This window comes from Silene latifolia, chromosome Y, assembly GCF_048544455.1.
Source record: "Silene latifolia isolate original U9 population chromosome Y, ASM4854445v1, whole genome shotgun sequence".
Taxonomy (NCBI): Eukaryota; Viridiplantae; Streptophyta; class Magnoliopsida; order Caryophyllales; family Caryophyllaceae; genus Silene; species Silene latifolia.
The window spans coordinates 229544495-229616583 of record NC_133538.1 but is presented as its reverse complement, the minus strand read 5'-3'; the positions used below and the strand labels follow the sequence as shown (position 1 = coordinate 229616583).

Genomic DNA, 72089 nt, shown 5'->3' with positions numbered 1-72089 from the left:
AAAATCGCATCCATAGTCGATCTCCAGGGCATAAATCCAAATTGGTTTTCCGAGATGTCTACATATCTCCTAAGCCTTTGCTCGATTACCCGCTCCCATAACTTCATTGTATGACTCATAAGTTTAATTCCCCGATAATTGGAACACTCTTGGACATCACCTTTGTTCTTGTACAAAGGGACAAGAGTGCTTTTCCTCCAAGCCGATGGCATCTTGTTGCTCCTCCAAATCTTGTTGAAGAGCATGGTTACCCATTCAATCCCTTTCTCCCTGAAGCACCTCCAAACTTCTATGGGTATACCATCCGGTCCTTACGCTTTCTTTGATCCCATCTTCCTTAACGCCTTTCTTACTTCACTCTTTTGTATTCTACGCACAAATTCCCGGTTAACCATGCTTGGTGTTACCTCTACATCCCCAAAACCTTGTTCCTGGTGTCCATTGAATAAATTATCAAAGTAAGAACTCCATCTAGCCTTTATCTCGTTATCCTGAACCAGAACCTTGTCGTCCATATCTTTCACACACCTAACTCTCCCAATATCTCTCGTCTTTCGGTCTCTTATACGAGCCAGTTTATAGATATCCTTCTCTCCTTCTCTCGTGTCCAACCTGGCATACACTTCTTGGTTAACTTTTGCCCTCGCATCCCGTACGGCCTTTTTAGCGGCTCGTCTAGCCTCCTTGTACTTTTCAAAGTTCTCATCACTCATGCATTTCCCCAAAACCTTATAGCATTCACGTTTAGTCTTTATCGCTTGTCTCACCACATCGTTCCACCAAGATGTGTCCCTACTTGATGGTCTATTCCCTTTAGATTCCCCTAATACCTCCCTCGCCACCTCCTTTACAACATGCTCCAATTTATCCCACGTTGCATCAATATCTTTCTCCTCACAATCCGACCAAATATCGCTACTTCCAACCTTATCCAAAACGCTTGTTGGTTTCCCCCTTGTAGCTTCCACCACTTGATCCGTGCCTCACCGATTATCTTTCTCTTCCTCAAGTCTCTCTTACCCCGAAAATCAAGAACCACTAGTCTATGTTGCGTTGCGGCACTTTCCCCGGGTATGACCTTGCAATCGGTGTACTCTTTCCTCCACACATTCCTTACCAAAAGGAAGTCAATTTGACTAGCATTACCTCCACTTCTATAAGTCACCAAATGAGAATGTCTTTTCTCGAACCAAGTGTTCATTATACCCAAGTCATATGCCAAAGCAAAATCCAATATGTCACTTCCTGCTTCATTTCTCTCCCCGAACCCAAAACCCCCATGAATGTTCTCAAAGCCAACTCGACTAGTACCCACATGCCCATTGAGGTCACCACCAATGATCAATTTCTCTCCAATAGGGACACGTTCTACAACCTCTTCCAAATCTTCGTAAGGCTCGTCGAAAAGAAGCATCCAAACCTACTTGGGGTGCGTAAGCACTTATAACCGTCACCACCTCATCCCCGACTACAAGCTTAATACTCATAATCCTATCACTCTTTCTCGATACTTCTACCACATCATCAATGTAATCTTTATCAATGACAATACCCACTCCATTACGACTTTTGTCTTTACCCGTGTACCAAAGCTTATAACCCCAAGGCGCTATTACCCTTGCTTTATCTCCGACCCACTTTGTCTCTTGTGGACACATTATATGCACTCTCCTCCTTTTCATAACCTCCCCTACCTCAGCTAATCTCCCTGTCAAAGAGCCAACATTCCAAGTACCAAACCGTAACCTACTACCCTTCCTAAAGTCATGTCCTGATTTCTTTACCCGCTCTTGACCATGCTTCTTAGATCCAAACCTATTTGACACCACACCCATACTTCGAGGTGGCGCGCCGCTTTTGGGCGACGACCTAACAACCCTTGCATATTTTTCACTACACCCGGGTCTAGAAGATGTAGCGCACCCTTGCCTATTTGACACCACCCCCAGATGTAAAGATGGCGCGTCGCTTCCGGGCGACGACCTAGCAACCCTCACATACTTATCACTACACCCGGTCTAAGAAGTGCGGCGCGTCGCTTCGAGGAGACGCCCCAACGATGTTCAAATTCCGATTCATGTCCATAAAATGTGACTAAGTTTTTATGCTGGCTGCCACAAACCTACCGCAACCCTCCTCCTTTATCCGGGCTTGGGACCGGCAGCGAATGCCCGAAAACACTCACAGGCGGAGTTGCACATAGTCATTAACATAAAGAAGAAAAAATAGATTGGAAAGATCATACCATGCGGTCTTCAATATCCTCATGTCTCATATGTGGCGTAGTCGATCAATGTGAACAAGGATAGAACAAACACAATATATACAATAATATATACAAGTCTACACTACAAAGGAAATGAACTTGTTTTTAGATTTTCAAATTTTTTGATATTTTGATTTTTCGAAATTTTTTGATTTTTTTGGGTTTTTGAATAAAAGTTAAGTTAGAATTTCCCATTCCCACACTAATATGGGCATTGCCCTCAATGGCTAAAATGATAGGAAATTATGCAAGTATGATGCATGAATTCTATACTAATTGCAAGCTATACTAATCTACACTACATGATGCATGGGTTTTTTTATGACGGAGAGCGTAATTTATATTACCTCCCGTTGCGTATGCATGTACCTCCCCAAACCGAGATGGAAATTATTTCTAATGTCTTAAAATATGGGGTAGTTCATGCACACAAGATGCAATGCATGAAACTAAATTGTCATTTTGAATTTTTAAAACGGGAACAATAAAAGAACACCTCAATGGGGCCGAGGTGTTAGTCCTCATGTTGCTAGGACTCTTCAACTATTATCAAGATAAAAATAAATAAAACAAAGAAAGAAGTAGACAAAGCTCAAGAGGGTAGGAGCCTCCAAAGCTTGCTAGTCCTCCACCATATCATCATTGTCATCATTTTCCTCCATAGAAGCGGACTCATCACCACTTCCCTTTTCACTTCCTTGCTCACTTCCTTCATCATCTTCATTAGCCTCTTCTTCTTCATCATCTACCTCTTCATCAACACCCTCATCATTATCAACCTCATCATCGACATTCCCATCTTCACCCGGTCTTTCACCCCTAGATGTGCTTGGAAAGAAGACTTCCCTATCCGCCCAACTAGGCAAAGGACATGAAGGATCAAGTAGTCCTTGCCTAGCTAAATAAAAGAGGGGTGGATATTGGGCCAAGTATGCATCTACTCGATCATTGTAAGCTTGTTTATGCATCTCTTGCATAAGTAGAGTCATGTAGTCATTGCCCACTTCAACACCTTCGGGTTTGAACTCTTGATATTTGAATGGATAGGGTGGTGTGACAATGGAGGAGGAAGGTTTTTATATTTCGCCCCTTTGTTGACGGATGATGTACTCGACGCCTTTTGAGAGTGGAAGTAGGTAGTTTGTTCTATGAGCACTCAAGCGGCATATCTTGGAAGGCAAAGTGAAAGATCTAGCATCATTGGTGAGCCACCCATAGTTGGTGTCAAGAGGATTATGCTTGACCCACTTGTACTTGTTAATTATAGCATCCATGTTAATGAGATGACCCCCTTTGATCGCCACATAGGTGTTATCCTTGTTGAAATTTTGATCAAAGTACTTGGCCAAGAGAGTAACTAGACCTCCATTTACGATAAAAGCGGTGCCTTCCTTACCAAAATCAACATTGAGCCATCTTTCCACCAAAAGCCTTAGAGCATTGTAAGGCTTAGTGAATTCCCTTCCAACATTTAAGGCCGACTCAAGTAGAACAAAATCGAGCTTTGTAAAGTGATTAGTATCTTTTCTTGCAATTATAGTATTCCTGATGACCTTGTGCCACACTCTAATGCCCGGATGGAGGACTAATAGAGCGCGACAGGCATGAAAGCTCACAAATTTCTTCCCGAAAATCACCTCCCAAAGATGAGCGGGGTCATACTTTTCGGGCATCTTATGATAGTATGGTGTATTACTAAGACCTAATGCTTTACTCAAAACATCAAAGGTGATGCGCCTATTCACATTGGCAAGGCGAAACTCGATGTATGTTCTAGTCTCTACCTTAGTCACTTTCAATGAACTCAAGAATTCCAAGGTAAGGGAGGGGTATGTCAATTCTCTTGTAGTAAACAATATTCCCAACCCCATGGCTTCAAAGAAGGCTTTTGCTTGTTAAAGGACACCCAATTTGTTCAAGGCATCTTCACATATGAATTTGGTGGGTAAAATGGCCTTCTTAGCATACTTGGCAAATGTATCCTTATGGGAGTTAGAAATGAAAATTTCCTCCGGATGGTTTGATAATTGAGCAATTTCCGGAGTTGTTGTTGTTGTTGCTTCCAAGGAAGGGTCTTGTTGTTGTTGAACTTCCAAGTTTGCATTAGCAACCACCATAGCCATTGAAGCTTTCTTTGCTTGAAGGCATTGTTGCCTTTTTTAGAGTGCCTTTGCCTTAAGTGCCTTTGATGACCCTTTTGTTCTTGCCATTGATGATTATACCAAGAAAAGATTGAAAATCTTCAATTTCCAATTATACCCAAAATCGATTTTAAGATGAAAGGATTTGCCTTTGTATTTCAAAAATCGACTCAAAGGTTGAAGATTTTGGTGCTTGGATTGATTATTGTTGGAAAAGGAGTGATTAATTGTTGTTGTAAGGAAGTTTGGATTTGATTTTGTTGAATTTGGTTGAGGAAATATTGTTTTTGGTGATGGAGTGGTATAGGTAGTGTTTTGAATGTATGAATGAATGAATGTGAGGAGGGGTATTTAAAACACCCGAAATTTTGAATCTGCAGGGGGAAGACGAGCGGATTCCCTTCGGAACGCTCGGATTCTGCTCAATCTGGGTTCAGGAAATCTCGCCTAAAGACGAGCGTCTCTCAGTGAAGACGGGCGGATTTCTGCAATTCAGGACGAGCGGATTCCTTCAGAGACGAGCGGATTTCATTACGTGAACTTTTCTTATTCTGCACTGGCAAAAAGACGAGCGTCTTCTTGCAAAGACGAGCGGATTCTTTCAGACGAGCGTCTTCTCTGCTGGAACGCTCGGATTCTCTAACAGTCCCAAATTTTCAACTTTTTAGCTCATTTGGACGGACGGATTCTCCAACAGACGCCCGGATTCCCTTAAGACGAGCGGATTCCCCTTAAGGACGCTCGAATTCCTCCTAGTCTACCCGGATTCAGTTCCATCCGTGCACTTGCATATCGCGTGTCATTTTCATTTTTCAAATCCCGTGTTCTTCATTGTAGGGGCACTACTAAGGCATGAATAGCCTAGGCAATTTTTATTCCCACACTAAGCTAAAGCACTACACATCAATAAAATCATTAGTCCCTCCCTCACATCTCTCAAAAATGATAGATATCTTGATCAAAGCATAAAAATCCAAAAATGACAAAAAATGCAATGTAAGAATTAAAATGCAAGTTAGGGAGGTAGAAATATTTACAAATGGTGGTTTGGAGAGGACTCCACCAAACTCTCATCCTTAGTGAGATGTCATGGGGGCATGTCCAAGGTGTTGTTGATGTTACTCAACACCTTGAAGAAGTAGTCAAAAGCTTGTTCATTGTCATGATAAAGATCCTCAATAGATCTTTGCTCTTGTTGTCCTTCATGTTGGTCTTTATCGATAGCATTACCAATGTAGGGATTGAAAATCCCTTCAAACTCATCGTCCCAAAGACCACAAACTTCATCTACTTGGTCACTAAAGATCTCTTGAGTTGATAGAGACAACTCTCCCACTTTCTTGTCTTGGCCAATGAGGTCATCTTCTTCATTGCTTGACTTTGGTGAGCTTTTCAAGCTCTCTTTGTTACAATTTCCTTGGTCTTTGAATGGAGCATCATCGACTTTATTCTTCCATTGGAATTTCGACTTCTTCCTATCATCCTTCCGGCTATAATGATAAACCATAAAACATGGTTCATACAAACAGGGAGCTCTCATGGTCTTGTCAAGATTAAAAGTTATGCTTTCATCTCCTAGTTCTAGAGTGAGTTCTCCATACTTCACATCTATCACCGCACCCGCAGTGTGTAAGAAAGGTCTACCTAGAATGATTGGAATGTTGGAGTATTCTTCCATGTCAACAATGACAAAGTCAACCGGGATGAAAAATTTCCCAAATCTTACGGGAACATCTTCCCATATCCCCAATGGTGTCTTCGTCGATCTATCGGCCATTTGGAGTGTGATATTGGTGCATTTAAGCTCTCCCATCCCTAACCTTTTACTCACCGAGTACGGCATAACACTCACACTAGACCCTAGATCACATAAGGCTTTGTTGATCGTGGTGTCGCCAATGGTGCACGATATTGAGAAGCTTCCCGGATCTTTAAGTTTTGGAGGTGAACTCCCTTAAAGTATTGCACTACTTACCTTAGTGAAGGCGATAGTCTCAAGTTTCCGGATCGACTTCTTCTTCGTAAGGATGTCTTTCATGTACTTTGCATAGGCCGGCACGTGATTGATTAATTCCGTAAAAGGAATCGAGACTTCCAAATTCTTCACAATCTCAATAAATTTTCCAAGTTGGCTATCAAATTTGGGCTTGGCTTGACGACTCGGAAAAGGAAGTCTAATCACAATGGGCTCCTTCTCCTTGGCCTTCTCTTCATTTTTCTTTGAAACTTCTTCTTTTGATGGTTCTCCATCCTTGGAGTTTTGCACAACTTCTTCTTTGTCACTAGCTTTCACAACTTTATCCTCAACTTTCTTCTCCGGTGCTTCATACCTTGTACCACTTCTCAAGTGAATGGCACTAACCGTTTCATGTCTCGGGGGATTACTTTGAGGTGGTAATTGCCCCTTTTGCCTTTGTGAGCTTGAAGATGCTAGTTGAGTTAATTGGGTTTCCAACATTTTGGTGTGGGCTAGGATGTTGTTGATGGTGATTTCCTTTGCTTGACTATCCTTTTGCATTTCAGTGAAAAACTCTTGTTGATTCTTTTGCATTTGGAGGGCTGCTTTTTGAACATCAAAACCTTGGTCATTTTGTTAATTGTATGGAGTTTGATTTTGGTAACCTTGGTTTTGGTTGTAAAAGGGTCTTTGATTTTGGTTTCTCATGGGAGGTGGGGTGTATGTTGGTTGAGAGTTTTGAACATTTTGGCTTTTGTATGAGAGATTTGGGTGGAATTTGGTGTTTTCATTGTAATAGTTTGAATAAGGGGTACCATTCTTGTATGCTTGAAAAGCATTCACTTGTTCATTTGTTCCCCCTACATTCACTTTGGTCATGTCCCAAAGTTCCACAATTCTCACATATCCCACTTGGGATTGATGAAGATGCCGTCATGGCATTAACATGATGCTTTGGTGATTTTGAGGCTTCTTCAAGTCTAGCCATAGCTTTTTCGAACTTCAAATTGATGGTATCAATGTGAGCACTAAGTTGAGCACCCAATTGAGTAATAGAGTTTACTTCATGCTTTCCTCCTCTAGTAGCCTTGCGAGGTCTACTATATTGTGAAATATGGACCGCCATTTCCTCAATCTTGTTCCAAGTTTGATTGTCGTCAACTTCGGTGAACATTCCATTTGATCCCATGTTGAGAATGTTTCTTGAGTCTTCATAAAAACCGTTCCAAAATTGCTGTACCAAGAACCACTCGCTAAGTCCATGATGAGGACATGAGCGACAAATTCCTTTGAATCGCTCCCAAGATTCATACAAATATTCTTCATCTCTTTTCTTAAAGCCCGTAATTTGAGCTCTTAGCATGTTAGTCTTTTTCGGTGGATAGAACGTTTTGTAGAAAGCTAGAGCCAATTTCTTCCAAGAATCAATTCTGAGAGTAGCCTTATCAAGGCCTTTCAACCATTGTTTTGCGGTGCCAATTAGAGAAAAAGGAAATAAGACCCATCGAATTTGGTCTTGGGTTACACCGGTTTGAGAAATCGCATCACAATAGTCACAAAAAGTCTCCATGTGAGAGTGAGGGTCTTCACTAGGCATCCCCTCAAATTGGCTTCTTCCGACTAATTGGATAAATGCGGATTTGGCAATAAAGTTTCCGGTTAAATGTTGTGGTGTGGGAGTACCGTTAGGTAGGTTCTCCTCGGTTGGTACAGAATGTGATGAAAATTTAGGCATTGTGGGTTGATTTTGTGTTGGATTTTGTGTTAGGTTCTCCTCACCTTCTCTTTCAAAAGGGTTGATGAACTCAATAGTGTTTGGTTGAATATCTACAACCTCACCAATACCTCTCAAAGTTCTCCTAGCAAGTCTTCTATTGGTTGTCAAAGTCCTTTCAATTTCGTGATCAAAGGGTAACAAGTTACCTTGTGATCTTCTAGACATGCAAAATATCAAACAACTCGAAAATAATTAGAACAAACCTTGAGGAGTTTTACTTCCCCAAGGCAAAGAAAGAAACAACTAATAACAATATAAGAAAATCTAAATCAAGTTAACACCGTCCCCGGCAACGGCGCCATTTTTGGTCGGACTCACTTGGAGGTTTAGTTTTCGGTACTTGTCGTTAGGACCACCTAGACCAAAACATAATTTATAACTCCACAAACAACTCTACAATTAGTAAAGAGGCAAGTAAAGGTCGGATCCCAAGGGACGGGAATTGAGATGAGATTTTCGATTGCAACTAGTGGTGTCTAAGCAATTTGGGGTTTGAAGTAGAAGATCACTAAACTAAATAGCAATAAAAGTAAACAAGCAAGATGATTAAAAAGGAGTGTAAACAATTTATAAAAGGCACTAGGGTGTCATGGGGTCATAGGGGATTCATGGCAATTGATAATACAAACATATTCTCAAATTATAAGCAAGCAATTATTGTTGTGATGGATCGAGTTGGTTTATATCTTACAATCCTAGGAAAGTTTGGGTCCCGGAGCCGAATCGATTAGATTGTACAACACGTACAAGTCGACTTAATCCTCCCTACTCAACTATATGCATGGTCTAATGAGACTCGAGTTGGTTTATGTCTTACAAGTCTCATTGAAAAGATAGGTGATGGGTAAAAAATGCAAGGATTCATAGGCTCGCATTTCATCAAACATAACATGTGCATAAGTTGAGATCACAACAAGCAAGCAAATAAACTATGAAAACATATTAATTTAAGCATGAATCATCCCCCATGTTGGTTTCCCCTAATTACCCATTAACCCTAACTAAGGAACTACTCACTCATTATCATGTTGAATATGCTAGCAAGGTTGTCAATCACACCAACAAAGTAAAACATGATGAATAAATGAAGATAATTAACAATAATTAAAAAGGGATTAAGAGAATTATACCTACTAATGATTCCAATAATAAAGCAAAGAATAATAGAAGTACTTGATGATTGATTGGAAGGTTGTCAATCTCCCAATAATAACCCAAATAATCTTCAATTACCCAAAATGAAAGATGAACTTAAAAGAGATTAAGGAAATGAGATTTGTATTAAAACTTGATTAAATGTTGATTACAAGATTAAAGAGAGATTTGATTGATATTAACTACACTAAAGATTGCTAAGAAGAACATGATCTTCTAATTAGCCTAATGGGGTAGTTATAGTGGGGATTAGTTACATAGATTAGTGTTTACTAAGGGCTTAAATGATGATTAAGTCCATGAGGAATCGCCGGTCTCAAGGGAGACTCTGGTCTCCTTTTTGCCGGTCTTAGAAAAATATGCGCATCTTTCCTTGAAACTTGTAGAAGACGAAATGGCTGACACAGAATCCGAGCGTCCAGGGCACGGGACGGGCGGATTGTGGAGGTTCTGGCCGAGCGGATTGTGGTGGTGCACGGGCGGATTGGGGTGATTCTGGACGGGCGTCCAGCTGGGGAAGACACTCGGGTTGCCCTTGCTGGACGGGCGGCTTGTGGACAATCCGCTCGGATTGTCTTACAACTACTTTCTTTCCTCTTTTATTCCTTTCTCTTCATAAAATCCTTGAGGATTTCCTTGGGGATGCAAGTATCTTTTCTCATCATTGCCCATCTACTATAGTATGTACAAAGGCCTTCTAGTCTTGTCTTCTCTTTGATTCTTGGTCATTGAATTCAATCAATTTAGCTTTATTTTGCCATGAAAATGCAAGGTTTTCACTCCTTTCCTACCAAGGAAACAAAACCTCAAAGAATATGCAAAACAAAGGACTAAAGATAATAAATGACCCACATATGCACTAAAAAGCATCGGAATAAGGCTAATTCGGGGACTAAATATGCTCTAGATATGGTCACATCAGTAAACGATTAGTCATCCTTATGACCTTATGGTGCTGAACCTACCATCAATCGTCTTACAATCTAGTCACTCCGAGACGTCACCTCATTAAGTGACTAGGGGCTAATACAATGTTCATCCTATTCACTTGAATTGGGGTTCAACATTGTCTCCACAACCAATTCGGATAAACAAGGTATTCATGATTTCAGTCAAACTAAATAAATGAGTTCTTAAAGAGACTCAAAAAATGAGTGGGATCATGACTTACGCAAATATTAATACTCTATCCAATATTTACATAACGATCTTCAGGAATTGAGGTATATTCCTCAATCACATTGAGATGACATAACCATCATGTCTACCTTATGCCAACGGCTTTGGTTAGAGAATTAACAACAGTTGCATCACTCTAATTTCCTTTGCTATTTTCCTTTTTGTTCTATGAAATCTATTCATCACATACAACCTTTCTAAGTACATGTCTAAACAATTTTTTAGACTCTGGTTCTAAAGCCAGTCAAACACTCCCACTATTTTCACAATCTCTCGGGAGACGATATTCGGCTAACAGAACTACTCAAGTTCCATTAAATTCTGGATATCAACTGTCTCTTATACATGTTTGAATAAGTGTCCTCCGACAATAATGCGATCACAACTGTCGATCATAATGATCACATGTTTAAATCTCATATTTCAGAATACATGTGGGAAGTAATATTTTACAGTCAACTGGTCCACACATATCCGTAATGATTGGCTGACTAGAGTTTGACATTACTGTCGTGCGACGGTGGTGATCAGTTGATCCCCTTAAGTCATACCTATAGGGAAATACTCTTAATTGATTATTTAATTAATCGTATGCCGATACTTGTTAATTAAATTGCTTAAAATTGACGGATGATTTTATGAGTAAAATAAGATACGTACTAAGTAATCAAATTGTTTTATTACTTAGATAAAATTATTGTTTACGAAACAATTAAAATTGAATGAATAATTTATTATAAATACAAGACGTTGTAATTTATAATTTGATAAACTATTTTGGTACAAGTAATTAAAAATTACTAGTTAGATTTTGTATGTGACATATTTTATTAATATGTTGATTTTTAATATGTTAAAAATACATTATGGTGTAACATGTCATGTAACATGTGACACATGACAAAATTGACAAATGACAAAATAAAATGGACCTTCCATTTTATGATGGGTGTACCGAAAATGGGGAGGGTTAGGGTTTTAAATTGTGTTAATTATTTTAAATGGAAAACACAATGATCACTCTAGTATATAGCCATGCAACCCTACAAGCTTTTGAGAAGAGCATCTTTTGCATGCATTGGCTCCCCATTTATCCCACCTCCCAACCGGTTTTTCCACTAGAAAAATGCCAATGGTTTTCCTCTATAATCATTCACTACCTTACTAAATATTTTCGAGTGTTAGAAATTATTGATCTCTCTACATTTGTGAAATAATTTTAGAGAAAGAAACCTCACAAAATCCTCTTCTCTTGACTGAAATACAACAGAACAAAAACACCATTTTTGTGTCCAAATTTTAAGTAAGATTGGTATTATTACTAGTTCATAATAATATTAGTTATTAAGGGTGTTCCTTGGGTATAAACTTTTGGGAGAGATTCTAATTTGAATCTTAGTTCATCCATTGTTGGAAAGCTCAAGAACTAACAAGTAGGAGATCTTGTTGGTGCCCAATAAATCCGAAACACCAATGTAAGAAGTGACGATTTCTTCTCTACTTTGTTTTATGTTTGCATGCATAAGATCTTGTATTTATTTTATGACCAAATAAATTAATTCATATATGAATATGTATACTAATGAGATTAATGAATCCCAACAAATGGTATCAGAGCCTTAGGTTGTGTGCATGCAAATCAGTTTATTGTTTTTCCGAGTTAATCTTATTAACAAATAAAACTTGTAATTTTGTGTTTATTATGATATATCACGAAATCACTTTGCATGTTAAAGTTTGTGGTCCTAAAATGTATTTAGGATATATTGGTTCATTTATGGATTTTATTGTTCATTTTATATATTATTGGCATTAAAATGTGATTTTTATGATAAAAATGTCATTTTTGGACGAAAAATAGTTAAACTTCGAATTTTTTAGTGGTTTTGGATATGTTTTCACATATATTATCTACTGATGGCATGTTAAATCTCGTGATAAACTAAGTTATTTTGCATGAAATATGGATTTTATAAGCTTAAATCGAATTTAAAGGGTTTATTAGGTTAATATGAGTTATATTTCGAATCTGGTCATGGAAATTTAATATGTTGTCACATGCATTTTTACTCAGTGTGTGTAAAAATCTTAGAGGTATTGGACACATTTAGCATGATTTATGAATGTTTGAGTAAAAATTAAATAAATAGTGACTTTATTTAGTATATAATGCGAAACCATATTTCATAACTAAAGAAAAACGTCACATGTTGCATTTTATCATATAGTTCAGATATAAAAATGAAAAGTTGATGAAAACAAATTTTCTCATATTTTAATGGCCATATTCGTTAAAACCGATAAACCGTAACATTGTTTTTCTCCATATTTTTTCGAAATATTTAGCCTGTGTTTTGAATATTATGAGTGTCATGGTATTTTTCCAGAATGTTCATGAGTTTAAATTTCAAATTTTGGAATTATTTGAAATTTTTATAATTTAATTTGAAGTTTATAGCATAATCTTGTATTTTTTTTCCATAATGAACAATATTAAGAAATCAAGTTGGGTTATTGTTAAAATATTAGTGAAGACTAAGTTTTGAGTCCTAAGATGGTTAGGGTAATTAACTTGTACATAAATATGAATTTATGTAATTATTGTGATTTTAATAAATTAAATCACGCAAATCCATAAAAACCGATAAAATATACGATATTGGCTCTTAAAAGGCGATTTAGCATAAAATTAAGCATGTTCATACATATTATAATGCTGCATTATATTTATGATTGTCATATTTTTATTTTATATAATTTTTGAATTATGTAATTTTACTTAGTATGGCCTTAGTTTTTAATTGGTATTACCCGAAATGTATGGGAATATCGATTCGGTTGTAATTATTGTGATCTCGTATCACCGTTTTGTAATTTAATAGATTTATTTTTTATTACAAATGTATAATAGGAAATTATGTAATTTTTATTTATTATTTGTAATTTTCCCGGAGTTTCCATGAAGACAGTGTTACCTCGAGATGGTGCCAAGACCGAAGATCAAGGGACCAAAGGAGTTGGTTTCCGAATTTGTAATAGTTTATTAGATTTACTATTTTAGGAAGGCCATACTAGGATTTTATTTTTATGCTTTGCATTTTATTTATATGTTGCATGCATCGCTAAATCGCCATAACTAAACATGCATTTTATACCGAGTTTATCGACCGTGTCAATTACTATTATCGTAGTTCACCGCTTTAGTTCACTTAAAACGTGAAAGATAATAAATTGACATGACCTCTCGCTAAATAAACAATTGAGTCTTAGCCTTACAAAAATTAGAAACCATGAAAACCTATTTCGTGAGGGAGTGCGCTCGGCCAAACCGGGGTACAAACCTTGTTACGTAGGGGAAGTGGGTGATAAATGCCTATCCACCGAATTCATTTTGATGAGGGTTGTATCGCCAAAGCGTGCCCAAGTTAATGTGAATTTGGATCATGGACACATTTATTCGAAATCACTTTGCATGTTAAAGTTTGTGGTCCTAAAATGTATTTAGGATATATTGGTTCATTTATGGATTTTATTGTTCATTTTATATATTATTGGCATTAAAATGTGATTTTTATGATAAAAATGTCATTTTTGGACGAAAAATAGTTAAACTTCGAATTTTTTAGTGGTTTTGGATATGTTTTCACATATATTATCTACTGATGGCATGTTAAATCTCGTGATAAACTAAGTTATTTTGCATGAAATATGGATTTTATAAGCTTAAATCGAATTTAAAGGGTTTATTAGGTTAATATGAGTTATATTTCGAATCTGGTCATGGAAATTTAATATGTTGTCACATGCATTTTTACTCAGTGTGTGTAAAAATCTTAGAGGTATTGGACACATTTAGCATGATTTATGAATGTTTGAGTAAAAATTAAATAAATAGTGACTTTATTTAGTATATAATGCGAAACCATATTTCATAACTAAAGAAAAACGTCACATGTTGCATTTTATCATATAGTTCAGATATAAAAATGAAAAGTTGATGAAAACAAATTTTCTCATATTTTAATGGCCATATTCGTTAAAACCGATAAACCGTAACATTGTTTTTCTCCATATTTTTTCGAAATATTTAGCCTGTGTTTTGAATATTATGAGTGTCATGGTATTTTTCCAGAATGTTCATGAGTTTAAATTTCAAATTTTGGAATTATTTGAAATTTTTATAATTTAATTTGAAGTTTATAGCATAATCTTGTATTTTTTTTCCATAATGAACAATATTAAGAAATCAAGTTGGGTTATTGTTAAAATATTAGTGAAGACTAAGTTTTGAGTCCTAAGATGGTTAGGGTAATTAACTTGTACATAAATATGAATTTATGTAATTATTGTGATTTTAATAAATTAAATCACGCAAATCCATAAAAACCGATAAAATATACGATATTGGCTCTTAAAAGGCGATTTAGCATAAAATTAAGCATGTTCATACATATTATAATGCTGCATTATATTTATGATTGTCATATTTTTATTTTATATAATTTTTGAATTATGTAATTTTACTTAGTATGGCCTTAGTTTTTAATTGGTATTACCCGAAATGTATGGGAATATCGATTCGGTTGTAATTATTGTGATCTCGTATCACCGTTTTGTAATTTAATAGATTTATTTTTTATTACAAATGTATAATAGGAAATTATGTAATTTTTATTTATTATTTGTAATTTTCCCGGAGTTTCCATGAAGACGGTGTTACCTCGAGATGCGTGCCAAGACCGAAGATCAAGGGACCAAAGGAGTTGGTTTCCGAATTTGTAATAGTTTATTAGATTTACTATTTTAGGAAGGCCATACTAGGATTTTATTTTTATGCTTTGCATTTTATTTATATGTTGCATGCATCGCTAAATCGCCATAACTAAACATGCATTTTATACCGAGTTTATCGACCGTGTCAATTACTATTATCGTAGTTCACCGCTTTAGTTCACTTAAAACGTGAAAGATAATAAATTGACATGACCTCTCGCTAAATAAACAATTGAGTCTTAGCCTTACAAAAATTAGAAACCATGAAAACCTATTTCGTGAGGGAGTGCGCTCGGCCAAACCGGGGTACAAACCTTGTTACGTAGGGGAAGTGGGTGATAAATGCCTATCCACCGAATTCATTTTGATGAGGGTTGTATCGCCAAAGCGTGCCCAAGTTAATGTGAATTTGGATCATGGACACATTTATTCGAAATTTGGGTTGTACTCAACAAAAGTATTCTCGACCATAGTCGGATGTGTTTTGGGCTGAAGATAAAAATTAATGTGATTTTAGCGACCAAGAGTTCTAAAATTAGAATCGATTAAAGGGTTAATCCACCGAGTTATATTGATAAGGGATGTATCGCCATAGCGTGCCCAAGTTGATATGAATTTGGGTCTTGGAATCATTTATCAAAGTTGGGTAGAGGTCACTAGATAAATGCAATAAAACTTGTTTATATTGAAATTTACGAGTATTATTATTATTTTAAAAACGACAAGTGTTTTATTCCTTCTATTTTTTGTTTTGTAGACCACTTTTATTTCTCATAACAAATGCCCGCCCCAAACAACAACGCTCACGCTCTCACTAATGTTTCATGGCTCCGATCCTTCATGGATCGTTGTAAACTTGTAAAGAATGGGTCAAATTTCTCCGATTGGGATGCCCAACTCAAATTAGCCGCTCAAGGTGACGACAAGCTTCGTTACCTCATTGAGGCATCGCCACCCGAACCTAATGCTAGGTCGAGTGCAACCACTAGGGAAGCATATGAGGCTTACCACAAAGAGTCTGCCGGTATCAAAAATGTGTTGATTTTTGCTATGGAGGCGGATCTCCAAAGCAGAGCCTTTAAAATGGGCACCGCTTATGAAATCTATTCCAAACTTGTGACAATGTTCTCACAAACACCGAGGATCGTCCAATATGAGGAGGCCTCGGCATTCTTTGATCTCGATTTCAAGGAGGGCCAAAAGGTTAGCCCTCACGTGCTCAAATTGTCGGAGCTAGTCGAGACATTGAAAATTCAAAAGGTTGAAATCCCCAAGGAGCTCATTGTTGATAGGATTCTTCACTCCTTATCCAAAGTCAAAGCATATGTGTAATTCCGGGTGAATTTCCATATGCAAGACAAGGACGTGTCTCTTGAGGAGTTGCACAAGTTACTTGTGCAAGCCGAAAGAGACACGGAGCTAAATGTTAGGCCACCTAAGGATGTGCTAAATATAAGCACTAAGAGCAAGGGGAAGTTCAAGAAGAATGAGCAAAAGAGTAAGAGGCAAGCTCCTATGAACACCAAGGCTAGGACTTTTGAAGCTAGCACTTCCAAACCCAAGAAGGGTCCTCTTGATAAATGCCATTATTGTAATGGTGTTGGACATTGGAAGAGGAATTGTTCCAAGTATCTTGGTGACATCAAAGCTGGAAAGATCACTCTAGTAGGTAAATGACTATCCTTTCTTTTATGTTTCTAATTCAACTATGGTATTTTGATACAAGTTGTGATAATGTATCCCCTTTTTATTGTAAATAGGGCCTCCTCCAAGCAAAGACAAGGGAAAAGAGAAGCAAGCTTAAGAAATCATGAATGAGATAGGAGTAGATACCAATGAAGCTTGGCTTTTATTATTGTCTTTATTTTGATGTTATGGATTTTAGAACTATTTTGATTTCCGTGTTCGACATGGAAATGTGTGATCCTTTTAAACAATCGTTGTATTTTGGATTTTGGTGGCTTGGCTTGCAACCCAAGTCACCCCTTTTATCGTATTTGTTTGTTCTAAAATTCGTCTTTATATGCTTGCACATAGAATCATATGAACATCTACTTAAAGTGAACCAATTAACAATTATAATGATAGGATTCATTATATGTCCACAAGCTTGAAACTTGTGTATGATCAATTATAAAGTGATGTTGAGTTGATGAACTCTCCTAAAGGAATGTCAATTACCAAGAACACTCATCAAATCTAAAATCTATTAGTCAATCTATGAGATAGTCCTCCTTCTACTTCAAAATCATTGTTTGTGTCTCATAAGCTATCTTTGAATATCGAGTGTATTTATTCTAATGATAGAGTGGGAGAAAAATGAAGACACAAAGAATACAAAGAATAATTTGTATGCTTCAGTAAATGAGATCTACGAATGAAAGAATGATTTGTATACCAAAATAGAAAGTATACATGAATAGATGAGATCTACATGATAAAAGAGACCAAGTGAAGTAATCTAAAGAATATGTTCTTACGATAAGTGAAGTAATCAAAAGAATATGTTCTTAAGATAACTACACGAGGAGACCAAAAGAAAGTTCTTGAAAGGTAATGACTAAAGAAAAGTCTCAACAAGAGGTTTTGCTAGTTTATGACCTAGATATAAATAGAGTTTCAATATTGATATTTACTTAAGAGTCTAAATGAAACAAAGTTGCATCCTTGAATATAAATGAGATTTATGATTAAAAATTGCAAAGAAAGATATACCGACATATACAAGAGCTAAGTTAATTGTTAACCACGCTAGTGTTGTTACTTAACCTCATTATGAAAATGAAATGGTTAAACCTCCTTCCGAAAAGGGTATTTTGAGAAGGACGTATATTAAATGGGATTTCACATTTAAGTAATGACATTGCTACGCATCATTATAAAAATGAATGAGTTAGAGATTAAAATCTCTTTCCGTAAGTTTAAGATTGAAAACTTTTCAAAATAGGTATTTTGAAAAGATATGTTGGAAACATGTATGGTTTTATCTCAATAACTTGGCAAAGCAAAATTGATTTCAATTCTTGAAATGTTTCGATTGAGTAGTCAAATACGAAACATGTGGAATTGAGTGGGAATTTGAAATTATCATGTGAAGACATGAAATTTAGTGGGAGCAATCATCTTGTAAAATTTATAACTCATTACTCATTGAGAATGACGAGCTAGTACTGTCTTTCCAAAAGAAGTATTTGAGTTTTCAATTCTGGATGAAAATGGACTAAGATGAATCCAATCACAACATGGGATGTTGGATAGGCATTGAGATATGCACATCAAATAAACAAGAAACTTAGGTTATTCATATCGATGAAAACGGAATTACCATAAGCATTCACGGTCATTCATTGAACCTAAGCATGGTTGATTACATGATTAAAGATTACTATTGTTTTCGCCCTTTGAATAATCATGCACATGTCCTATAATGAATCATATGCTTAAGAGCGTGATGAGTCATTGGTAAGCGATATAAGAATCGTCATGAATTCTCGAGGAGAACTAATGAGCTATTCAAGTGTTCGATAGAACACTCTGTTATGTGACAAAAAGTTGCACATATTGAAGTTTCGAAAATGCGTAAGGATTTATGAAAATCCTAAGCTAATTAAGCTAAAAGGAGAAATAAGAAGTTTGAATAGATACTTGGTTATAGTAAGAAGTTACTCAAAACTAGTATTTTCAAATTTTCTAGGACTTATGAGAAGTGCTAGGCTAATCATCTTGACAATTGTTGCAAGATCCTACAAAACATATACCTGGTACATTATGAGTTAGAAGAACACTTGACTAGTGCAAGTTATGTCGTCCACCATAATTCGTTTATTATGTGATAAACAACCAGAAAGTTATCTCAAAATAAAGAACCTAAACCTAGTTTGGGAAACTAGATATGTACTTGGTGAGATTCATGCTATGTAAGACAAACATGAAAATAAAGATGCAATTCAAGAGTTTGAACATATGGACACATAGTGTGTTAAACTCATGTTGCAAATGACTAGTGTTTACACACTTACAATATACATCACAAGGTATTAATATGGCATTAACTACCCGAATGTGATGTCCACATTTGTCGTTTGAGTTATTATTAACTCACCTTATACTTTGTTACATCAAACGGGTTGTAGAGACAATTGAACCCCGTTAAAGTGAACACGGATTAACATTGTATTCGCCCATAGTCACTTACATGAGGTGACGTCTCGAAACGACTAGAGTATGATGCGATTGATGGAAAGTTCAAGTGCTATGGAGTCATGTGAGATGACTAGTCGATCACATAGGCAGACTGTTAGGAACACTTTGTCGGGCTAATGACCGCTTATAGAGTTTTGGCAACTTTATATAGCCTGGTCGTGGCGAGAGCTACTATATTATTCTAATGAGTCGATTCTTTTAACTAAAGACTGTTCACCTAAGGTGGCACAATTTCAGATTAACTTTAATTTATGATAATGCGACCTTCGTAAATGGGGTCAAATGGGTATATTTTGGGTTATGATGGTTGTGGCTAGTCGAAGGGAATAGTGCGATAGGAATTCTCCACCCCTTGTCAAGGTTAAAACAATATCTCAGGGCCACTCGAGGAGTAATGAATTGGAAATGCGTGGCCACGCTCGGAAGGTATCTATGGTAGATAATTCCGGTCAATCAGTTATTCTCCAGATCGAGGAAACCACTCTCAATATGATAACTTGCAAGTACGACCCGAAAGACACCTTGCATTGAGTGGGAGATAGTAATAGGACAAGAGAATTGGTGACGCACACTTGTCGAAGACAAGTGGGAGATTGTTGGAATAAGTGTCCTCCGACAATAATGCGATCACAAGTGTCGATCATAATGATCACATGTTTAAATCTCATATTTAAGAATACATGTGGGAAGTAATATTTTACAGTCAACTAGTCCACACATATCCGTAATGATTGGCTGACTAGAGTTTGACATCACTGTCGTGCGACGATGGTGATCAGTTGATCCCCTTAGGTCATACCTATAGGGAAATACTCTTAATTGATTATTTAATTAATCGTATGCCGATACGAGTTAATTAAATTGCTTAAAATTGACGGATGATTTTGTGAGTAAAATTAACGTGTCTCATTGTAATTCGATTAAATAAGATACGTACTAAGTAATCAAATTGTTTTATTACTTAGATAAAATTATTGCTTACGAAACAATTGAAATTGAATGAATAATTTATTATAAATACAAGACGTTGTAATTTATAATTTGATAAACCATTTTGGTACAAGTAATCAAGAATTACTAGTTAAATTTTGTATGTGACATATTTTATTAATATGTTGATTTTTAATATGTTAAAAATACATTATGGTGTAACATGTCATGTAACATGTGACACATGACAAAATTGACAAATGACAAAATAAAATGGACCTTCTATTTTATGATGGTGTACCGAAAATGTGGAGGTTTAGGGTTTTAAATTGTGTTAAATATTTTAAATAGAAAACACAATGATCACTCTAGTATATAGCCATGCAACCCTACAAGCTTTTGAGAAGAGCATCTTTTGCATGCATTGGCTCCCTATTTATCCCACCCCCAACCGGTTTTTCCACTAGAAAAATTCCAATGGTTTTCCTCTATAATCATTCACTACCTTACTTAATATTTTATAGTGTTAGAAATTATTGATCTCTCTACATTTGTGAAATAATCTTAGAGAAAGAAAGCTCACAAAATCCTCTTCTCTTGACCGAAATACAAGAGAACAAAAACACCATTTTTGTGTCCAAATTTTAAGTAAGATTGGTATTATTACTAGTTCATAATAATATTAGTTATTAAGAGTGTTCCTTGGGTATAAACTTTTGGAAGAGATTCTAATTTGAATCATAGTTCATCCATTGCTGGAAAGCTCATGAACTAACAAGTAGGAGATCTTGTTGGTGCCCAATAAATCCGAAACACGAATGTAAGAAGTGACGATTTCTTCTCTACTTTGTTTTATGTTTGCATACATAAGATCTTGTATTTATTTTATGACCAAATAAATTAATTCATATATGAATATGTATACTAATGAGATTAATGAATCCCAACAATACAACATCGGATATTGTAATGTACTTAGCTTTCATTCATGATTTGTACGTATAACACTTATACATACACATCCTTCACATGACATCTTTTATGTATGACTCCTCATACATATCTGCTTTATACATCTATAACTTCTTATACCTATATGTATAACTTCTTATACATATTATTTTTTATGCACATAACACTTTTACATGCTAACCATTCCTTAACGAGGCCCATAACATCTTATAAGCATAGGAATGTAATCGTATAACCCTTTTACACGAAACTCATTAAATCCTCCAAACTACAAGAGTAAATCCTCAGTGCTTCATGAGAAAACTACACAAGTCAGTGCTTCTCAAGTACTCAAGGATGCTCTTATTTGTAATCGGTTTTTACCATTTCAAATATTCCAAATCATTTTTTTATGCTAAACTTTTAACCATAAAATATTTTTCACCCTTGGTTCCTAATACCATGACGGTTTAATCCGTGTTTCGGTGATTATATTTGGTTAAATACATTTTAAAAGGTATTTTAAGACCTTTTATTTCATTTCTTTACATTTTCAAAACAAATGCATTAGTCATAAATACAAATCATCCTTGGTACTACATACCATGTCGGATTTTAACCCGAGTACGATGATAATCATTGAATAATCACAAACAAATGAACTTAAAGCAATTAGTTCATAATCATTTTCAAAACTATTCATGTCAAGATTGCAAAACCGAACCCGACATCGAATATTGTCAATACAATGATAATTATTCAAGTCTCGTTCTTCACATCAACACAAAAGCGGTCTAAACGAACTTTTCAAACCAAGACAGGTTCAAACATCCTCTTTTCAAACCATTTTAAAAACCTTTTAATGGTTAGAAGACGTCCCTTCAACCGTCTGTTGACTCGCGCCTAAACAGGCTAATCATTTTCCAATTTTCAAACCAGGACAAGGCTGTTTGCATCGCCTAATGGCTCGCACCTATATAGGCTGCCTGATGCAGACCCTGTTTCCATCCACCACTTGTGTAGGAAGATCCCGACTTCGGTCAACCCGAATATAGGATGGATCAGATGACGAATCTGCCCATTTCACAAAGTATTTGCAAAATGCCTTACTAAGACAAATGGGTTATGTTATACACCATAAACCTAACTCGGTAAATGGATGTTTAATTTCCGTCTTGCATGAAAATCAACATTAAATCCAACTCGACATCAAATACTTGATACTTGGATTAAACAACCGACGTAGAAAGCTCACATGTTATATTCAAACTTGTGGATGTGCATTCATGCATTTAACCATTTTATTAACTTTTACATTTAACCAACCAAGATCGATCAGTAGAGGCCGCTACCGTGGGCGGGATTGGGTATCCGATTAAAGGGCTTCCCAATACGTACCTTCACCTCTTACTCAGAAACTTTGGATAGTAGACGACCTTATCCAGGGCGTACGAAAGTCATTCTAGAGATACGATGCTAAAGAGGGACGATTCCATATCTTTAGTACCTATGTCAAACACCGCTTTTTGCCTTGGTTGACCTAGGTATAAAGTGGATTCGAACGGGTTCCAAGCATCCCACAAATGCTTGGTGGCGACTACGAACATCTCTTACATCGTTTCGAGACCCTTGCTGAGACGAAACCGACCGATGTAAAACGATCCGGTCGAAAGCATTTTTTACGCCGCCGAGCATGGCTTTCAAAAAACCGCTACACGTCCACAGATCGAATGGGCGCGTAGGTGGCTATGTCCACAGATTGACGACTCCACTGAAGATAACTAGGACACTTGTGTCTTTATGATCCATAGATGGCGAGACTCGAACGAGGTCTTGGTTGAAATGCATTATTTGATATTACGGTCATAGTCGGGTTCCTTGTCCGGGCCCACAACCTAACCCTTTTCGACCAATTGGCTCGTCTCGTCGGCGTGAGTTTTCTTATCCCCGCGTTTCGAATCCCTATTAAGTCAAGCATACCGTTGACGTTACACATTTCTATTTCGTCAAAGGGCTTTTATTTCCTTCGAGCACGAGGCTAGGGCACCCTCCTTACACATTTTGTTTGGATTGGTATGCCTCTCGAAAATCGGGGTTTGATCGCTTGGTGTGTAACCCACCCTTTTAAGCCAAAACCCGTGTCAGCATTATGCATAATATAATGAAACTGCGAGTGCTTATGTGTTATGTGATCATAAGTCCTTCCATGTCATTTCAAACTTTCAAAAAACAAACCTCTTTTGTGCCGTTATAATGGCCATTTCAAACCTCGGTCTTTCACCGACCTTCGCATTTCAAAAAGCACGCCTTTTTAGGCCGTCGTAATGACGATTTTCAAACCCGGTTTTCTACAACCATTTTAAACAACACGCCTTTCTAGGCCATCGTAATGACGATTTTCAAACCCTGTTTTCTACAACCATTTCAAACAACACGCCTTTTTAGGCCGTCTAATGACGATTTTGAAACCGGTTTTTCACAACCATTTCAAAAACACCTTTTTACGCCGTTATAATCACCGCGTCAAGACACGGATTTTAACCCATTTCGCGCTGACACGATGGCTCTTTCAAAACACGGAAAGGCACACACCCCTTTCTCAAAACATTTTCAAATCTCGAGGACCATACACCATCCCCGAGACCTTGTCAAACATTTTAAAACTCGATTTTCAAAACATACAATTTTGAATTTAAAAAAAAATCGTATTTGGAAATAGTACATTGTTTTCACAGCCGCCTCAACTCAAACTCGAACCGTCTTGTGAAAGCAAACTTAAGACAGTTTTTCAATTGAGCGACTTTCGTAGATCCCCATTCTATGGGAGCCGTCCTTAAAACGGCAAATGAATCTTTTTGAAAATCTCAATTTTCGAAAAACTTCAGTCCACCATTTCAATTCCGCCTCATGTCTATCGAGTCGAAGCAAGCGTACTTATGGGTCTTTACTTATGAATCGTCTCACCTCAAGACACGTTCAACGGCGTCACGCCATTATGTTGGATACGAGTCAAAGTCCGATCAACACCGACACGTTATAAATCGAGTCAGCACCGAGCCACCCTACACGGTCGCCCTCGTCTTCTTGAGTCTGATTTATTTTTTCGTCCTTTGTGTTGTCTGTGTTGTTTAGTCGTTAAACCGTGTCGGATTCAGATGTAATGTGAGCCGTTTTTCTGCCTCTGAGCCATGACACCGTCTTCAGCTTCATCTAACAACAACAATGATAACATAGATCTTATAACTGCTCAACTAGCGAGCCTGCTCACCGCTCTTAAGGTCACCCTGAACCGTGTTGAGACTCGTATCGACACCCTGGAAAACAAGAAAACTAGAGAACACAACACTCCGCTTTTGACTGAAACTGAGAAAAGGCTCAAGCTTTTGGAGGAACAACTCCAAGCCCTTGGTAACAACATCCACCTTGAGAACAATCGAAGATTCGAACCGTTGGGGATCAACTACCCGAAAACTTTACCTTGAATGATGTACCCAAGTTCAAGGGTGTGGAGGACCCACTCAATCACATTCGGGCCTTTAAGGTTTACATGGCCATCAAGGGGGTCAAACAGGAACTCTTCACCTGGATCTTCCCATCATCCCCGGAACTGATTCTCCGCCAGTGGTACTATTCCCTCAACCCCAAGAAGCTTACTACTTAGGACGAAGTCGCCGTTGAATTTTCAAAGAATACGCCGACAATATGGAAATCCAAGCCAATACCCGCACTCTTGAGTTCTGACTCAGAATGATAAGGAAGTGTTCACGGAATTCCTAACCTGTTGGAGGAGGGTAAGCACTCAATTGGCCAGTAAGCCGAGTGAATCAACTTTAGTGGAGAAATTTGTCAACAACTTCCGCCCGGTTTATGCCAACATGCTGAGATATCAAAACATCAAAACGTTCCAGGACCTACAGATCCTCGGGACTCGCATTGAAGACGACCTCTGCAAGGGTGTCCTAGCCAAAACCATTGGTCGAGGCTATCAAGGATCTACATCAACCGGATCTCACCCCTATAGTCAAACGAACAAAATTGATGAGGTCAATCTCCTCGAACCCACCACAAAAGAAAACTGAGCTTCCTCAAAGGGTATTCACAAACTTGGGGTCAACCTATGCCAGTTCCTTAAAAAGACTCATGGACCAAGGAAAACTATAACCAATTGGGCCCACTCCGGACCCATCCGAGGCTAAGAAAACCCGTTTCTGAAATCCCAATGCCTATTGCCAGTATCACCAGGAAAAGGGTAATGACACAGAAGCCTGCTTTAAACTAAAGCACATCATCCAAGATATGATCGAGAAAGGAGGGCTACCTTTACCTCCGCCCACAAAACCAAACAACAAAATAAACCCCTTTGGGAATCCATGCCATCTCTGATGACGAACCGACCTTGGATTACTCATAACTCATCTTGCCAATTCATGACGAGGTGAATGTCTTGGAGAAGGATACCCTGGATGGGATATTCGTATTCAGCGCCACATCCATACTCACCATGTTCCAACAAGTTGAGGAGGCCACAACCAGTCTCTCAGAAAGGATTACCCGAATTGAGAACGCCTACCACGGGTTAATTTTCAACCAACCAACACCAACACCGCATCTGAGGGAGGGTCCTCTAAACGCCCTAAACAACCCTCACCAGAAAGGATTGCTCCCGCGACCATTCTGGCATGCACCCCACAATAATCAACCCCACAATAATCAACCCCACAAAAATTACCTTCACAAAAGTTACCCTCACAAAAACATCCCCTACAAAAACTATCCATCGAGGAATAACCCTCCAAGATACCCTCGAGATCCCGAAATCAACGGTATCTGGAGAGATGACGTAGAGGATGTCTATATGGTTCTGGGAAAGGGAAAACAAATAAAAGAGATCGGTCATCTTACCCGGTCCGGACGCCCCTACCAAAACTCGAACAATGCAACGGTCATTCCAGCAACGAATGACCTGGTTGTCCCGGACACGGACACCCAACCCAAGGCTCCCGAAAACTCGATCCTTAAACAACTGCAAAAAGCAACGGCCGAGATTTTAATTTAGCAATTGATCGCTACATCCTTCGAATATCGGCAAGCTTTCCTACAAGCCTTGGAAAAGTTGACAGTTCCCCCTACCTCCCCTCCAGAAGAAGTGGTAGAACACATGACAAGGGATGTCCCCGACCTGAGCAACCCGGTCATCTTCTCTGACGAAGATATCCCTCCATTCGGAGCCAACCATAACCTGTCATATACATCACCGTACAATGCCTCAAAAAGAATGCGCCTATGGTTCTAGTGGATGACGGATCTGCAGTTAATGTCATTCCCCCTTAAGACGGCTCACAAACTGGGTATCAAAGAAGCTGATATGGTCCCAACTAACCAAGGGGTACACGCCTAAGACGGTACACGTCGCAAGGTTATGGGGCTTATCACCTTGAACATTGCAACTGGACCCTTGGAAAGACAAGGCAGTTTTCAAGTGGTCAACATCAAGGCCTCTTTCAACATGCTTCTGGGACACCCCTAGATTCACGCTGTCAACGCCGTCACCCCAACCCTTCATCAGAAAATCAGGGTCCCTTTCGACGGGAAAACAATCATGATTCCGCCTCCCCGATCAAGGCTATCATGAAGAAGGGAATAGCCTCTCAGGTCATTGAAAAGGACGATAGCGAGATGTGGGGATTCGAAGCTGTGAATGCCCTGACTGATGAATCAGCATCTGTTAATTGTGACCCATTCTCCAACCTCACGGTCAACCGCATTTTGATGCGCCAGGGTTATTTCCCAAGTCTACCTCTCAATCCGCTGAAAAGCACCTTGCCTCCCTTGAAACAGACTAAGGTAACTAACATCTCCTTAGGGCTAAGCTATGAGCCTACCGACGAAGACATCCAGGAGATGAACCTCCTAACACGGAAGCGCAAAAATCACGGAGTCATCCTCCGTCCCTACCATCTAACTCTCAATGGATACTTCGTCTCTGAGGGAGAATCCGAGCTCTATAACGGCTTGTGGGAAATAATCTGTATACTTCCCTTATTATTAAGTATTATAACGAATTTAATGAAGACGATACTAGTCATAAAATAAAAATACATAAAAAAAATTAACTGATTCAGAAATAACCTTCGGTCCTAGCAAATACGGCCTAAGAACAATAACAAAATAGATATTCGCCTATCAGTTGCACCCAAGACAATATGAGATATGCCCTATTGATTATGCTAGAATTGATCTAAAATTTTCTGTAAAAATTTAGGTTTTTTTGTGTTTTTACTGATGAGAAGAGGCAAGAGAATGAGTAGAAAAATTAGGTCTAAAAATAATCTCCCTCTAACCTACTTAAACCGTGAATTAGGTTAGTAATAGGGTAGATATTTTCTTCCTTATTTTCGGCCCATATAACCGAAATAAGGAGTATTATTTCCTTATTTTGGTTATTCCAAAAATGTATAAAATGTGTTAAGTTGTCATCTAGTGAGGATCGAACCCAAGACCTCTTGGTTTGTGTACCTTCTCTATTACCACTATGACACATTCATCTTGTTGATATTAAATATAACCGATCACATTTAATTACGAATTAACAGATTAATTCGTCCAAGCTAACATTACATACATTTAATTAAATATAACTTATTATATTCAATTTACGAATTGGCAGTTAAATCGTCTCAACTAATATTATTTAATCTTCATTAAATAATTGTCTCATCAACACATTGACTAACTGTTTAGTCATATTAGGCATCAATGTGATCATATTTCTATAACCACATCTCTCAAACACATCCTATAGGTGTGACCTTTAGGGACCAGTTGATCACCGCCATCTGTATGATAATAACGTCAAACTTTCTAGCAAGCCAACCGTTATTAGGTAAACGTTAATCAACTGATTAAATATACGAAGTATAGCCTTGTGAACCTGTAAGAGATTTACAAATGTTATCACACTAATTTGTGGAGGACACGACCTCCAACAAACTACCACTTGTCCTCACAAGTGTATGTGCGATAACCGATTCTCATATCCTAAAATTTCTCCCACTCAATGTAAAACAATTTGCAAATCCGTATTCACAAAGGACGTATTTTACAAGCGATCAATATCAAGAGTGGTTTCCCCGACTATAGAGTAACTTAACTGATAAACGAATCAACATTCGAGCATGGCCATGCATTTCAGTTACAACTCCTCGAGTGGCCCTGAGAAATAACTATACCTGATAAGGGTTGGATATTTTCCTCAACTCGAATCCTGCAGATGTAAGCACAGTATGAAATGACCCAGAAAAAATCTACTTAGCCTCCGATTACGGAGGACCGTGAGAAAGAAACCAAAGTCACCCAAAAGCGCCTTAATCTCAAGAGACAGTCGATAGTCAAAAGAATCGACTCTAGGAACACAATGGATGTCCTATCCACGACCTGGCACTGAATGTTTTTAAACATTTAGGACTCCATTACGTTGTCACAAAAAGTTGTCCTACGAGGTACGTTATAATCTCGCAACTGTGATCGATCAGTCAACCGTTTGACTTATGGCTCGTTGAACCCACCATCAATCGACTGCACAATATAATAGCCGGAGTTATCAGCTCACATTGGCGATTACGGACCAAAACAAATATAATTTAATTCAGTTCACTTTGTGGCGTTCAATGTTGTCAGTACAATCCACATGAAAAACAAAATATTATAATAAAACGATGAAGTTATAAATAGTATATGAAAAAATAATGTATCAAATCCATAATCAAGTACTACAACTCAGGAACGCGTTTAATTCCCATGGAATTAACGTGCCCTACATGCTTAACATAATTCAACGGTTTAGTGAGAGGATCCGCGATGTTATCATCCGTCGCAATCTTGTCTATCACTATCTCCTCTTGCTCCACGTAATCACGGATCAGGTGAGCTTTCCGATGTACATGTCTAGATTTGTTGCTAGACTTTGGCTCCTTAGCCTGGAAGATGGCACCTATATTGTCACAATAGATGGTGATCGGTTCATTCAGACTAGGAACTACTGTAAGTCCTTGTAAGAATTGACGCATCCATATCGCTTCCTTTGCTGCCTCCGAAGCGGCATAGTACTCAGATTCAGTAGTAGAATCTGCTACAACACTCTGTTTGGAACTCTTCTAGCTGACCGCAGCACCATTAAGAGTGAAGACGAACCCGGAGTGAGATTTTGAGTCATCTCGATCCGTTTGGAAGCTAGCATCTGCGTAACTGATTGGGCATAGCTTAGTATCGCCTCCATAAGTCAATACCCAATCCTTAGTCCTCCGTAGGTACTTGAGGATGTTTTTGACAGCTATCCAGTGTGTTTCACCTGGAGTCTTTTGGTACCGACTAGTCATACTCAATGCATATGCCACGTCTGGACGTGTGCATATCATGGCATACATGATCGATCCTATTGCAGATGCATAAGGAACACAACTCATCCGCTCAATCCCTTCAGGCGTCGTGGGTGATCGAGACTTGCTCAATCGCATCCCGATCGTCATTGAAAGGTTTCCTTCTTGGAGTTGGTCATCTTTGAACTTCTCAAGAATCTTATCCAAATAAGACTCCTGACTAAGTGATAACGTCCGTCCTGATCTATCTCGGTAGATACGGATTCCCAAAATGCGCTGTGCCTCACCCAGATCTTTCATCTGGAAATGGTTCTTCAACCATTCTTTAACCGAAGATAGGAGAGAAATGTCATTCCCAATCAAGAGTATGTCATCGACATACAATATCAAGAAAACAATCTTGCTCCCCCTCGACTTGATATATAAGCATGGTTCCTCGACCGATCGAGTGAAACCATACTCTTTTATCACCTGATCGAAACGATGATTCCAACTCCGAGAAGCTTGCTTAAGTCCATAAATAGAACGCTTAAGCTTGCATACTTTCTTAGGAGGTTTAGGATCTACGAAATCTTCGGGTTGCACCATGTACAACTCTTCCTGCAAATAACCGTTTAAGAAGGCGGTTTTCACATCCATTTGCCAAATTTCATAATCAATAAATGCAGCTATCACTAAGATTATCCGAATGGAACGTTGCATGACTACAGGTGCAAATATCTAATCATAATGCAGTTCGTGCACTTGAGTGAAACCTTTTGCCAGAAGTCGTGCCTTATAGGTATCTGGTTGCGCGTCTACAGAACGCGTTATCTTGTAAAGCCATTTGCACTGTAGAGGTTTTACCTTATTAGGTAAATCAACTAGATCCCATACGTTATTCTCATACATGGAGTCCATCTCGGATTGCATGGCTTCGAGCCATAGCTTTGAGTCGGAACAGGTCATAGCACCTTTATAGGTGACGGGTTCATTACTCTCTAGGAGTAAAACGTCATTCTCCTCGACCATACCAATGTATCTGTCCGGAGGATGAGAGACTCTACCCGACCTCCTGGGTTCCTCAAGAATATTAACCGTATCATCAGTTGGAGGAACAACTTCCTCCATCTGTTCCTCGGTTGTTGGTTCTGGAATATCCGACAGCTCGAAGGTTCTATTACTCGTCTTGTTCTCGAGAAATTCTTTCTCTAAGAACGTCGCACTAGCCGCAACAAAAACTCGATGTTCGGTAGGCGAATAGAAGTAATGACCAAATGTTCCTTTTGGATAACCTATAAAGTATGTCTTGACCGATCGCGGGCTGAGCTTATCCTCGTGTCTCCACTTGACATAAGCCTCGCAGCCCCAAACCCGAATAAAGGACAAGTTAGGGACCGTTCCCTTCCACATTTCATATGGAGTCTTGTCGCTTTGACTTTAGACGGACTTCGGTTAAGTATAAGAGCAGCTGACAAAAGAGCAAAACCCCATAATGAATCAGGCACTACCGTGTGACTCATCATGGATCGAACCATATCAAGTAAGGTTCGATTTCTCCGTTCGGACACACCATTCAATTGAGGTGTTCCAGGTAGAGTTAACTGCAAAACGATTCCACAGTCTTTCAGGTGTTGATCAAACTCATTTGAAAGATATTCGCCACCCCGATCTGAACGGAGTGCTTTAACCTTTCTACCCAGTTTGTTCTGTACCCTGTTCTGGTATTCCTTGAATTTCTCAAAGGACTCACTTTTATGCTTCATTAAGTAGACATATCCGTATCTACTCTAATCGTCCGTGAAAGTGATAAAATATCTATAGCCATCTCTAGCGGTAATTGACATAAGTCCACAGACATCAGTATGTATGAGTCCTAATAGGTCACTAGCGCGCATTCCAACACCTTTGAAGGAGATTCAAGTCATCTTGCCAATAAGACATGATTCACACGTGCCATATGTAGAAAAATCGAATGCGGGAATAGTCCCATTATCGACGAGTTTCTTCACGCGTTTCTCATTTTTGTGTCCCATTCGACAATGCCATAGATATGTTTGATCTTTGTCACCAACCTTTATTTTCTTATTACTCACGTGTAATACTTCTGTGGTTTGGTCTAAGATATAGATTCCATTCATGGAAACTGCTTTGCCATAAATCATTTCATTGAAAGAGAAAATACAGCTATTATCCTTTATTGAAAATGCAAAACCGTCTTTAGCAAGCACAGAAACGGAAATAATGTTCTTAGACAAACTGGGTACATAGTAACAGTTATTTAAAAATAACTCAAAACCACTAGGGAGTTGGATTACATATGTTCCCTTCGAGACAGCAGCAACTCGTGCTCCATTCCCGACACGCAAGTCCACATCACCTTTTTCGAGAGGTATGATGTTCTTTAGGCCCTACAAATGATTACACAGATGAGAACCACAACCAGTATCTAGTACCCAAGTTCTGAAACTTGCATGGTTAATCTCAATCATATGAATATAAGATGACATATCAACAGGAACGACGCGGCCTGCTTTGATGTCCTCACGGGAGACGGGACAATTCCTCCTCCAATGTCCAGTCTTGTGACAATGGTGGCACTCTATGTCACCGCCCTTGCTCTTTGCCTTGCCCTGTGAGCCACTAGTCTCACCAGGCGCACTCTTACCGTTTCCAGGCTTCTTAAACTTTGGCTTACCTACAGCTAGGTCGCCATGAGCCTTGCCCTTACCTTTACCCTTGTTGTAAATCGTGAGAACATCCTGCTTCATGCTCCCACTCAATTTCATATCCTTCTCGGTCTGTACGAGAAGGGAGTGTGGCTCATGAGGACTCTTTTTCAAGTCATTCATGTAATAGTTCGCCCTGAAAAGGGCAAAACCATCGTGAAGAGAATGAAGCATTCGGTCAATGACAATGCTCTCACTGATTTTACAATTCAGTGCCTCCAGCTTCTCGACAATCTCAATCATGTGAAGAATGTGTGGGCTAATCGGTTGGCCTTTCTGGAGTTTCGCATCAAAGAAGCGACAGGTATGCTCATATGTAACGATTCTCGGTGCTTTTGAGAACTCGTTAGTGAGCGTAGTGAAAATCTTGTTTGCACTTTGGGCAATGAAGCATCTCTGCAAATTGGTTTCCATTGCAAAGATGAGTACGTTCCTTATCGCACCCGCTTCCATAACGAAATCACTATAAGCGAGTGACTCGTTGACTCCTGCATTGGGGCCTGGGTTGACCGGTATTGGCTCAGTTAAGTACTTGAGCTTACCGTCAGCAATGGCAGCATTCCGTAGTGCCGCCTCCCAGTCCGCAAAGTTGGACCCTTCATTTTTCAGACGTGTGAACTGATTCATCTGGTCCATGAATATTTTCAGCCAGGACGCCCGATCAAGTGTGGCACAAGGCATTGGGATTGCGTTATTTCCAGCCATTTGTTGTAACAGTATTATCAAAAATAATCGTGTTCTACACTACGAAAGAAGAATAAAAATAATAAGCATGTGCATCGTTTTGATTTTAAGTCTAATGAATTAATGTCATAACGCGAAGACTAAAAACATTTATACAATTGACCTCCCTCAAGAATTATATAAATGATCCCAAGACTCAATTCTCTGTAAATTGATAAGCTAACCTTTTAGCTAATTCTACCGTTAGAATTCTTGGTCGATAAATTTCTGTAAATTCTATCTTTAGTCCATCATAATCACGAGAAACTCTTCGGACTATGATGTTGAGGTAAACTAAGTCAACACAACTACTTACCCAACGTAGAAGGGGTCATATTATGCCTACCGACGAAGAAGGGATTCATAGTTGTTTGCCCTTATAAAGACTAATCTCAATTTCAATTTTAGAGGAAGATCCCATCAACTTTATTTTAATTCATTTTAAGTGAACTAATATCTAGCATGCGAGAATGAATAAACTAAGGTGATGGCTTAACAAGTGTGTGACATCTGTATGTCCATGAAAACTAACATACAACCTATATGAGTCAATTTTCATGCATTTTAGTAGTAGGTGGTTTGGTTTTAGGCGGAATATGATGCATAAACTAACATGTGAATGAAAAACAATAGAATGAAAAACGTAAAAACAATAAAAGTCCTACTGTGGCCTATCCTATCAAAATGAACATTAAATACAAGTTTGGAATCCATCCTTGGACCCGAGAAGCTTGTCTTGATGTTCCATCTTGATCCATGTAGCAGGAGTGAGCTCCAATCTCCATCTTTAGTCTTCTTTGAAATTACAATAATTAAGATTACATAATAAACCTATTTAATACAATCTAATTTCAAAACCCAAAACTAAGAATAAAGGAGATTCGAGATCTCATAATTACATAAAAAAATCATGTTTCCTTCATTACGAAAACATAATTTGACTAAGGCCACACTAAGTATTACAATTTACAACCGATTGCAAAAATAAATACGTAAATAAAATTCATTCATTCGATTCATTCAACAAAATTAAAATGCATCAACTAAAAATAAATTAAACATACATGACACAATTCCTTAATTAGGTTGATTAATTTATCCAAACCACCTATTTAATTGATCAAATTAAGTGACAATTCCTCAATAATCACTATAAATTTAATCTTAATTCACATTAAACTTGTAATATGAATTCAATCCGTCAAAATTTTAAACTGCTTTAAAATAATTAGGTATCTTATAATTATGAACCACTTCACAATAATTAATTTGCCAAAACAAAATAAAAACAAGACTACTTTTTTTTTTATTGTCTCGGCAAAACCCAAAAAAAACAGAATTTTTTTTTGTACAGCCCTGTCGTGAACAGTAACAAAACAAGAAATTTTTTTTTTTTTATCTTTTCTCGGTAAAACTGAAAAGAAACAAAAACAGCCCGTAATCTTTTCTCGGTTTTTCAGCAAAAACCGAATGGAAAAAAAAAAGTTTTTTTTTTTTTTAAATTACTGTTCATCCGTGAACAGTAACGGAAACGAAAAAAAAAATTCCACGGCTCAAAAAACAATCCAGCCGATTACATTTTTTTCCGCAAACCCTAATTATTGTTTACAAACAATTTTATGAAAATCATCAAAATTAAAATTCGTGGCTTTGGCTCTGATACCACTTGTGGGAAATAATCTGTATACTTCCCTTATTATTAAGGATTATAACGAATTTAGTGAAGACGATACTAGTCATAAAATAAAAATACATAAACAAAATTAAAGGATTCAGAAATAACCTTCGATCCTAGCAAATACGGCCTAAGAACAATATCAAAATAGATATTCGCCTATCAGTTGCACCCAAGACGATATGAGATATGCCCTATTGATTATTCTAGAATCGATCTAAAATTTTCTGTAAAAATTTAGGTTTTTTTGTGTTTTTACTGATGAGAAGAGGCAAGAGAATGAGTAGAAAAATTAGGTCTAAAAATAATCTCCCTCTAACCTACTTAAACCGTGAATTAGGTTAGTAATAGGGTAGATATTTTCTTCCTTATTTTCGGCGCATATAACCGAAATAAGGAGTATTATTTCCTTATTTTGGTTATTCCAAAAATGTATAAAATGTGTTAAGTTGTCATCTAGTGAGGATCGAACCCATGACCTCTTGGTTTGTGTACCCTCACTATTACCACTATGACACATTCATCTTGTTGATATTAAATATAACCGATTACATTTAATTACGAATTAACAGATTAATTCGTCCAAGCTAACATTACATACATTTAATTAAATATAACTTATTATATTCAATTTACGAATTTGCAGTTAATTCGTCTCAACTAATATTATTTAATCTTCATTTAATAATTGTCTCATCAACACATTGACTAACTGTTTAGTCATATTAGGCATCAATGTGATCATATTTCTATAACCACATCTCTCAAACACATCCTATAGGTGTGACCTTTAGGGACCAGTTGATCACCGCCATCTGTATGATAATAACGTCAAACTTTCTAGCACGCCAACCGTTATTAGGTAAACGTTAATCAACTAATTAAATATACGAAGTATACCCTTGTGAAACTGTAAGAGATTTACAAATGTTATCACACTAATTTGTGGAGGACACAAGCTCCAACACGGCTTTGCTGAGCCAATCTACGACTCCGTAGACAAGGTTAAACACCCGGGCATAGAGTTCTTTCAAGACTGCTAGTTCATCCCCGACAACAGCAAACCTGCGTCGACCAATTCTGAGTCGACAAGCCGTCAATCTCCTTTTCGGATAAGGCAACATCAAGCACCTCGACTATGAGGACATCATCAACATTGCTCTAAAGGATAGCCAGTTCGACCCCACCACCTTAATCTCTGATACTGACCAAGAGAAAACTACACAAGGTTGAAAGAAAACTGTCAAGGCCGCATTCTCAAGATTACAACTGGAGAAGGCCCTATGTTCAAAGAGGTAAGTGAAGATGAGAAGGAGTCTAAGTCCGAGTCAGAGTCAGAGTCTGTCTTAGCTCCTAGCACTCCTGATGTCCCAGTCAAAGTTCCCTTTCCAGTATTTTATTACAAACTTGTGGCTGCTTCAGAGGCTGAGTCAACTAGGGTCATCCCCACTCCCGGAGAAGGCATACTCAGGGTCTAAGATTACATGATTTGTTTCCATTTTGGTTTCTGCCACATGATTTCTCCTGACAGGGTACTGTAATTTCTAGGCGAGAGACTTACCTGCCTTGGAAGGCTTTAGTGACTCAGTATAGCATTCCTGGGCAGATTTTTGTTCACCTTTTATGGTTGCTAATCCCCATTCTATTGGTATCTTGATGCACTGGTGGTAAGTGGAGGGTATGGCCTTTACATTGTGGATCCATGGTCTTCCTAGTATGGCGTTGTAGGATGACAGGCAGTCCAGGACTCCAAGTCTTTCGTATGAGGATACTCCTTCCACGTATGTGGGCAGGTGTATCTCCCCCAACGTGTTCCTTGTTTCTCCACTGAATCCTACCAGGACATTAGATTTCTTTATGATTTCACTTTCATCAATTGTAATTGCTTTAAGCACATCAAGCATGATCAGGTTCACTGAACTGCCTCCATCTACCAGGATTCTCATGACACGTGAAGTTCCTATTTGCATGGTGATAACCAGACTGTCGTGGTGGATGTCTGGAATGCCCTGCATATCAGTGTCGTCAAAAGTAATTTGAGGTAAATTCCTAGGTTTAAAAGGATATTTCATTTTTGACTCCCTGAAAATTTTCTTTGCAGCTGAACTGGTCAAGCCACAAATCTCTGATCCTCCATTGATGAACTTGACTTCATAGATGGGTGGTGCAGGGGGTAAGTCACGTTGTTGCCCTTTTGTGTTCTTTCTTGTTCCATCATCTTCCCTGTTCTTTGTTGGCATCAAGTCTTTCAGGTATCCTTTCTTTAGCAGGTAAGCCACTTGTCTGCGCAATCCCAGGCATTCTTCTATTATGTGCCCTATGTCCATATGAAATTCGCACCACCTGGTGGTGTCCTTCCTTGGGTTGGGGTTGTCTGACTTTATTGGCCACTTGACAATGTCTCCCATATGGTCAAGTCTCTTGATCAGTCCTTTAATGTCAACAGAGAAGTTATATTCTTGGATAGGAGGATTATTATAGGAGTTATCTCGTTGTTCATGTGTATAGTTGACTTCTGATCTGTCAGGTCTTGTGTAGGGAGATGGCCTGGAACTGCTTCCTCTGTGGTTAGAACTTTTTCTGTTGACTTTGCCATATCCTGAATTGCTGTCAGTATTGTCTGCCTTGTAGCCTTTATCCTCCTCCAGCCTGATATAGCCTATGGCTAATGCTTGGACATCTTCAAAGGTATGACAGGGGTTCATGGTCATTGCATCATAGAAGTCACTGTCCAGGGGTAGCCTTTGCCTGAAAGTTTCAACGGCTGTTCCAACATCACATCTGGGGATTGAAACCTTTTCTTTGTTGAATCTTATCATGTAGGATCTGATTGATTTTACAGGCTTTTGTTTGATCCTATATAAGTCACTGGATCTCTTTTCTAGCTCCCTGCTGCTGGCAAACTGATGATTGAAAGAGTTGACCGGGTCAGCAAAGGACTTGATGCTTCCATTTGGCAGGTTTATGTACCATTGCAGGGCAGCTCCATTTAGAGTTGTTCCAAATACCTTACACATGCAAACTTGACGTAGTTCACTGGGAATTGATGCTGCCAGCATCCTTTGCTTGTAGTAGGCAACATGGTTTTGTGGATCTGTGGTCCCATCATAGATTCTCATTGAGGGAACCACAAATTTCTTTGGCAGGTCTATTTTTGCTATTTCATCCACAAAGGGTGAATCAGCATAGCTCTCTGGATTTGCTTCTTTAATTGGGGTAGGAACTCCTGGGATCTTCTCAAATCTTTCATGGAATTTTTGGATTTCCTGGAGCATAGCCATCATAATGGCTGTATTGGTTTGATCTGGTAAGGTTTCTTCATTTTGGAGTTCTTCTGAGTCTGTTTATTCTCCTGTCTTGGACTTTGGTGGAGTAGGAGTGCCAATATTGGAGAAATCAATATTCCTGATGATTGAGGAGAATGGTGTGCCAGGCTGAACTTTCAACTTTGATCCTGAAGCTTTCACTCCCAACTTTAGTTTTAGGCTGGATTCTGACTCTTTCAATTTTGCAACTTCTGCTTCAGCCTGGGCCATTTTTTTGTTTCAACTGTTCCATTTCTAACAATTGTTATTGGGCGGCAGCCACTTGTTGCTCAATGCTATCTCCTGCCATCTCTCAAGTGTTTGTGGTGTTAGGTTATGGATTTTGATTGTTTTTGAGCTAGATGCCCCACGGTGGGCGCCAATTGTTTTGACAAGGATTTCACTGAACATGAATACCCTGCTAGAGGTTTATACGTAGGGTAATCTAACTCAAACAATTCGCCTGACTAGTATTATTAAGTGAAATAACAGGTAACAAATAATAACACAAAGATTTTATATGTGGAAAAACCCTGGGAATAAGGGAAAAAACCACGGGCACCAAGCCAGGAGTGATTGTTACTATGATTTTAGATAGCCTAACAGAGTATTGGTATATCAGGCGTGATAGGCGAAATTATAATGCTTAAGAATACACAAATGTAAGTAAGAATGAGAGAGTGTTGAATATCTTTTTTGATTCTGTCTTCTCTTGCATTTATACTTGTTTTCACCGTTTCCTTCTCTGCCGTTTAGGGTTTCCTGGTAAATAGGGCATGTGCCCTATTTACCCGGAGGTAGTTGCCATCTAACTTAGCCGTTGCTTTTGACTATTGCCTATATCTTTTCCTTCTTGAATTGGTCTTCCTTTTTTGTAGGGAGTATATATAACCGCTGCGCTTTCGCCGCAATGCTTATTCGACATTTGCCTGACGTATTTCTCTTTCAGGCTACTGGTTATCTTTCGCCTGTCTTTCATCAACTCTTGTTTGGTGCCTGTCCATACTTGATCAATGCCTGGTTTCAGATGTCTTTTGCTTGAAACTCGGCTTTGGTTGTTGCCTGGCCTATGTCAGGCCAGGCAGGATAATTTTAGGCCCAACATACCTCATATGACCTCCCGGTTGGACAAATAAGTTAATAATGTTTCACCATATTTGTCATTGGAGACTTTTTAGTTTGAGACGGTACCTCAGATTGCTTTTCTATGCTCCTCTTATATTATTATGCTACTTATGCTTTTGTGTAGCACATGCGCAGATTTATGATCAGTTGTTAAGAGCTTTGAGTTTCTTTGATTGTGACCACTGGATTAGCTGAGGTGAAGACAAAAAATAAGGTCGAGCTGGGACCTATCTAAAACTAGCGCTGTCCGGGAGGCAACCTCGAGTTTTAAACTTTTCTGTTGATTTTCAAACATTTAAGTTTTTGTTGGACATGTAATAATTGGTTTTCAGGCGATAGACTGGATCGTTTGGATTTATTGTGTTAGTTCTGTAGGTTGTTCTGCAGGTACCTCTCGATCGAGCTATATTCTCTCGATCGAGTACTCTTTTCACTCGATCGAGTGACTTTATTTACTCGATCGAGTACTTTCACGGCTATTTTTACTCGATCGACTGCCTTGCTTTCTCGATCGAGTTCGCTTGTTTTGATTCGCGTTATGCAGCTGTTTGCGACCTCCCTCGTTGCTGACTGGTTTGGGGAGGTCTCTACTCCGCGTGTTCTTGTAAGTTTTCCGCATCTTCACTCTCCTTTTCAGTTTGCATTTCCTTTCCCTTTTTTTCGGTACAATGAGGGCATTGTACGGTTTGGTTTGGGGAGGGTATGTTAGCACGTTTAATTTTTGCATGCATTATTTATTTTGATCTCAAAAATTCAAAAATCTCATAAAAATTCAAAAATCTCATAAAAATTCAAAAAATACGGAAAAATCAAAAAAATATCACGTTTATTTTTTCATTTAGGTTGAGTCGGAACGGTGTATTTCGATGATGAAATTGCACTACTTTTAGTCATTTTTGCTTAAGCCTTGCATAAACTAATATTCTTTTAGCATTATCTTATTGCATAATCTACGAGTTAATGTTGAAATTTAGCTGAACAAATAGACTTGACTTGAAATTTTGGCAACCTACTTATAATTTCTAAGTAGTAGAGCCGTATAAACTAGTGTCATTTATGACCGGTTTCATGTGGGATTGTGAGTAGTATACTCCTTGCATAGCATGTTTCATTAATTTGCACATATATGAAATTCAATTGCTTATTGCCTGCGTACATTCGAGTTAGTGGTTGGTCTCACGTGCAGAGAGGTGCTTACATTTCCTCTTTCTTCCATTTTTACCCATTAACTCCACATTTAGCCAAATTTGCCTTTTGACCCTTAACTACATCCAAATTTAGCCTGCTTTGTCAAGCTAGTTTAGTGATTCTTTTTGCGGTATATCGTTTATTGAGCCGAATTTGGTTTGTATTGATAATTGGGAGTTGGTAATATGGAGAAGGAGGATGATGAGTAGAAAAAAAAAATGAAAGAAAAAGAATTCGAAAAAAAATAGAAAAAAAAGGAAAAGAAAAAAAAAGAATGAAAAGAGTTTTATTGTTTACGGTCTTCACTCCTATACATTATTTTATATCTTATGAGGAGTACTCATTTAGTTAGTGAGTTTGTGTGCCGAAATTAGGGGCACTTATGCTTATTTCTAATGGTTTAGAAGTGGATATTGTTTAGTTTGGTTTTGTTAGGTTGCTAGCTCGACTTATTATCTCACATATCCAAAAATGTTTTGCCTTTTCTTTCCCATTACCTCACTATTCCATACTTTTGTAAGCCTCGGCTGTGACGGGACCTTGTTTGGATGGAATGTATGTGTACGGTAGCTAAAATTGTCTATCATACTATATTGCATGCATTTATATATGGGTCGTAGTTTAGGTGAGCGATTATTCTTCTTCTTCTCTTACATTCATATGCTTACCCTTTACTTTATGAGAGAAGAGTGACACGTGAGAGTCCATTTTTTAAGGTCTTGCAAGATCGACGGTTCAGCTTCTTTATAAACATCTCATAACTCGTTTGCACTTGACTGTTTTGCTTTAAGTATTAGTGCTTGCATTAAATCGGTTTAGGTGGACAATTTGTAGCTAGCTCCGAGTTTTGTTTTCTGTTCCATTAGTTTTGCATAAAAATTTCTTGGGGACGAGTAAAAGTTTGGTTTTGGGAGATTTGATGCGTGCATTTTATATAGGCATTTTGTACTTCATTTGCACGCATTCCTATGCATATTTAGTAGTGTTTAGATATAGATGTCCCCCGAATAGGCTACTTTTGTTTGTCTTATATTATTTGCATGTATGAACCAAAGAGGAGAATATTCAAGCTTAATACATGTCCCTATGCATGCATTTAAGAGATGAGTTGAGTCGGAACTTGGAAACTACTATTTTCTGATGCGCATAGAAGTAAGGTAGCTAGGCGAGCAAAATAAGAGCTTCAAATTACTAGTGCCTATTTTGAAGAGCCATATCTCGAGTTCTACAACAGATAATCAAATGATTATAATTGGAGATGAAAGCTTATCCTCTTAGCTTTCCAACGCCACTGAAAACGCTCTGTTTTCCCAAGTAACGAAGAAATGGCGGCCGTTTGAAGTTCATTGCCCGAAGCAGGTGCGCTGGAAATCACTCGATCGAGTATTATAGTGTTTGATCGAGTACCTAATGTCCTCGATCGAATGGTGCCATTTTGATAGTGTTCGATCAAGTACCTAATGTCCTTGATCGAGAGGTTTTTGATAGGAGTTACTCGATCGAGGAGTTCTAAACTCCTCGATCGAGTACTTTTCTATCTGATGCAAGATTTTAATATCTTGTCATCGTATCTTAGGAAAATAAATATCTCTCCTATAAATAGGAGAGACTTAATTAGGTTTTATCATCTTTAATACAACTTTTTCCTTTGTTTCTTATTCTATTCGACGTTGCTCTTCCCTTTCCGGATCCAAACTCTTGTAATTTCTTTTCTCTCTTTTATGTTATTTCCCTTTCGCACATCTCATTTTATCATGTTGTTTATTATTTCTTTATCTTTTGTTCTTGCTTTATTTACCATTATGCATAGATAATTTCTCTAATGCTAGGATTAGGTGAGCTATAATAGTTAATCGATGATGCTTTAATTGGTTTAGAAGGTTTTGTTGTGAGAATTGTTTCATAGCAATATAATTGTAATTGTTAGGTTGAATGCATGCAACTGAATCAATTAAACTAGGTAAATTCAGACCTAGATCGAGAGATTGGAATGAATAGACTTGTTATGAACAATAGTCTACGCTATCGAGGGCAAAAGCTAAGTTAGTAGTATTTTAGGGCGGATAGCGGACCGAGAGGACCTTTCCTTTACCCTTCTCACATCAGACCGACTAGGGATGTCAGCGGGGCGGGTACAAGTGGGTACCGCCCCGCACCCGCCCCAGTTGGGGTGGGGATGGGTAGAGCTTTAGCGGGTGGTGGGGCGGGTGCGGGTACGAAAATTGTACCCGCCATGGGTCATGGGGCGGGGATATATTTCGCATCTTACCCACCTAATACCCGCCTACCCGCCAATCATTAAAAAAAGTAGTAAGATTATGATAGTTTTATAAATCTTATTTAGTTATAATTGAGATATAATAATAATAATAATAATAATAATAATAATAATAATAATAATAATAATAATAATAATAATAATAAAAATAATAATAATAATAATAATAATAATAATAATAATAATAATAATAATAATAATAATAATAATAATAATAATAATAATAATAATAATAGCTATTTAATAAAGTTTTTTACGAGTTTATTTGGTGAAAAATTAAAATTATAAAGATAAATTCAACAAAATGGAAATTAATAGTGATTAAACCAACTTTTACAAAAAAAATTATCGAATAAAATTATGGTGTAGCGGGTTAATAGGTAAGCGGGACGGGTACAGTTTTATATTTTTACCCGTTGGGGCGGGGATTGTTTTGGAAATTTGTACCCGCCAAGGGTGATGGGGCGGGGACGGGTACGAGTTTTTCTTGGCGGGTACGGGTACGGGGGAGCCTATATCCACCACCGCCCCGCCCCAATGACATCCCTAAGACCGACTAATCTACCGTTAGCGGATTTGTGTAATATTATGGTGAACCGACATCTTGGCATCTTTCCCTCTTTTTGATCTCAATTGTTTTTACTCTTATTGCTTTTATTCCAATTCTTTAGTTTAGTCAAAACAACTCAATCCCCCGTTTTGTGACCTTAGGCAGACTAGAATAGCGAGTAGATAGTGACCGCCTCCCTGTGGATACGATACCCGACTTACCTCTGCTGTATTAGTAGAGCCAGTTGGTTTTATTTTTGATAGGGTTGCGACAGCCGTGTCAAGTTTTCTTAAGAATAAATCTTCATGTTTTGCCTGGTCCCACTTTGATATGGCTGGTAAAGATGCTAATATTATTACCCACAAACTTAATATTGATACTTCATTTAGGCCTGTACAGCAGAAATGGAGAAAGTTTGCCCCTGAACGCAACTCTATCATTAATGAAGAGGTGGACAAACTCTTAGACATGGGAATGATCAGTGATGTAATGTACCCTGAATGGCTAGCTAATGTGGTTGTGGTACAAAAGAGGAATGGAAAGTGGAGAGTTTGCGTAGACTACACAGATCTTAACAATGCCTGCCCAAAAGATCTATTCCCACTCCCTCACATTGATGCAATGGTAGATGCTACAACAGGGCATGAACTATTGACATTTATGGATGCCTCAAGCGGATTCAACCAGATCAAGATACACCCAGCTGACCAAGAGAATACTGCCTTCATATCGGAAAGGACATATATTGTTACACAACATTGCTCTTTGGCCTGAAAAATGCAGGGGTAACCTACCAATGCCTGGTCAACATGATGTTCAAAGATCAAATTGGTGACATAATAGAGGTCTACATTGATGACATGGTGGTCAAATCAAAGAAGGCAGAAGATCATGTAAAGGACCTAGAAGTAGCCTTCAAAATCCTGGAAGAATTCAACATGAAACTCAACCCTTCCAAATACCACTTTGGAGTCTTTTCAGGCAAATTCCTAGGATATATGGTGACAAAAAGAGGGATTGAAGCTAGCCCATAACAGATAAAAGCCATCTTGGAATTGGAATCTCCCAAATCAGTCAAATATATCCAAAGACTAACAGGAAGAGTTGCAGCCCTGAACAGGTTCATATCTAGATCATCTGAAAGATGCAGATCCTTCTATGACCTCCTCAGAAAAAACAAGTCAGTCAAATGGATGCCTGAACACGAAATAACCTTCCAAGATTTAAAAACCTATCTGGCCACTCCTCCACTACTGGCCAAACCTGACAAAGGAGAACTCCTGACGGTTTACTTATCAGTCACTGAGACTGCATTAAGTGGAGTCCTGACCATGGAGGTTGAAGGCCAATAACACCCTGTCTATTATGTAAGTAAAAGTCTCCTGGATGTAGAAACAAGGTATGGACTACTTGAAAAATACGTAGTTGCTTTAATTATATCTTTCACATAACTTATACCTTACTTTGAGAGTCATCCAATAATTGTCAGGACCAATCCGCCTATCAAATCTGTTCTGAGAAAACCTGAACTTTCAGGCAGAATGGCAAAATGGTCAGTACAACTAAGTACTTATGACATAACCTTTGAACCCAGTACAGCAATTAAATCTCAGGCCTTAGCAGACTTTGTGGCTGAATTGAGTCCCAGCCTAGAACCAGACCTCATAAAAGAGGTCAATCATCTAGACACCAAAAAACTAGGCCAGGAATAGACCTTACACGTAGATGGAGCAACAAATATGAGAGGAACTAGCCTAGGATTAGTACTAAAATCACCAAAGGGAGATTTAATGGCTCAAGCTATTAGTTGTGAATTTAAAGGAACAAACAATGAAGCTGAATATGAAGCCCTGATAGCTGGACTCAAGGCTTGACCTTATCTGTGATGCCTGGAACCTCATGAAGCCGAACAGGTTATTCAAGACATAAATGATGGATACTGTGAAAATCACAAAGGCGGCAGAAGCCTGGCAAACAAAGTGCTAAGGACAGGCTACTTCTGGCTAACCCTAAGGGCTGACTGTCTAGCTTACAACTCCAAGTGTGAAGCCTGCCAAATTTATTCTCCATTCATCCATCAACCATCAGAGCTACTACACTCCATCTCAGCTCCCTGGCCATTCAAGAAGTGGGAAATGGATATTCTAGACAAACTACCCCAAGCTCCTGGACAAAAAGTATACATGTTAGCCATGACTGACTACTTTTTAAAATGGATAGAGGCTGATCCATACAGGCAAGTCAAGGAGAAGGATGTCATATCATTCATCAAATGTAATAGCATATGCAGATATGGCATCCCCTCAGAAATAGTTTGCGACAATGGTACTCAGTTCGTGGGTAAAAGGACAATGACTTTTTGTCCACAATGGAATATCAATCTAGTAACCTCTACACCAGGCTAACCAAAAGCCAATGGTCAGGCTGAATCCAGCAACAAGGTGGTAATTAGCTGCCTGAAGAAAAAAACTAAAAAGAAGAAAAGGCAGATGGGCTGAAGAACTTCCTTTAGTCCTCTAGGCTGACAGAACTACACCTAAAACATCCACAGGCCAGACCCCTTACTCCCTGGTCTATGGATTTGAAGCAGTAATTCGAGCAGAAATCGATGTACCAACTACCAGAAGCAGCCTGAACACCGTAGAAAAGAACAAACCATTACTGCAGGATAGCCTAACCTTGGCTGAAGAATTAAGAGATGCAGCCATGATCAGAATAGCCTCTTACCAGAAAACAGTAGCTAGAAGCTACAATAAAAAATGTAAACATCAGGATATTCAAGGAAGGAGACCTAGTCCTACGAAAAGTTTTCCTAAATACAAGAGACAAAAAAGCTGGCAAACTAGCTCCTGCATGGGAAGGACCTTCCCTGATTGATTCAATAGTAGGACAGGGAGCCTATAGGCTACAAACCCTGGACGGAGAAATGATCCCCAGATCCTGGAACATCTCCCACCTAAAACTATTTCACGTATAAACTTATCATTTTATACTCCAAACCAGGTAAGGCCATCAACTTTATCTCTTACCTGGCAAAGTTTTACATGAAAACCCCTAAATGAAATAACATATGACCTTTCTATGCTCTTAATACATGCTTTCCTGCTAATTGCCATCTTGCCTGAATACTTGCTTGCTATATTCTTATTTAAATATAAGTAAAAATTCTAGCATATTATTATGTTAAATCCTGAAAAATTATTTTACGCCTTTTCTATAAATTATCTAGGTCATTATAATCACAGGCTTAAACAAATATTCAGGATTGAGAGCCACTCCACCCAATCTGAACAGCATCCCTGAAATGCTTCACAAACCTTAGCATTTTTGCCACATAAAAAAACACATAAAAACTGAGCTCAGTATAAAAAGACAAGTATGATGGTGAAAAAAAGACCAGACAACTTGTCTCAAAGCCCTGCTGACAGGCTGAAGGCCATAAGCCGCCCTGACTGGCAACCACCCCTCTTACTAAAAAAGCCCTCCAGAGAGGCAAAAAGCCACGATTTCCTAAAAACAGATTGAGGGCCATAAGCCCTCTTAACAGGCATTATCTTAACAAAATGGCTCAAATTGCACTATTGCAGGTACCATCTAATTAAACCAAGGTACAAAGAGAGACAAGAGAACATCTTCAGATAATATCAAAGGAAAAACAGAAGTTTGCCCAGGGAACATCCCCCCCCCCGGTAGGACAAAATACCAGCTTGCAAAGAAAATTAAAAGATAGTTTTGTCCAGGGAACATCCCCCCTTGGATGGGCCAAAATATACTACCCTAAAAACTAAGTTATCAACCTGCCTTGGAAGCAGTAATAGAACTAATACCCTCATCAGCTGCCCCCTCCTCTTCATCATCCTCCTTCTCGTCAGCCTCACTACTTTTTTCTTTGGATGGATGAGAATCAACCTCGTCATCAGCATGCAACTTGCAAAGGTCAGGATAAGTGGCATTAAGATCAGCCATTTCTTGCTCTGGGTTCCAGTATGGCCTGACTTTAATAAACTCCTTCATGGCATCTACACGACCCTTGCGAAAGAAATACATGGCAGCATCCTTGTATCTACCTTGCACCACGTCCCTTTCAGCAGCAAGCTCCTCATTTTCCTTTAACTGATCAAGCATAGCCTGCTTCTCAGCTTTCAACTCTTCCTGGACGGTGACAAGCCTGGCCTGGATACACTTCACAGCGTTCTGAGCAGACCCCAACTTTAATATCTCCACAACCAGCCGTGCTTTGCTTGCCTTATTCTCCTTCTTTAAAGACTCATTCTCCATCTTCAGCACTTCTAAATCCGTCTTCAGGGAGTCAACATATTTCTTCAGGCATTGCACCTCCCAGTCTAGGGTTTCTTTTTTAGCATTGGAGGCTTCCAGCTAACAAGCACCTCTCAGCATGTCATTTAGATTCCACAAACAAAACACAAATCAGGCAAACTAGAAATACATAACCAAAATAAAACCAAGGAGAAAAGAGTTATACCTCCTCAAGCATGGAGACCAGGTTGGCAGCATGGTCCCTGGAACGATACATAGCAGCCACTGCCTGGGTAGCCATTTCCTCGGCCTGGTACTTGTAGTAAGGATCATCAACTAAGAAATAATGAGCCTGGATCCACTCCTTAGCAAATTGAACATCAACAATCCTGACCCTAACCTCCCTAACCTCACTCACACCACCAACCCCCTCAGAAACCTCATACGACCTTTTCCTCTTTCCAGCCTGACCAGGCTCATCAACATTAACCACAACCTGAGGAGGAGACACCAATTGAACCTGATGAGCAGGCGCCTGGACTTGCATAGTGCTATCACTCCCTGTAGCCTCACTACTCCGAGATTTTTCCCCTGTGATCTGAGAAACGCCTGCCTTTACTAAAGACAAGCCAAAACTAGCAATCCCGGCAGAAGCCCTACTGGCTACACGAGGAAACCCTATATCAATAATACTAACATGTGTTCAGGCGATAAAATTCACAAAGAAAAGACAAAAAACTTACTACCTGATGAAGAGGCCCATGAAGCCTTGGCACCTCTAACAGGCTTGTAGGTGCTCAATTTAGCCTTCTTGAAATGAGGCATATGCCCCTGTCTAAGGCAGGTAGGCCACACCCTCTCCACACCCGGCAGGTCCATGAAAGCTGCAATCCGGTTAGCCGACCCCTCAGCATCAGGATTATTATCCCAATCAGCCACTACAAACACATTACATGTAAGTCTATCTCTAAACATTTAATCTACAAACTGTTTTAACCTGAATTGAATGCAGGGAAGAGAACTTATCTCCCTCAACAGCGAGATAATTGAGATAGTATAGATCAGGGGCAACAGAATCTGCCATGATGAACATATAGGTTGTAGCCCAACCCTTGTCTTCGCCTAAATTAAAATTTGTAATCAGATGAGTCATCTTGGCCCTAACTCGAAGATTGAAGCATCCAGTGGTATTACTTTTCAAATGATAAACATTATTGAAATCTTCAAGAGTAATCACCAAGTTATGCTTGGCACATAGGTGTTCAACAGAATGAACAATCTTTCAAACCATTGGCATAAGTTGGAAACAGGCAACTTTGATGGCCCTGTCAACATCAACCATGAACGGAGAAAATGGAAGCTTGCAACCTCCTTTAAATGCCGATTCAAAGATAAAAAACCAGTCAGGACTACACGGATTAGCCCTGACTGGACCATTCTCAGGGACCCAGACATCAGCATCAGAAGGAAGAAGACCCCTACCTTTCAAGTAGTGCTCAAAACAAGGCTTCAATTGTTTGGCCTCAGGAAAAGAAGCAGACAAAGATTTTACAGGGGCAAAAGTGACACCCTTGTACGTCATAGACATAATTTCTGCAGGGGCAGAAATCTCCATAAACCTCATCTTCAAGAATAATCTCTGGAACATCCACCACCACCGGAGCCTGTTCAGCCCCAGCAACAGTCTTTGATGCAGCAGCCTTTCTCCATCCTCTGGCCATTTTTTGAATGATTGGAATATGAAGTTAATTTTTCAGAGAAGAATTTATTTCACAAAGGAATTAGAGAAGAGAAAGAAATTTTAGAGAGTTGAAGAATGGGAATGTGAAAGCACAGCAAACGGTTCAAGCGTTTTTATAGCCGCAAAATCTAACGGATAACACAAGTGGACAAATCCAATCATGACTCTCCTTAGAGTTTGATGAACCTACCTCATTTATGAACACTAGCCCTTTCAGAAGTTGAAGGGACTCAAACTCTTTTTTCGGTAAAATATTCCTATACACTTTGCCTGGTCCGAATTTTTATCTCCTTATCCCTGTCCAGATCTACTGAGAATAAGAAGATAAGGGGCAAATGTTGAGCCCAGATTTAGCCTGCCTGATCAGACAATAATCAAGCAATGTCCAAGCTAAGCCTGAACATAAAACAATTCAATAAAAGGCATCCAAACACCCAAGCAGGCACCAGCCAAGAAGGAACGTCAGGTCAGGCGTCTATTAGGTCAGGCCTAAAGGGATATCTCATCAAGCCACATGATAAGCACAACCATAACGCGTCAATCAACAACTGAAGTTCACAAAAGTGGTTCCTATTTACAAGGAAGACTTATTCAACAAAACCCACAACAACTTTGATACAATCAACCCAGCAGAAATAATGGCGGCCAACTCTAGGAGTCAACTAAGCACTTCCGGGTAAATAGGGCATGAGGCCTATTTACTGGTTAAGCCTAGAAACAACTTCGGATGACCGTTGCAAGGTCACTATAAAAATCAAAGAAGAAGAAAAGAGAAGATACTTACTTACTCGCATTTTTACGCTCATATTTGTAATCATAAACTACTTTAGCATTATTATTAAGCAGCCACATTCTATTCCTTGCCTGACATACATATTCCCTGTCAGGATACTCAAAATCATAGTAATAATCCCTCCTGGCTTGGTGCCCATGGTTTTTTCCCTTATTCCCAGGGTTTTTCCACGTATAAATCTTTGAGTCTTACTTTAGTATTTGTTCTTTACTTAACATGTCATACTTGTCAGGCTACTTATTTTGAGTTAGATTACCCTGCAATGACATCCCTGGCAGGACATTATCTTTGTCAGAATTCCTGCTAAAACAGTGAATAACTTTTTAACAGTAGATATGCAGATAAAATTAATGAAATTAGAGAGATACTGAGTTCACTTACATCCACATCTTTTGCTCTTAACTGCTCATCTGTTTCAATGCCACTTGGCAGTTCCATTATAATATATGATTTCCCTTGTTGATTAACTGTTGTAGTTGGCATGTTAAGACAAATAGGAAAAGCAACAGTTGACAAAGCCCCACTCCCAAGTGCTTTTACCCCAGCTTCGTCATTAACCCTTTTTTGTTATAGTTGTAACTGTCCAATGCCTTATGAGTGGTAGGCTTGTTGGGGGTTAGCCCCTTTAAACTTGAAGCGATGGAGATACTCAATCAGCAGAAACAATGTGAAGCCACGAACAGATTTTGTCCCCTTTTCTTTATATGCTCCACAAACTCAACCAATTGGTCAAAGACATATTTAGGCCAGTTATATGATCTTATTTGATTTACATCCTCTATAGTTTTCACCAATTTTATGCCAATTGAATGGTTTGAAGTTGGGGCTAAGAATGTTGCAAAGCTGTATAACACAAACAACTTTTTGAATTCATCCGCACTTTCTTTTGTGACCTTCAACCTTTTTTGAACCCAATTTAATCTTATTATTTTGTTTGTTCCTTCTATACCAAACCTTGCTTGCCACTCACCCCTTAGATGATCATCTTGTGAACGGTTTGCGTACCATAATGTTATATGTGTTACCTCTGTGCCAGTCGTAGGCAGGCAGAACACATCATATACATCAACAGAGGACAGTTCAAATTCTTTTGTCTTAGAATCCTTAAACATGTACCTTCTATCGTTAAATGCTTCAAGTAACAACGGCTTCAACGCTTGTGGAAATTTGTTAAGTTTTAGATGCAGGAGTCCACCAAATCCCATTTATGTTACTGCTTTTTTTGCTCGTCTGTAAGCAGTCCAATTATCTCAGTAAGACCACGAGGCATACACTATGTAACAAACTCTGTATCCTTTTTTACCTCCTCACAGTCACTGTCTTTTTCACGTTTAGACTTACACGCCTTATCCAATGTCATTGCAGTTAATTTTGCTATATGTTTTATCAGCTTCGCTCGTTTCGTTGAAAGTTGACCATCGTCTTTGGTATTATCCGGAGCTTTTCTTTTTGTACTTTCCTTTTTCTTTTCTTTGGATTTGTCTTTTTTAGTTGACTTCTTCTTAGGGCTTGTCATCTGCATATAAACTTAAGCTTTTTTAAAAACCTGAAACAACATGATATATACAAAGTATATTCACCTTTCAGTTTTTAAGTTGTTGTCACAAATGAGATAAATAAATGTAACGTCAAAAATAGTGAATATATGTTCATAACACGCATTTTGTGTATAACAATTTGCAAATATATGTGTTACATCTTAAGGAAAAATTGTTGCAACTTGACAAAAGAAGATGCAATACAGTTTCATACGGATTTTTAAGTTCTTTTATAACAGATGATATAAATATATGTGTGGACATAGCCACCTACGCGCCCAGCCGATCTATAGGCGTGTAGTGGTATTTTGAAAACCATGCTCGGCAGCGTAAAAACATGCTTCCGACCGGATCGTTTTAGATCGGTCGGTTTCGTCTTGCAAGGGTCTCGAAACGATGCAAGAGATGTTTGGAGTCGCCACCAAGCATTTTCTGGGATGCTTGGAACGCATTCGAATCCACTTTATACCTAGGTCAACCAAGGCAAAAAGCGTGTTTGACATAGGTACTAAAGATAAGAAATCATCCCTCTTTATTATCCTGTCTCTAGAATGACTCTCGTACGCCCTAGATAAGGATGTCCACTATCAAAAGTTTCTGAGTAAGTGGTGAAGGTACGTATTGGGAAGTCCTTTAATCGGACACCCAATCCCGTCCGCGGTAGCGGCCTCTACTGATCGATCTTGGTTGGTTAAATGCAAAAGTTGAACGTATCCCGTTCAATATTAATTCCTAGTTGTTATAGCGTAAAGTTAATCAATAAATCCTATTCAATTAACAATACTAACAATAGAATGGAGAAATCAATCACTAGTTATACACCTAGCAATAATCAATCAACATTCATATAAATAATAACTAAGCAATTCACAATAATCAAGAAGATGGACTAAAACATTCAAACTCACAATCGGTTTAATAGTGCTTCGATTTCTTGAATCCAAGAAGTAAGATTAGTTGCATATCGTATTAAAATAACAATAATAGGGTTTTTCTTTAAAAGCCGCGTCCAAATATTCTAAAGCTCTAATAATAAGTTATATAAAAACAAAGTAAATTAACTAGATTAGGAAATATAGTGCATAAATAATAATAATAATAATAATAATAATAATAATAATAATAATAATAATAATAATAATAATAATAATAATAATAATAATAATAATAATAATAATAATAATAATAATAATAATAATAATAAGCCATTACTTTTTAAATCACATAGGATGACAACTTGCAATTATTGTTAAAGATAAGCATTACTAGGCACATCAATAAACTGGACGCATACCTGGAGCTACAGTTTCTGATTTCCTTCTCATAAGAGTTGACACTTCTTTTTCATGAGTGCCCCAAAATTTCTCTTGAAGGGTTTATTATTCCCTGATTCGCTAAGTGCCCGAGGCCTTTTTACTGCTTGCACCAGCTCATTGACGGAACTGGCCGCCATGTCTTTCCGATGGGCTGAAAACAAATTGGAAGCATCATGCATATCACATTAATGACTTTGAAACTGCCTATCAAATGTACATAAAATCATGGAAGAGGTAATCCAGTACATACCGCATAACTAGGAACAGCAGGATTTTTGGAATCACTAAGATCCTATTGGACAATAAGTCAAGATTGAATGAAACTGAGTTAGTTATTTGCAACAACTGCATGATAAATATGGCTTCCATAATCGAAAAATTATGTCAGTTTGCAGCTAGCTTTTTCATAAGTAGTAATTAATATTAATTAATGTTAAGATGAAGTATAAAAGCTAACATTTGTACCTTCCGTCCCACATGAATTTGCTCTGTTTGGCTAACTGATCTGCACATAGATTTACGAGAAAGCAATTGTTAAAAATCGATACACTCCTACTAAATCACACACATTATCAATTGAAACCACTGACCACACACTACTACATGTTCGGATATACTCCCAATAGTAAATATCCATTCTGTAAATCTAAAGTAGTACATAAGAAATTATAATTTTTATAAGCTAAATCGTACTCGATCAACAAGAAATGCAGCCTAAAATATACATTCCCAGATCGGAAACAACTCCAAAAATGCACTATTAATCTGGCTTCTCCCAACCTTAAGCAACAAACAACCACAACTTCTTATTGTAATGTTGAAATTACAAATTTCAGCAACAAATACAATTACACAATGCCTCACCTAATTTATCGAAAAAGAAACAAGAAATAATACATTGATGTAGAATAGTTGTTCAATATGACCTGTGGCTCCGTTTCTCATGTTTCTGATCGCTTCAGCTGCATTTTCACCTATATAATATGCAGATTGAGTATAAATAAATCCCCTATGTACTAAAACACATACTAACAACACAATCCACAACCAAGTGAGCGAAATAATACCATATATAGATATAACAAAATTGTTTTCATTCCAGTTCAATCAAGTGATTTTTAGAGTTATTCTTAGAATGGCACTAAAATCGATCAGGCGTTGAGGGGTCTCTTGGAACCCAATTCTAACATGAAAGGCATTTGATATGTGAGAAAAGACCAAGTTTATACGAAATACTATAATTGAAGTACTGCGTAATCAACAAAGAAACTAAAATACCCTAGATATTGGTGGACACTTAAAACAACAGAGGGATCACAAATAAGACGTGAAAGATCCAATACATACTAAAACTACATGTATCCTATGAGCCAAGGCGCTTACCTTTATCGAGTGCTCGGTCTTAAGGCGAGGAGGGACCAAGGGCTTGATCTTAAGAGCACCCAAGGTGCTCTTTACTAAGCTACTGATGAAGAATAATAAACGTATAATTGCATGGTGCTTACCTTTACCGAGTTCCTATGGGCCATGCTTATGTCACACTAGACATATACAACCAAAAAGCAGAGTTTCATATATCCGTAATATAGTGAAGGTCACAGAGATGCAGCAGCATGCCGATTTTTGATACAAGTGTGGGCAGTTTACCAGGGAATTACTAGATTTATGGCTATCAAAAATTTAAAATTTTTAAACTATTTGATCGGGTCTATCAGAGATCACAAAATAGAACGAGCAATAAAAATGCAGAGTTGCATTACCTATTTCAGATTTATCACCATTTTAAACCATTAGAGACAGCTTAATTTCAGACAGTGATCGTAAAAAATGAGCAAAGAAATTGTCAGAATCTCCTAAAATGAAAAATCCCTCGCTACAACTAAAAGCATACCTCTGTAAATATTCTAACTTATTCCATCTTATTTGTGCTACAGCACAGAGGATAACAAATCAAACACTGTCATTACTTCCTCTTATGCTAGATACATATTCCTAAAACAAAATAACAAATTAAAGCATATCTTAACTATATGCAACAGATTCCAGAACCCAATGAACATTAAACAATACCGTGAATGTCAGTTATGTAAATAAAGACCAAAAATTTAAAGGCACAGAAGAAAGATGTTTAAAGAGAGCTATTTCCTGTTGCAATTCAATTTAATTATTCCACTTGTCTTAGCCATATAACTCCGCTAAGCCATTTAATTCTAGGTACCTGACAAAGTGCCATTGATAGCTAACTTGTTTATGTCATTGGAACATATAGATGTACTTTATAGTGCGAGGATTCACAACATTTAGCAAAACCAGAGGCCAAAATGAACGCATTGACAAACAATACATGGTTATATATAAGAAAAAACAATGGATGAACAAACTATAAACTTTAATCGAAAAAAAAGGCAGATACCTTAACTGCTTTCTCATGAGACGGAACAAGATACGATACGAATGGGCTGGTAAGTGATATAAGTTCACTTCTTTCCGCTGCTGTCAGCTGTTGTGGAGGCGATCCAAGCGATTTGCTACACTGACGGACATGGGATTACTCAATTTGTTCTAATAAAGAACCCCTACATTCACTAAATAGGCACAAAAGTGTAACACCCAGAGCCATAAATATGATTAAATTGAACAGACTATCTATAGAAATTCATCTATATTTGAATAGTAAAAAAGACGAAAGTGTAAATATATGCACTTTGAATGCTAAAATCAACATCTCACCTACCTATCTCATAAAAGCCAACTAAAAACACATTATAAATACCCAGAACCCTAATTAAATTCATCTATCAAAAGGCTAAAAAAAATGCTAATCAAACGGTGATGATTACCGAGAGAGGATGAAGGGAGATGATTGAAGAGAGGCACGCTTAACAAATCGACATGGGTATGTTCATTACCTCTTTAGAAGATGATTGAAGGGAGGCACGATCCAGTGTGACGACTGATGACGGTGATGTTTGACGATGAATAGGGTTTAATTAATTGGCGGTACGATTTTTTGGGGAAGCGGCAGTTCAAATGTTTGGTTGAATAGTAGATGAATGGAGGATGAATGGAGATGGAGATGGAGATGGTAATTGGGGATGAAGGGAGATGAAGCGCAACAATGAAATATTTTGGGGATGAATTAAGGGAAATGTGGAGCGAGGCCCGAGGGAAAGTCATTAGAATAGTCTAAAACTAGAAAAATTAGGGCGAGAGTGGCGGTTTTTGAATTAAAAAATGATTATTATATTATTAAAATGGATATGGGGTGGAAAAATGGGTCGACGCTTATAAAAGCGTCGAGCATAAAGCGTCGAGAAGGTAAGGGAATTGTAGTAGTGAGGACCAATGCATGGTCTTTCTATTTATTATTTTGTTCTTCTCTAAGTATTAGGTGTAAGACTAGGCTAAGGTACTCATCACATTTGTTATACACTATAAACAAATGCAAACAAGCAAAGCCATTTCCTCCTACCAAAACCGGTTTTCCCTTATAAAATGGACTTCCATTTTATTTTATCAATTTATCATTTGTCACACAATATGTCACATGTAGTATGTTACATGTTATTAATTAATTTAATGCATATTTATCAAATAAATATCATTTTATAAATTAATTAATTTACATAAAACAAATTGACTAGTGATGCTTGATCACCTAAATCAAATGGGTCATTTAATTATAATTCACAATATATTGTAATTATAACTAACCATTCATTCTTATCTGGTTGGAGTATGTGTCCTCAACAACAACAACAACAACAACAACAACAACAACAACAACAACAACAATAATAAAATTCACCGGTCTCTCTCTTTTTTCTCTCTCTTAAATCCTCTCTAGGTCGACGATTCCTCGCATAGCAATTCCGCTTGCCGGACTTATTCGATCATGGCCCGAGGCCGGCCGCCGCGAGCAATAAGCCCTCAGCAACCTATTGGCTCCTCAGAGGCTTCTGGTACTGTTGTTGAACCACCTGTTACTTTATCTTCTTCAGAGGAACCTGGAACTGTGTCTGAGCCTACTACATCAATTGGGGGGACTTTAGCTGTTCCGGACTCTGAGAACTCAATTCCTGCCAAGGAGGTTCCAAAGAAGACGTATTCTCAAATTCTGAGGAACTAATCCAAAGGTATGAATCTCTCTTTTGTCCAAGCTGAGGTCAATTCGCCTATTACTATTGAAGAGGAGGATATTGTCAAGGAGATTGAATATTGGCAAACAACTTTGGTAGGCACTGTTTTGGGCAAGCAGTCGTCACTTGTGCAAATTGAAACCCTAGTTTCGAAATATTGGACGCATATTACCACTCCTGAGATAATGTATTTTGCGAAGGGATGGTATTACTTTAGGTTTGCTAGTGTTGAAGATATGCAGAAAATCCGATCTGATACTTGGAATGTTAATGGTTTCCCATTAGTTTTCAAACCATGGAGTCCTACTGTTATTGATGAGTTCAACATTACTCATGTGCCAGTTTGGGTTCTTTTCCCTAACCTAGATCCTTGTTTCTGGTCTAAATCTACCTTAAGTAAGGTTGCTAGTGCTGTTGGGCATCCCATCTGTGCTGATGAGCATACCACTAATAAGAGTAAATTGGCCTTTGCTCGTATTTTAGTGGATGTGGATTTATCTAAGGAGCTTCCTAAGGCTATACAGATAAATTCCCCCTATCGTGGTACTCTCTTGCAAAAGGTGGAATATGAATGGTTGCCACATTTTTGCTCTGTCTGTAAGAAGGTGGGTCACTCTAAGGAACGGTGTAATATTGCTAATCCTAAGCCCAAGATGGCCTACAAACCTAAACCAGTGGCTCAACCCAAGGTGCAGGTGGCTACTGCTGCTTCATCTTCAAGTCACTTAAGGAAGTCTAGTCCTGCTAAGACTAGTTCTAGCACTGCTAAACCTAGTTCTAGCACTGCTACACCTAAAAAAGTTGCAGTCAATCTCTCAAACAGGTTCGTGCTACTCCAGAGTGAACCAATTTTGGAGCCTGCTGAATCTGTGCAGACCTGATGGATAAGCTGCCTGAGGAGGATGTTTTGCTTCAGCAGGATGTGGGGTTGCTGGTGGAGCCAGGGGGGTCATCCTCTCAATGATTCTCTCAACATGGAATATTAGGGGGCTCAATGACCCCCTAAAACTGCAAGAAGCCCTCAGCTTCTTGCTAGATCACAACGTTGATTGTGGTGCTATTTTGGAGACACATGTTAATACTAAAGCACTCATGGGTATCTATGGTAATACTTTCTCCAGTTTTCAGATGGTTTATAATACTGATCTGTCTCTAAATGGTAGAATTTGGGTTTTTTGGGTTCCTACAACTATTTCTCTTACTGTTCCTTCAAAAACTTCTCAGCATATACACTGTCTACTGCTTCATCATGCTTCTCAAAGGAGATATGAAGTTACTTTTGTCTATGCTTTTAATACTAGAATTGAAAGAAGGGCTCTATGGCAGCAGCTGGTTGACATCTCTTTAACAGTCTCCCACCCCTAGGTCTGTATGGGGGATTTCAATGTGGTCAAGAAAATGGAAGAAAGGCTTGGTAGTGATCATCTACACTTAGCTGATATGACTGAGTTTAGTGCTTGCTTAGATTCTAGTGGTCTTTTTTATCACCCCTCCACTGGTTGTTATTACACTTGGAATAATAAGCAGGGGGATGGGCTACGTTGGGCAAAACTTGATAGGATTCTTATTCATCAGAACTGGGTCAGTGTCATTGGTTCCACTGCATCTTTTTTAGAGGCTGGTGTCTTTGATCACTCTCCAGGACTGGTTGCAATTCAGGAGGATACATCTATTCATTCTAGAAGTTTTAAATATATGAACTGCTGGGCTCTCTCACCTTCCTGCCTGGATTGTGTCAAGGAAAATTGGAAGCTGGGGTATTTTGGTGGAAAAATATCGTCCTTATTTCATAAACTCAAAAATTTGAAGAGGGCTTTAAGGGGTCTGCATAATTCCTCTTTCAGGGGTATGGCTGATAGGGTAAAGTCTGCCAAGCTTGAGCTCCTAGCTTGTCAAACTAAACTCCATGGCTCTCCTCAGGACCATCATCTACTGGAAACTGAAAAGAATTTGCTTACTACTTACACTCATTTGAAACGTGCTGAGATGCAGTCACTTCTTCAAAGGGCAAAGGTTCATGACATTCATTTTAGTGATGCTAGTACTCACTTCTTCTATTCAAAAATTGCTGCTAGAAAACTTAGGAATACTATTGGTTGTATTCATGATGAGAATGGGGTCTTGTGTACTGGATTAAAGGAGGTAGCAGCTGGTTTTGTTTCCTATTATAAGAACCTCCTTGGTTCCTCCTCCTCTGTCCAAGACTTACCTCTTGACCTCTTCCAACATGGACTACTTTCCCAGGACACCCATCTTGAGCTAGATAAAATGGTCCATGCTAATGAGATCTTGGATGCCTTGAAATCCGTGGACAAGAATAAGAGTCCAGGCATTGATGGCTACTCCTCTGGATTTTTTCTTTATGCTTGGAGTGTAGTTGGGCATGATTTTAAGGAGGCTGTCAATGTATTCTTACTTCATGGTCATCTCCCCAAGTCTGCTAATTCCACTCTTCTTGTTCTTATCCCTAAAATGGAAACTCCTTCCTCTGTCAAAGATTTTAGACCAATTTCTTGTTGTACCACATTCTATAAGGTGGTTAGCAAGATTTTGGCAAATAGACTTCAAGCTGTGCTGGACCAGATCATAGGCCCTGAGCAGGCTGCCTTTATTGCTCAGAGGGACTTGTTTGACAACTCAATGATGGCTCATGAGCTAGCTTCCAGATATGGTAGAGCCTACCTAACACCTAGATGTCTTCTAAAGGTTGACATTAGGAAGGCTTTTGACTCTGTGAACTGGACGTTCCTTCATAATGCTTTACTCAATCTTGGCTTTCCTCTTAAATTTGTTGGCTGGGTAATGGCTTGTGTTACCTCCCCTTATTACTCACTTAGCATTAATGGTGGGGTGGAGGGCTTCTTTCCTGGCAAAAGGGGCCTCAGGCAGGGTGATCCCCTTTCACCCTACTTGTTTGTTATCTGTATGGAGGTGTTGTCCAGACTTCTCAGGAGACTACCAACGACTGTGGGATTCTCTTATCATCCCAAGTGTGTCTACTTGAATCTGACTCACCTAGTCTTTGCTGATGACTTGTTGGTTTTTACTAGAGGTGATCTTCCTTCTGTTCTAGCTGTTGCCCATTGTCTTAGCCTTTTTTATTCTCTCTATGGCCTTCAAGCTAACCCTGCTAAAACTAGTTTGTATTTTGGAGGGGTTAATTCTGAACTAAGGGTTGTTATCCTGGAGGCTACTGGTTTCAGTGAGGGTTAATTTCCTTTCCGTTACCTGGGTCTGCCTCTCTTTAATGCTCGAATTTCAAATGAAATGTATCAGCCTCTTCTGGATAAGATAAAGGAGAAAATAGCTCACTGGGCTAACCATTCTTTGAGCTATGCTCGTAAAACTATTCTTATCAATTCTGTTCTTTTTGGAATGCAAAGTTTTTGGGGAGCTAGTGTTTTACTCCCTAAGGGAGTCATTAAAAAGATTAATAAACTTTGTAAAGACTTTCTTTGGGGTATTCATGATGGCAATAGAAGACATGTCTTTATGGGTTGGAAGGCCTTAAGTAATCCTAAGAGAGAAGGAGGGATAGGCATCAAGGAAGTTCTCAGTTGGAATAGGTCACAAATGATGAAGTGGATTTGGAAACTTATTCACAGGCCTAATAGTATTTGGGCTCGATGGGTGTATCATTATATCCTCAAGGGGACTGATTTCTGGCAAACCACTACTAGTATAAGTCACTCTTGGTATTGGAACAATGTGGTCAAAATGAAGGACTTTTTAGTGGCTCAGGCAGGTTCCTCTAGTCTAGCTGTGGGCTGGCTTCATGATTGTTCTATCCATAGGCAGTTTAATACTGGCCTGATGTATCAGCTTCTCAGGCAGCGGGGTGATCTTCTCTCTTGGAGTTCTCTTGTTCATGATAATGCTTGTATACCTAAGCATTCTTTCCTGGGTATGCTGGTAATGGTTAATAAACTCCCTACTATTGATAACCTTGTTCTTAGGGGTATTCATCTGGTAAACAGATGTGTTCTTTGCTGTCAGCATAGTGAAGACATCCAACATCTGTTTTTTCTCTGTCCTTATTCGGCTCAGGTTTGGACCACCGTGGCTGCCTGGTTACACACTACTTCCTCTACTAGTTTGGTTCAAGTGACTAGCTGGTTTCAGGATCATATTCGAGGTCGTTCTTTCCTTACTGGGAGGCAGAGAGCAGGTCTCATGGCTACTATATATTTTCTTTGGAAGGAGCGTAATAGTAGAATTTTCAGGGGTGTCTTGTCTGATCCGGAAGCTCTTTGTTTTCAGATTAAGTTTGCTGTTTGTAAAAGGCTGTCAATGTAGGCTTTCTTTTGGCTTCTCATCTTGTTTTTTTTCTCTTTAGGGGACTACTCTGGTCTCCTTGTAGAATAAGTGGAACAGGTCTTGTATTCTGATTCTTATCTTATGAAATATAGATCCATGCTTTTCTGCAAAAAAAAAAAAAAAAAAAAAAAAAAAAAAAAAAACAACAACAAAAACGATAATAATAATAATAATAATAATAATAATAACAACAATAATAATAATAATAATAATAATAACAATAATAATGATAATAATAGAAATAATAATAACAATAATAACAATAATAGTAATAATAATAATAATAATGATAATAATAATAATAATAATAATAATTGTTGGGTTCATATACCTATTATTAGACTTTTCTAATTGTGAACAAATTAACATATTAACTATAAATTCTTTAGATCTAGTGCATGCATAACTAAATATAAGATTAATAAGAAAAACAATGTCCCTTACATTGTTATATGGCTCGAAAATTGGGCACAAATATGGTCACCTTCCTTATTTATTCTTGAGCTAAAATATAATGGATTATCCTCCAAAATCTCAATATAGAGATCCTCCTTCGATTTCACCCAAGACAAGTCCCTTAAACTATTATATTAATTAACTAGATTAATATAGTAGTATCCTTAAAATGATTCTAATAATATTCTTATTACTAAACTAGTAATCTAATATAGTGGTTAGAATATATGATGAATAATTTATGTGGTTTCTAAAACATTTTAGAGAGATGTATGTGAATGATAAGATGAGATAATGAAAATGAATACTACTCTAGTAAACATGGAGCATACCCTCTCCTTTTGTAAAGGAGGGTGCCGGTTTTGGGTGAGGAGGAGGACCAATGCATGGTCTTTCTATTTATTCTTTTGTTCTTCACTAAAGTATTAGGTGTAAGACTAGGCTAAGGTACTCATCACATTTGTTATACACTATAAACAAATGCAAACAAGCAAAGCCATTTCCTCCTACCAAAACCGGTTTTTCCTTATAAAATGGACTTCCATTTTATTTTATTAATTTATCATTTGCCACACAATATGTCACATGTAGTATGTTACATGTTATTAATTAATTTAATGCATATTTATCAAATAAATATAATTTTATAAATTAATTAATTTACATACAACAAATTGACTAGTGATGCTTGATCACCTAAATCAAATGGGTCATTTAATTATAATTCACAATATATTGTAATTATAACTAACCATTCATTCTTATCTCATTGGAGTATGTGTCCTCAACAACAACAACAACAACAACAACAACAACAACAACAACAACAACAACAACAACAACAACAACAACAACAACAACAACAACAACAACAACAACAACAACAACAACAACAACAACAATAACAACAACAACAATATAGATCTGGTATTACTGCGGGGAAGGAGGTTGATATCGGTTTGGTTGATGGACATGGGGGCTCTCTTCGTCTTGCGGATTTATTGCTTTATTCTTGGGACAGGGGGCGTGATGTGTGCGTCGACCTGACAGGTTCTTCACCTTTGACTCGGGATCGGGTTGGCGATTTTGTGCGGGCGGGTTGTCGGCCGATCTTTGCTCAGCGAAAGTATGCTAAGTATGGGGATTTGTGCGCGGTAGCGAAAGTATGCTAAGTATGGGGATTTGTGCTCAATCCACCATATATGCAATTTATGGGTCGACGACCAACGATGATAATTTGACACAACAGAAGCAAGAGTCAATCCCCAGCGAAGTTTCAGGTATGATCTCTTCTTATGGCTGGCGAGCTTATATACGCAAGTCTAATGGACTATAAACGACCCGCAGAATCCTCAGGTCGAAAGGGACTCAGGGTATACTTTGACTTTCGCCTTGTCCAAGCCTCAGTCAAAGTGGGGGCTCTGTAGATACCCGTATCCGTCGATATTGGAATTTATAGAGAACCCGGCAAACACCCGATGATGATAGGACACATGTATTTATTAGTTGTCACTGTCATTATTTGGGTTCGTTTTACGATGTAGAATGAGCGTTGTCGACGAAGTATTTTATTAATTTAAATGATATTTAAATTAAATGTTTTTTGTTAAAGTGAATTCATTTTATTGCTTTATTTTGAATTTATTTTCTCAAGTTTATTTTATTAAAAATAAAATAAATAATTGATTTGAAAAATCATTTTATGAGTGTATTTGATTTGAAAAATCATTTATTTTAATGCGTTAATCGATTTGAAAAATCGATTTAAAAATCGGAAAAAACTCGTTTTAAACACGCGTTTTGGAGCTCGATTATAGCTCGGTTTTTGAGCCCGTTTTCTTTACGAGTTGGCACGAATCTCGAGTACACTAACCAACCTAAGCCTCTACCCATCCAACCCCAGTTCGAACCCCATAACCACGGCCCAAATCCCGTCCCAAACACTCCCCAACAGCCCGCATAAAACACGAGCAGCCCCCCTGTTTTGCGTGCCAAATCCCGAGCCCAAAACCCGCTTCAAACACCACCAAAACCCGTGCCCATTAACCCTAACCCATACCCTAGTATCCTACCCATATTACCTTAGCTTAACCACCAAGAAAACCCCTCTCAAACCCTCACAAAAGTTGCTGGACAGCAGTTGTGCGTGAATGAGCCCGTCTGCCTCTCCCCTCTAAAAACCCGACCTTAACTCCTTATAAATACCCCCCCTTCACCATACATTCCTTTCTCTAAGTTCTCCATACATCCTACCGTCATTCACAAGCTTTAAACTCCAGAAACAAACCCTAATTGCCTCTCAAAAACCCTCGACAAAACCGACTTACAAACTGAGAATCAGTTTGTGTGTCCTCTTTGAAACCCTTCGTTCTCCCTTCAAACCTCCATCAAAATTCGAGTTTCTTGTTCCAAATTAACCATACAATATCCATCTACACATTAGACAAAGATTTACGAGCCAAATTGCCCTTGAGAGTACACGAATTCCCTCGAAAAACAGAGTGTTATACACTCTGTTTTGCGCTTTTCTGTCTGTCCGATTCTGTTTGTGCTCGTTTTTCGTGCCTAATAACTCAAAACGAGCAGGGATTGTTTTAAGATCTCTGTTATCCTCTCTTTCTAGTTTTCAAAACATCTTTTAAATCGAATTTTCACCGTGAAACGAGAGAGAAATCGCAGTTTGAAAGTTGCTGTCCAGATTTGCAAAAAAACGTGTTGTTTGCTTTGTTTCTTCGTCGACGACGGCCTCTCGAGATAATATCTACCATCGATTACGACCCAAGACGGTGTCAACGATACATGTAGGTTGAGGGTGCATCAAATCCTCCTCTTTCTCCCTTTTATTTCGTTTTTTTATGTTTGTTTTTTATTGTTTTGTTTTATTTTGTTTATCGATTGTTATCATTAACTGTGAAACTAGTTTAGTCCGAGTATGAGTTAAAGAACACCCGCGTTGACTTGAGATGGGAAAGAAATCCGCTACATCAGTCGGTCGTAACCCCCGCCTCATTTACATATCCTCGTGTTCAAGGTAGGGCATTAATGAAACGAATTCTAACTTCGCTCTTCGCTTTTGACCCCTTTCTTGTTTCGTGTAATTCGACCCACCCTAGGACCCTTCGCATGTTAGTATGACCTCTGATTGTTAACATATAACTCGTTTAGATGACATTACATCAATTTAATAACCTAATTAGACACGTTAGGGTACATCGACATAGCTTTAAAAATCAACTAACAATTCTATAACCTAATTGAACGCATCTCTCTTTTCACTCGATTTCTCGCTAGCATAGGAGTGCGTGATTAGCACCTTCCTATTAAAACTCGATGAGTAGCGTTAATATCATAACTCCTTGACCTAATTTGACCCCTTTTGGCCGTGTCGAATACACATTTGCAAGACATCTTTTCAATCGATCAACGTCGTTTTTAACTTGTTTTCTAGCCCGCTTTCGAACTTGTTTTGCAATCAATTTTCTAACTAATGAACCTGACCTAGGACCTAGGGTAGCCGTGTCTAGAGTGGCCATGGTTTGGCCGTGTCCTTTGGTCTTTCTTGTTTCGTTTGTTTTACATCATTTGTTCTTTATTGTTTTGTCGCTTGTAATTTATCGTTTGTTCATCGAGTTGTAATTTTCAAGTTAGCTTTCTTTTATCGAGTCAAAACCTCTTCCAGAAACCTTAGTCTTGTTTGGTTAGATGGTTGTGCCCTAATGCATGTAAGAGCGTAGTAAATCGCATGTTGTTTAAAGCAACATGGCCCGATTTATGCTAATGCATGCTTTGGTACGTAGCCCTATGTCTAATTCGATGAGATTAAGTGAAAGCACACATTACGAGGAGTGACCCAAGGCCGTGAGTCATGTAAGCCGTGGGCCACCCCTTTGTGCACGTTTTCCTAGGCCGAATGGTCGTATGATGCGTCATGTACGGTTTTGTATATAGCAATTGTATTTAAATCGAGTTGTATCTTTAATTTCTTGTTGTGTTGGCATGAAATGCCTGGGTTGTAATAGGGTAGATCCCAACGGCTCCCCCATTCCCCTTTAGCCTTGTTTGCTTTGTATGTTGTTAGATCAATCAACCCACATGCTAAATTACAACTTTGACAAAGTTAGTTTTAGTTGCATCTAAATCGACATAGAAATTGTTGTCACATGTTAGGGTTTTAAAACGATGTTTGCATATCATATATCGTAGTAGCTATGACCTTGTTTGAAATCCGATACTCGACTTAGTAGAGGCCGTTATTGACGGGCGGGGTTAGGTGTCCTTATGGGCTTCCTAACACGTACCCTCACCCCTTACTCAAGATCTATGGTTTGTGGATCCGTCTAAATACCATTGGATTACGAGAGTCATTCAAATCGAGTGATATAGGGTACAAGTCTTTATCTTTAATCACTCGTATTCGATTGGCTTTATGCTTTTCGATGAAAGGTGTAAAGTTGACTTGAACGGTTCCAAGTTCCCAAAAAACTTGGTGGCGACTCTAATTTGTCTTAATTCGATTCGAAAGAACCTCGAGTCGATTATGCCTAGTGTGGATCCCGCGGACGCAGTTCCCGAGGGCCTTGTCCACAGTTTGGCGACTCCGCTGGGGAAAAGAGGACTAGTTACACTTTGTTTCTAGGGTCTTTTCCTCCGAGGTGAAACTTGAAAAGAAAGTATTGGAAAGTAAAACATTACTCATAGTGCTACGATTCATGCATAAACCCTTAAGGACTTTCCCGGGCCGTCCCAGCGTTTCTTTGTGATGCGTGGGGGGCGACGTCCCACTATGCCAGGAACTTGCACTTTGCTTGCTTCCGCTCCTCCTCGTCGTGGTTCTTGATGGTGGGGACGCTCTTCTAGGTACTCTACCTAAAGGCCCTTGCTCTATAAGACCCAAAAAGGATGGAGGGCATAGACCTTCTTGTAAAAGACTTGCCGAGACTTAGAGATGTCTAGGAGCATACATCCTTATAACATGAGAATGACAATGTGCAAGGTGTTTTTTTTCAGAGTCTTTTCAAAACTTCCATGTCAATTTCAAAACCGAACTTTTGAACAACTTACTTTCAAAATAGCATGATTTTCAAAACGCGGAATGCTGCCCAAATAGGACTAGAATTTTCGGCAAAAATAAGCTTTTATAGCCGGCATGCTGCCCATTTCAAATCTCATTTTCAAATCAATTATTCATTTTTTCCAAATTCAATATAAAATTGCCTCTCGAACCTTAACCAAGCATGAAATGCATCGAGTCATGTCCGGGTCCTGGCCGTGTTAGGCCAGGCGTGTTTCGTTCCAAGATTCTAGAACACGACCTTGTTGGGTCACCAAAGTTCACCTCTTGGGCTTTGAGTCATGTTGGTCGACCAATTGGTCTAGGATAGTCCACAGAAACGCCCAAGCTAGGCCATTTAGGGCGTTTCACTTGAACCTAAGGACTATGTTGGTCCAATCACGGGTTTAGTCACACCGAGTCCGGTTTAGAACCGAATTATGATGATTCGGGTCGTGTCGTTTTGTCGAGTCCAAATGAATCAAGGTCTAAATCCAACCGAGTCGAACCTTTTAGTTAATCAGTCTCAAGTCGAGTCTTTGTTTGAGTCAAGTTGGTGTCGTGTCCTTAAGTGTGCAGGGGCTCTTACATTCGAATATTGACTCAGTTCGGGGTTTTCTTGTAGAAAGGCCGCCAAAAACCCGACGTCAAGCAATGGAAGATGCCGTTAACAAACTCACCGAGGCCGTGAACCTCATGATGACCCGAATGGATGCAATCGAATCTAAGCTGGGTGAAGATTCCCCTCCATCTACCCCACCTCTGACTGATCTGGAGAAACGGTTCAAGTTCATCGAAGACCGTCTGAAACTCTCCCAGGGGAAGAACATCCACTATGAAAATGCTAGGGCCTATGCCCCGATTCAGATAAGTTGCCCACGAACATGGTACTCACTGACATCCCAAAGTTCAAGGGCACCGAAGATCCAGTCCACCATGTTAAGGCCTATAAAGGGTACTTAGCACTGAAGGGAGTACCTGCTGACATGCTCTCTGAAATTTTTGCTCAATCTCTTGATGTACAACCGAAGGCGTGGTTCTACAATCTGGACCTTAAGAACTTCCCCACTTTCGAAGATATCACGACGGAGTTTTGTAAGCATTATGCTGACAATGTCGAGATTCAAACCAACATAAGAACATTGGAGGTGATGACACAGAAAGAAAAAGAAGGCTTTACTGAATTCCTTGCAAGATGGCGCGCTGAAAGCGTGAAATTAGCCAAGAAGCCTGATGAAGTTGAAATGGTAGATAAGTTCGTAAAGAATCTATGACCTATTTACCGCAATGCTCTGAAATACCAGAATTTTGGCTCTTTCAAAGAATTGATATGAATCGGGATAAAGGTAGAAGATGATGTCATAAGGGCAGAGGCTGAAAGGCCGAAAGGGTACCAAGGGGCCTCATCGTCTAAGGGCAAGCCCCCAGCAACCGCCCATATTGATGAAGCCATCAATCTCTTAGAAGGGCAATCGAAGAAGTCCCAGCGCCAAACACCTAGGGCATTCACCGATATCGTATGCACTTATACATACGCTCTCCAAAGGCTCATAGCCCAAGGAAAGCTGAAGCCTATTGGTCCAACTCCGGACCCTCCCGCTGATCAACAAGGCAAATGGTACAAACCAAATGCCTACTGTGCTTTCCATCAAGGGAAGGGACACGATACTGAAAAGTGCTTTAGACTGAAGCACGAAATCCAAGACATGATTGAGAATGGAACACTCCCAATCCCAACTGTTAAACCCAATAACATCACCAATCCATTTGGCGATCACGCCAACTTTGTTTCTGTCGAAGACAATGTCGATTATTCCCATCTTATCCGCCCATGTCACTTGAAAGAGGTGTTTATCGGGAAGATATTTGTGGATTGCTTTGAATTCTTGCCAAACCGGAAGAATGAAATTCAAGTCGGGAGTCTTGCTCTAGAATGTACTCCTCTTATTAACGAAGTTAATAAAAGACAATTCGATTCACCAACCTACATCACTGGCGTAGATCCTCAGAGGACTACCTCGGGATGGAGGCAGACCATCATAGGGATCAAGAACCAGAGCCGAGCATCTAAGCTGACAGCTGAACAAGGGAAAGCTCAAGACCGTATTTGAAAATTATGAGTCGGGATATGTTTTCTTATCTTAGTTGAGTCGAGTCTAGGACTTTCCTTTCTTGAATTTGAGTCGTTTGTTCCGCGATGACCAAGGATGTGTCCTAGGAATCGTTTCTTCGAGTCTGTTAAGCATTTCTCATTCCAATAAAAAGTTGCAGTTTCGTTTCCAAATATGTCTTGTTTCCAATCCTCAATCATTCTGAAAGCACGATAAAACGCACAACACACTCAAAGGCATCCCTGGGGTGGAAATATGTCTCGTTTCAAAATGTAAGGTACACTAGGATCATGTGTTTGATTCCTTTACCTATTCCATGTCTGGCGGTAGAAAACCTCCATCAAAACCAATGCTTAACACAAGCCTTTAGATGATTCTAGGACGAACCCGGACTAGCTCCTTGTTTTCCATATCAATGACGGAAGGCAAGCCTTTTGCCCACAGAATCATCCCATCTCGAAGAGAGAAGATATCAACCCGTTCTAACAAGGAATTGTTAGTTCCTACCCAAATTAGTTGGCGAGGCCCAGTTTTCAAGGTGTATCCATTTATGACTAAGAGAATGAATAGAAGATCATTTTCAAAGAGAGAAAAAAGATGAAAAAGAATGAAAAAATGAGAAAAAGAGAAAAAGAGAAAAATTGGAAAAATGAAAAAAAAATGAAAAAAATGAAAAATGAAAAAAGATAAAAGAAAAAGAAAAAAGGAAAAAAAGATGTTGAAGTCATTGCAGAACGCTTTTCGTTGAATGTCGAAGTTACGGAAGCCAGAAGTCAAGTCAACTACCCATAGTTGAAGTTCAATGGGCGAAGCCCAAAAGCTTAAGTAGTAACCTCTTTACCCTCTAAGTCCTTCCGAGACGATTCAAAGGGATAGTCGGGAATTTTGAGAATTATTCCGCTTGTGTTGTTGCACCCAGCCTTTAGGGTCCAGACATGGAAATTTGAACCCACATCTTTTTTCAACCCATTTGCACTCGTGGTTCATCAAACCCGAGACACCATTTCCAACCACATCAGCAGCCATAGCCCTTGGCCTTAGCACCACAAAACAAACCTTCAGAATGATGGTTAACCATTCCAACTTGTTATTACCAAGCTCCACATCCCAAAGAATCAAAACCTTTTGTACCAACCCTAGACACGGGATACAACGGTGCCTTACAGGCTAGAATGGGATACGACATGATACCTTAGGTGAAACCTTCGAGTGTGTACACACAATCAAAATGCCATGTTTATGCACCTAGATCGAACTACGTCGGATTTGATTTCGCTCCACGCGAATACGTAGGCAGTCCTTCAGAATAAGGGATTCAATCCACTCATCAACCAAGTTGTCATCTTCTCGGTTTCTTACGGGCCTTAACCAAGTCCAAATGAAGTCACCTTTGTTTGAGTCGATCTTAGCACTCGATGTAGGCTAGGATAAGGATATAGGTTCAGATGAATAGTATTAAGTCTCAAAATGAGCTTTATCGAACGGTTTAGGCAAAGATGCCGAGTCATATAGATGTAGGTTTGTGTTGGGAACAGAAAATATGATAAACCCGCTGAAAAGAAAGAAGGCGTGGAAGAAAAATAGTAAAAGCCCGCTGAAAAGAAAGAAGGCGGTGGCAAGAAATGATGAATACTCGCTGAAAAGAAAGGAGGCGAGGAGAAGAGTGGCAGAATGTTCCCAACAAGAGTGATGTGTGATGTCTAAGTGTTCTCATAAAATCAGTCTGGGGACGAAGCCAATGTTGTTGCTCTGTGAGTTTAATCCTCCTTGTCAATGCCAAGTGATCTTGATTCCCGGGTGCCCTCGGGAGAACGCCTACATTATACGATGTCTCAGTCCCAAGTCTGACGACTTTGTCTTTCCCACTTGCTATCTTCTGCCAGAATGGCCAATTCACATTTCTATCCCCAGCAAGTCAATATTTGAATTAAAACCCGCGCACACTCACGGTTTTATTTTCCTTTTTTGTTTTACGGTAGCGGGCTACGCCCACGTTATTTACGGTTCATACAGAGTGTCTGAGTCGTATTTCCTGCTCACCCGTCAAGGTTCGATTTCAAAATGCCAAAGATTTCAGAATTCCGAAATTTCAAAAACTTTTTGCGAATTATGGATAGATGATCCAAGTAGTGGAATCTTCTTGGGTCGATGATCCAATCCTTCGAATTTCAAAAAAATTCAAATTTCAATTTTTGAAAGGTTGATGGCCCAATACTCTAAATGATGACAAATTCGAAATTCTGGTCGATGACCCAATTATTCAAAATTTTCAAATTCAATTTTCGGGTCGATGACCCAATATATCAAATAATCCAATTTTAAGACCGATGATCCAAATGTGCTTATGTGATGATTATTGCTAGTACGTTTTCTATGTTTCAAATATAGCAGGATATGCTTCAACTGGGGGCTCTAAAGTCTTCGACTTTAGAGCCATCGCAGAATCGGGGGCTACGAAGCCGCGTTTGGCTTCGAGACCATTATCAGGATGTAAAGGATGACATCCACCAAGAATTCAATTCAATACAAGAGTATGAAATGGAAGAATTCTGTAGCTGAAAGCAAATGATGAAAGCGGCGGAAACCTCCTTGGAAAGTCCCGTCCCATTCGGACAAGCGCCAGCAGATGATAAATTTTGGGCAAATGTTAGCAGATGATGAATTTTTGGACAAATGCCAGCAGATGATAAACTTTGGGCATGTGTCAGCAGTGGCCGAACTACGACGCGGGTTTGATTCCGTCAGAAACGGATACGTAGGCGCCTAAGGATAAGGCTCAATCCACCATATATGCAATTTATGGGTCGACGACCAACGATGATAATTTGACACAACAGAAGCAAGAGTCAATCCCCAGCGAAGTTTCAGGTATGATCTCTTCTTATGGCTGGCGAGCTTATATACGCAAGTCTAATGGACTATAAACGACTCGCAGAATCCTCAGGTCGAAAGGGACCTGGGGTATACTTTGACTTTCGCCTTGTCCAAGCCTCAGTCAAAGTGGGGGCTCTGTAGATACCCGTATCCGTCGATATTGGAATTTATAGAGAACCCGGCAAACACCCAATGATGATAGGACACATGTATTTATTAGTTGTCACTGTCATTATTT

General features: G+C 38.6%; 1 protein-coding gene, 1 long non-coding RNA gene and 1 other non-coding gene across 6 annotated transcripts; 2 read left to right on the top strand and 1 right to left on the bottom strand.

Moving 5' to 3' along the window:
* Positions 1–7620: 7620 nt before the first annotated feature.
* Positions 7621–7727, top strand: LOC141635086 (small nucleolar RNA R71). The gene has a single exon (XR_012539792.1). It is a non-coding gene; the product is annotated as a small nucleolar RNA R71 (small nucleolar RNA).
* A 45068-nt stretch (positions 7728–52795) lies between these two features.
* On the bottom strand, positions 52796–56092 carry LOC141633895 (uncharacterized). 4 transcript variants are annotated; one of them, XR_012538649.1, is made up of 5 exons: positions 55814–56092; positions 55318–55432; positions 53769–53878; positions 53155–53409; positions 52796–53055 (listed from the first exon to the last, which is right to left on the bottom strand). It is a non-coding gene; the product is annotated as an uncharacterized LOC141633895 (long non-coding RNA). The 4 variants fall into 4 exon arrangements; XR_012538647.1 differs by having other exon boundaries at positions 53370–53409; XR_012538650.1 differs by having other exon boundaries at positions 53802–53878.
* Positions 56093–60310: 4218 nt separating this feature from the next.
* Positions 60311–61339, top strand: LOC141630190 (uncharacterized). The gene has a single exon (XM_074443051.1). It carries the CDS (start codon positions 60311–60313, stop codon positions 61337–61339), a length of 1029 nt encoding a protein of 342 aa, XP_074299152.1.
* Positions 61340–72089: the final 10750 nt, after the last annotated feature.

Coding starts and splice junctions, on each gene's coding strand:
- LOC141630190 (XM_074443051.1), top strand. CDS start 60,311: ATGTATCAGCCTCTTCTGGATAAGATAAAGGAGAAAATAGCTCACTGG.